General features: G+C 38.3%; 2 protein-coding genes and 1 long non-coding RNA gene across 4 annotated transcripts; all 3 read left to right on the top strand.

Annotated features, from left to right (window-relative positions):
* The first annotated feature begins 11690 nt into the window (after positions 1 to 11690).
* On the top strand, positions 11691 to 16873 carry LOC104116990 (uncharacterized). 2 transcript variants are annotated; one of them, XM_009627961.4, is made up of 14 exons: positions 11691 to 12049; positions 12149 to 12313; positions 12426 to 12501; positions 13178 to 13383; positions 13462 to 13548; positions 13663 to 13755; positions 13857 to 14011; positions 14361 to 14445; positions 14521 to 14607; positions 14687 to 14806; positions 15200 to 15301; positions 15382 to 15552; positions 15661 to 15757; positions 16526 to 16873. In XM_009627961.4, the coding sequence occupies exons 1-12, from the start codon at positions 11951 to 11953 to the stop codon at positions 15547 to 15549; spliced, it is 1443 nt and encodes a 480-aa protein (XP_009626256.1). In that variant the 5' UTR covers positions 11691 to 11950; the 3' UTR covers positions 15550 to 15552; positions 15661 to 15757; positions 16526 to 16873. The 2 variants fall into 2 exon arrangements, with proteins under 2 accessions (XP_009626256.1, XP_009626255.1); XM_009627960.4 differs by having other exon boundaries at positions 11693 to 12313.
* Positions 16874 to 24644: 7771 nt separating this feature from the next.
* Positions 24645 to 28765, top strand: LOC138906667 (uncharacterized). Its single transcript, XR_011414187.1, has 2 exons — positions 24645 to 25905; positions 26455 to 28765. It is a non-coding gene; the product is annotated as an uncharacterized lncRNA (long non-coding RNA).
* Positions 28766 to 29266: 501 nt separating this feature from the next.
* On the top strand, positions 29267 to 31082 carry LOC117281661 (uncharacterized). The gene has a single exon (XM_033661500.2). It carries the CDS (start codon positions 29996 to 29998, stop codon positions 30839 to 30841), a length of 846 nt encoding a protein of 281 aa, XP_033517391.1. The 5' UTR covers positions 29267 to 29995; the 3' UTR covers positions 30842 to 31082.
* The last annotated feature ends 41007 nt before the right edge of the window (positions 31083 to 72089 follow it).

Raw genomic sequence — 72089 nt, forward strand, 5'->3', positions numbered from 1 at the left:
GGCCTGAGGAGTGTGTTCCTGCGGCGTGCGTCCTTACTTATGATTTCAAGGTCGATAAAGGATCATCGGTACCTGGTCGATGTGAACCAGTATTGAGGTATATATATTCGATAACCGAGAAGCACCTCCAACAGCTAAAGAAAGATTGCAATTGGGATAAGAAAGAAATAATGATTCTTTCTTCTGACGAAGATATCACTTCGCACGTGAGAGGGTTTTTGAATGTGTATTCTTATCCTTTCACGTTGGGTCCCCTAGATTCCATTGTCATTGATTTCTGTTGTCAATACCAAATAACCCTAGGCCAGGTCTACCCTTCTTTTTGGCGGATCGTTATCCTGATCCGATATTTCGTAAGCAAAATCGAGGGGATGTCGTTCACCCTCGACCATCTTATCTGATTATACCGTCCTTGACTTTTTTGAGGAGGTTTAATAAAACTCCAGCCTCGAGCTACCAAGGCTCTGTTCTCGAGTATTGACGAGGACAAGGACTGGGGTTGGATGGGCAGGTTCGTTCGAGTAAGGACTTCGGACCTGATTCCGACTGAAAAGATGCCCTTTCCCGAGGAGTGGAATATGAAACGTAAGTGTGATCTTGCTGTTACTTCTACTTTGTTCTTTCATTTATTCTCTCATCGACTCTCATCTTTTTGTAATGTAGCGGTTCCCTGGATGCCCAGAGCAGTTTCCGATCTCAAGAACTGGGTACGAGCCCTTGTTTCGACCTCCACATACGCCGAGCGCTCATGGCGTGATTTGTCAAAGGGTCGGTGGGAGGCCAAAAATCACGGTAAGATCATTTCCCATACTCTTTGATGATCCGAACAAGGTGATTTTCAAAAATATTTTATTAAGGTTTTCTATATGCAAGTTTGGGTAAAGACGCGGTATTGAGGCCCTTGTCCAATGAGGAGGAAATTTCGACCTCTGTCCCAAAGCCGGTAAAGAAAAATAAAAGGAAAAGAGCCTCCGTTCTCGAAAAACCGAAAAAGAAGATGGCTCATAAGCCGAACAAGAATGTCATTCCTTTGACCGTGGAATCTGTTCTGCACTAAGGGATGAAAATGAAGAAGAAGAAGAAGAAGAAGAAGAAGAAAACGATGAGTCCGCGCTGGCGGTCCGAATGAAGAGAACCACTTATGCCTCATCGGCGGCTGGATCAATGATGCTCCATGAGGCTCTGCCTCGAACTGAGGATATACCGGAGAAAGATTCAGGTAGAGTCCCCGAACTATCGGATATCGAAGACGCATCTCATTGGAGTCAACGAGCAGGGGATATGACCGAAGGGGCCCTTGAACCCCTTCGAACCGAGGAGAATGCTCCAAGCGATTCATTTGGGGCAGCAACAATCGAAGATTCTCCTACCTTTCCCGTTGTTTTCGCAGGGGTGATTTGGGAAGCTCAAGATCTGGGAACCCTCGATCTAGACAGGCCTCACGATGAAGAAGACCCCTTTCGTGACCTGTTTACCGGCATTAAGGAAGTTGCCGGTGCTGGTGATGAATCGGATCTTTTTCACGGATTATGGCAGGCTTTGAATCAGGTGAGCTTTTAAAATTATTTTGTCGGTACTATCCTTATGTTCATTTTTCGTTAACTTCGCTTCTTGTTTCTTTGTAGGCAGCAGCAGTTCATCAAAAACAATGTTATTGATCCCAAAATGAGCTGCATCGATACGAGGCCGACCTACAACGGGCTACCGACGAGAGGAACTCTCTTAGACTTTCCTTAGGGGCAGAGAGAAGAGGAAATAAAAGACCTCCGAGCTGAGATGGCCAAGGCTTATCGAGATCAGACCGATTTGTCCGAGCAGGTAATGATGCTTTTGAAAACCTATGGGTTTGATACCAGAACGATAGCTAACATTTCGGTCTCACAGCTGCAGCAAAAAATCGAGATGATCGGGAAGCTTCGTGAGGAGGTCGACGTGATAAGAACGGAGTCTTTGCGGTGGAAATAAGGTATGGACCACTTTGCTGTAGAAAAAGAGACTGCTCGAGCCCAGTTATCATCGTCCGAAACCCAACTTCAGAAAATGAAGGAAAAAGGAATGGTTCAAGCAAGAAGAATTGAGGAGCTTGAAGCTCGGTTGGCCTCTGTACTTTCCAAGGCCAAATCTGATGCCGAAAAGGCAAAGGCCGATGCGGATGCGCTCGTGGCCGTCTATCGGGCCGATGCTGAAGCTGCCCAAGTCCAGGCAAGAGAGGCAGCCGAGTACGCCGATACTCGAGCACATTGGGTCGCCGATCTTGCTAAGTGTCGATCCCGAAGGGACACTCTCGAGGAGATCCATGCTCGTGGTTTCGATCTCGCTGAAGAGATAAAAAGGGCCAAAGAACTCGAAGCCGATGCTGAAGCTCTAGTTTCTGACGGCGATGATGACGGCGATGATGATGATGATGGGAGCAAGAGTGGATCCGAGAATGGGGGGGAGCCTAATAAAGAAGAGACCGCTCCTGACCGGAAAGTTTAGTGTTTACGTTGTAATCACCCATGTAGATAAATTTGTATATAGATATGTCCCTTTTTTTGCCGACTTTCTTCTGTTTTTTTTTTCTTATCTTGTGAGGACTTTATTCACGCCTTATGAATGTTTTCACAATGATTAAAACAACTTAACCAAATTTGGACTTCGTAGCCTCTGTAACCGAGCGAGCGCTTACTCAAACTTGGAGCGATGTAGCCCTTAGGCTTATTAGTTAAGCCAATGATTCGAGCTTGAAGAAATATAGCCCATAGGCGTAATGGTCGAGTGAGTGCTTGCTTGGACTCGAAATAAAAGTAGCCCGTAGGCTTAGTAGTCGAGTGAATGATTCGAACTCGAAGTAATGTAGCTCGTAGGCGTAATGGTCGAGTAAGTGTTTGCTCGAACTCGAAAAAAAATAGCCCGTAGGCTTAGTCGAGTGAATGATTCGAACTCGAAATAATGTAGACCGTAGGCGTAATGATCGAGTAAGTGTTTGCTCGAACTCAAAATAAAAGTAGCCCGTGGGCTTAGTCGAGTGAATGATTCAAACTCGAAATAATGTAGCCTGTAGGCGTAATGGTCGAGTGAGTGTTTGCTCGAACTCGAAATAAAAGTAGCCCGTAGGCTTAGTCGAGTGAATGATTCGAACTCGAATAAATATAGCCCGTAGGCGCAATGGTCGAGTGAGTGTTTGCTCGAACTCGAAATAAAAGTAGCCCATAGGCGTAGTCGAGTGAATGATTCGGACTCGAAGTAATGTAGCCCGTAGGCGTAATGGTCGAGTGAGTGTTTGCTCGAACTCGAAATAAAAGTAGCCCGTAGGCTTAGTCGAGTGAATGATTCGAACTCGAATAAATATAGCCCGTAGGCGCAATGGTCGAGTGAGTGTTTGCTCGAACTCGAAATAAAAGTAGCTCGTAGGCTTAGTCGAGTGAATGATTCGAACTCGAAGTAATGTAGCCCGTAGGCGTAATGGTCGAGTGAGTATTTGATCGAACTTGAAATAAAAGTAGCCCGTAGGCTTAGTCGAGTGAATGATTTGAACTCGAAGTAATGTAGCCCGTAGGCGCAATGGTCGAGTGAATGTTTGCTCGAACTCGAAATAAAAGTAGCCCGTAGGCTTAGTCGAGTGAATGATTCGAACTCGAAGTAATGTAGCCCGTAGGCGCAATGGTCGAGTGAGTGTTTGCTCGAACTCGAAAATAAAAGTAGCCCGTAGGCTTAGTGGTCGAGTTTATCTTAATTCTGATTGCATAATAAATCTCAAAGTAGAGGAATTTTCCTTGGATATAAGATGCCGATAAAGTAGAGAACTTTATTCGCACGTTATTACACGCCTGGGTTCGGGCCAGTCTATATGAGCATGGTTCGCTTCGACCATTTGGCTCTTACAATTTTTCCTATTGGAACCATGTTGTTGCGAAATAACTCTCTTGCGAGGCCTCAGATATTGTTGTAAATGCTGCACGATCAATTGGTTGCCTCATTAAAAACCTTGCCGAAAAACCCATTTGGGATAAAACCGGTCTAAGGGAAAAAGAGTGCAACGCGTGTCTTCAAGTGAGAGATCCATCTTAGCCCCTGTTCGGACTTCTGCAGGGGTCAGTTTTGAAATATAAACGAATATTGAAAGGCCGTACCTTAACAGTAGTACAGTTTTAGATGTGATACATTGCAGCTGCTTGATAGCTGTTTGCCATTTATAACGCTGAGCTTGTACGATCCCTTTCCGATGTTCTCGAGCACCTGATATGGTCCTTCCCAATTCGGTCCTAGTTTTCCTTCATTCGGATTTCGGGTATTGATAGTAATTTTTCTTAACACTAAGTCCCCAGGCTTGAAATGGCGGAGATTGGTTCTTTGATTTTAATATCTTTTGATTCGCTGCTTTTAGGCGGCCAATTGGACGAGAGCAGCTTCTCGTCTTTCGTCCGATAGTTCGAGGCTGGTATTCATAGCCTCGTTATTTGATTCTTCCATCGCGAATCGAAATCTGGTACTAGGTTCACCAACTTCGACTGGTATCAATGCTTCAGACCCATATACTAAGGAGAATGGGGTCGCCCCTGTACTGGATTTTGACGTCGTCCGATATGCCCAAAGGACTTCGGGCAGGATTTCTCTCCATTTTCCTTTAGCGTCGTTCAACCTCTTCTTTAAGTTTTGAATGACAGTTTTGTTCGTTGATTCGGCCTGTCCATTCCCACTGGGGTGGTATGGCGTCGATTGTATCCTTCTTATCTTGTGGTCTTCGAGGAATCTTGTTACTTTGCTGCCAACGAATTATTTTCCATTGTCACACACTATTTCGGCGGGTATCCCGAATCGGCATATGATATGATCCCAAATAAAGTATATAACTTCTTTCTCTCTTATTTTCTCGAACGCCTGCGCTTCAACCCATTTAGAAAAATAATCAGTCATAAATAAAATGAATTTGGCTTTACCTGGGGCCGATGGTAGAGGGCCGACGATATCCATTCCCCACTTCATGAACGGCCATGTGGATAGGACTGAGTGGAGTTGCACTCCGGGTTGGTGGATCATTGGTGCATGCCTTTGACATTTGTCATATTTACGAACAAATTCCTTCGCATCTTTGCCTATATCGATCAAATAATACCCTGCTCTGATTATTTTTCGAACTAATGTATCGGCTCCAGAGTGATTCCCACAAGTACCCTCATGCACTTCCCGTAGGATGTAATCGGTATTTCCCGGACCCAAGCATACTGCCAACGGTCCATCGAATGTTCTTCGGTACAACGTTCCATCCGAAGCCAACGTGAATCAAGCAGCTTTAGTCTGTAGGGTTCTGGAATCTTTAGGGTCCGATGGGAGTTTCCCGCTCTTCAAGTATTTAATATACTTGTTTCTCCAATCCCAGGTTAAGCTTGCAGAATTTATTTTGGTGTGACCTTCTTCGATTACCGATCTCGAAAGTTGAACAACATTCTCCGAGCCCGAGTCATCTACATCGACCGGCGACCCCAAATTCGCAAGCGCATCGGCCTCATTATTCTGTTCCCGTGGTACATGCCGTAAAGTCCATTGTTTGAAATGGTGCAAAGTGACAAGCAGTTTATCTAAATACCTTTGCATTCTACCTTCTCGAACTTCGAAGGTTTTGTTTACTTGACTCACCACCAGCTAGGAGTCGCAATTGGCTTCAATGACTTCTGCTCCCAAGTTTCTAGCTAGCTCGAGACCTGCAATCATGGCTTCATACTCGGCCTCGTTGTTAGTCAACCTGATAGTTTTAATAGATTTCCTAATAGTGTTACCCGTGGGTGGTTTCAAAACTATGCCCAGCCCGAACCCTTTCACGTTCGAAGCCCCGTCCGTAAAAAGGATCCATACCCCCGATGATGTACCTGATTTCAACAGGAGTTCTTCTTCGACTTCGGGTACGAGGGTTGGTGTGAAATCGGCCATAAAGTCTGCTAAAATTTGAGACTTGATGGCCGTACGGGGTTGATATTCAATATCGTACCCACTGAGTTCGACGACCCATTTGGCCAGTCGGCCTGATAACTCTGGTTTGTGCAAAATATTACGAAGCGGGTAAGTGGCTAACACACATATAGGATGACATTGAAAGTACGACCTTAACTTTCTTGAGGCGCTTATTAGTGCAAGTGCCAATTTTTCTAGGAGCGGATATCTAGTTTCCGTTTCTCCTAAGGTTCGACTCGTATAATAAACGGGGAATTGCGTACCTTGCTCTTCTCGAACTAGGACACCGCTTACGGCGACTTCCGATACTACCAAGTACAAACAAAGTTTTTCGTCTGTTTTTGGAATGTGAAGTAGTGGTGGGCTCGATAGATATCGCTTTAGTTCCTTTAATTCATGTTGGCACTCCGGGGTCCAAGAAAAATCGTTCTTCTTTTTGAGTAGAGAGAAATATTTATGACTTCGATCAGATGATCTTGAAATGAACCGGCCTAAGGCTGCAATCCGACCTGTTAGCCTTTGTACGGCCTTCACACTGTCCACAACGATGATGTCTTCGATGGCCTTGATTTTATCGGGGTTAATCTCTATTCCTCGACGTGATACCATGAAGCCGAGGAACTTGCCCAAACCGATCCTGAAAGCACATTTTTCGGGATTGAGCTTCATGTTGTATTTCCTCAAAATTTCGAACGTTCCCTGCAAATGGGTCAAATAGTCCTCTGCGCACAGGGCTTTAACTAGCATGTCATCAATATAAACTTCCATTGATTTTCCTATTTGTTCTTCGAACATTTTCTTTACTAAGCGTTGGTAAGTAGCTCCTGCATTTTTTAGCCCGAAGGGCATCACATTATAACAATACGTTCCATATTTGGTGACAAATGAAGTCTTTTCCTGGTCCTCCGCGTTCATCCGGATTTGATTATACCCGGAATAGGCATCGAGAAAAGTGAGGATCTCGTGGCCAACCGTGGCATCGATCATGCGATCGATGTTGGGCAACGGAAAGGAATCTTTGGGGCATGCTTTGTTCAAATCCTTATAGTCCACACACATTCTAAGTTCGTCCCTTTTTTTAGGCACTACAACTACGTTGGCTAACCATTCAAGATATTTTACTTCCCGAATGGACCCTACTTTGAGAAGCTTGGTTACCTCGTCTTTTATGAATGAGTGCTTTCCCTCGGACTAGGGTCTTCTCTTTTTCTTCACCGGTCTGAACCTGGGGTCCAAGCTTAGCCGATGCATTTTTATGTCCGGCGAGATCCCTGTTATATATAAATGGGACTAGGCAAAACAATCGATGTTATCGATAAAATATTGAACGAGTTTTTTCCTGAGTTCGGGGCTCAACCCCGTTCCCAAGTATACCCTTCGCTTGGGCCAGTGCTCGATTAATATGACTTGCTCTAGCTCCTCGATTGTTGATTTGGTGGTGTCGGAGTCATCGGGAATCATGAAAGATCGAGGAACCCTTTGATCATCATCCTCTTCGATCTTCTGGTTATCTGGATGGGTCGAACCCGATATCTGTGATTGCTATTTGGTGTCCCGTTCTCCTTCTGAGCCCGATCCCTTTATCGGTGAAGGTGAGGATATTGGTTTAGCTTTCTCGATGACGAATATTTCCTTCGCGGCTGGTTGCTCTCCGTACACCATTTTGACACCTCCTGATGTCGGGAATTTGAGGGCCTGGTGTATGGTCGAAGGTATAACTCCCATGTTGTGGATCCATGGCCTTCCGAAAAGGGCGTTGTATCTCATATCACCTTCGATCACGTGAAACTTTATTTCCTGAACGGTTCCGGCCACATTTATTGGTAGGATTATCTCGCCTTTGGTGGTTTCACATGCCATATTGAACCCGTTTAGAACCAGAGTTGCGGGTACGATCCAGTCCTGCAGGCCGAGCTATTCTACGGCCTTCAATCGGATGATGTTGGCCGAGCTACCTGGATCGATTAACACACGCTTAATTTTAATTTTATTCGTGAGTACGGATATTACCAGTGCGTCGTTATGAGGTTGGATGAGGGCCCCTTCTATATCTTCATCATCGAAGGACAATGTCCCCGTGGGTGCGTAATCTTGAGTCCGAGATCGCTTTTCCCTCATAACCGATGTTTTAGTGCGTTTAAGCACCGGTCCCTGAGGGGTATCGATGCCGCCGATGATCATGTAAATGACATGTTGTGGTTCTTCTTGCTCATTTTGCTTGATGGAATCCCTGTTTTTAAGATGGTTCTTCGCCATCTCACTCAGAAATTCCTGAAGGTTCCCTTTGTTAAATAAGCGGGCTATTTCCTCTCTTAGTTGCCTGCAATCTTCCGTTCTGTGGCCATGGGTACCATGATATTCGCACGTTTGGTTGGGATTTCTTTGGGCAGGATCGGTCTGCATGGGTCGAGGCCATTTAGTGTCTTTGATGCGTCCGATAGCCGACACGATAACGGATGTACCAATGCTGAAGTTATATTCTGACAGTCGAGGTGCTTCTATAGGATCGACATATTTATCAAAGTCGTTCTTACTCATAAGTCCCCGAGAATTTTGCCCTCGATCAATCCTTCGATTGTTCCGAACTATATTGCGTGCTGAACCGTTGTTCACCCGATCTGCGACGTATGGTCGATATCGGTCTCTGTTCGACCTTTGTTCTCTGTCGATCTCCTTTTGGCTTTTAGTAACTGTCCTGTTCTGATGAACGGGTCCGTACGGAGCTCCCAACTGATCATCCTCGACCCTAATTTTCGATTGGTATTGGTTGTGTACATCTGCCCAAGTTATCGCTGGATACTCGATCAAATTTTGTTTCAGCCGATGTGATGCTGTCGAACTTAGCTTGTTCAACCTTTGGGTGAAAGCTTGTACGGCCCAATCGTCTGTGACCGGGGGTAATTCCATGCGTTCCATTTGAAATCGGGATACGAATTCCCTCAATATTTCATTCTCCCTTTGCTTTACCTTGAAGAGGTCTGATTTCCTTGTTGCAACCTTTATGGCACCAGCATGTGCCTTTATGAACGTATCTGCTAACATAGCAAAAGAATTGATGGAATTCGGCGGTAAATTGTGGTACCAGATCATCGCTCCCTTCGAGAGGGTCTCCCTGAACTTTTTCAACAACACGGATTCGATCTCATCGTCCTCCAAATCGTTGCCTTTTATGGCACATGTGTAAGAGGTGACATGTGTCATTAGGATCTGTCATACCGTTATATTTGGAAATTTCGGGCATACGGAATTTTTTGGGGATTGACTTCGGCGCCGCACTCGACGGAAAAGGCTTTTGTATGAATTTTTTCGAATCAAGCCCATTTATCACTGGTGGAGCCCCCGGGATTTGATCGACTCTGGCATTGTACGTTTCCACCCTTTTGTCATTGGCTTCGACTCGTTTTGTGAGTTCTTCGAGCAATTTAGTAATTCCGGGAGTAGTCCCCAATTCTTGCTCGTTAGATTGCACTATGGCGGGCTCTGTTCTGGGGGTGACTTCCCGAAGTGGATTGGAATCCGGCCTGCTTTGTGCGCGAGTTTGGCTTTATAACTGAGCTATCGCTACTTGTTGGGCTTGTAGCATCTCGAAGATCATACATAAGCTGGCCCCGATTTCCCCTGCGTTTTGGGTATCCCGGGCGACAGATCGAGTACCGCCCTGAATGTTTCTTTCCGGTTCGGAACGCTGATTCGCCTCCAAAGCTATTTGTGAATTGACATCCAATAGTATTTCGGCCCGAATTTCGGGTACTTCGATTCGAGTCTCGGTGCCATCGTTTATTGGCCTTCCGGCTCCGGGTGCCAAGTTGTTGGTTTCATCTTGAAGGCCGACTTCGTTATCGATCAGTGAAGCCATTTGATTGGTGGTTATTCGTAGCTGATCCGAAATTCTAGATGCTTTCGGAAATAAGCGCAAAGCACAATGGCGTATTTTTTCAGATTTGTATCAAATAACCACTGTTATCCTCGGTCCCACGGTGGGCGCCAAACTGTTTACCTGAAAAATGGATAGAGTTGAATTTATACGTAGTTCCGAGGATATGTGGCGTAACTTAACACAAAATGTAAGGATAAATAGAAATGTAAATATAGATTGCAGAGAATTCGAAGTAGATAAGGTTGTTAGGAACAATGAATCTTAGGATTCAACAAATAGAATCAATCTAAGAAATCTGAAAGAACGATTCTTTACTGTAGAAGAATATAGCGCTTTTATTACAATGTAAGCCTCAGAAATACTGTTTCCCAGAAATGGTAACCAACCCTTTTATAGCGGAGGGATTTGGCTCTAAGCATAATAAAATAAACATTCAGTAGAAGACCCATAATAAGTCAGCTTTTTCACAATTTCTGCCAAGATTCTCTCTAGTGGGATTGCAAAGACTTTTGTCTGTGAGCTCGATCTTGCTTAGAACCCTCAATTTTCGTTTGAGCTTGATTTCAACTCGAGCTCTTAATCTTGGCTCGAGCCCGATCCTGGCTCGAGCCCTCGAATTGATTTGAGGTCAATGTTGGTTGGTCTCTGGATTATCAGCATGATAGATCTACTCTGCATCATGGTTCGATTTCGATTCGAACTTGATAATGATATCGAACTCGATACGGATCGGCCTCCCCGGGTTCGAGGTTAGTTTGTCCCACCTTTGGGATCTTACTTCGATAGATCATCGTTCGAACTCGATCGGACGTGCTAAGGCCGAGATCTATTTCGACCGTATACAATTTTATATTTTATCCGCGTCAATAAATAAGGGTGTTCGTCGGTCGGTATGATATGATATTTAGACATTTCAGTTCAGTATTTTATGTATACGATTTCTTAAAATATTTTACAAAAATCATACCTAATTAAATTCGATATGGTTTGATTTTTCTCCTTTTTCTTTTGGATTATATTATTCAGCTCTGTAACTTCGATTTGCTCGACGAGCTCGAATACTAACTACTAACTAGTGCATAGAGCCATAGACCATAATATTCTTAATTAAGGTACACACAAATAAAAAAGTAAAAATATTATAGCTTTATATATTTGATTATTGATAAATTTTTTGTCTAAACGAGAAAAGTATCAAACTATAGAGAGAGAAAAGTACTTAAGGAATAAATTTGATTATTAAAAATATTTTATTACTTGTTTATAGTTATTGATGAAACAAAAGCTAATCTAATGTAACAATAGAACACAAGTAAGAAAACACCTTGAAATTGTAGAAATATTACTTACATGGAGAGTGCCTCAACATGAATTTCAAAGAAAATGACAATTCAAAGACCAAGAAACTACGCATAGTGATCTCATATATGTGAGAGAATCGAGTCATGCAAATTAGTCTAAAAGCTCAAACACAAGGCCAAGAGCAACAAATGCCTTGCTCAAACTATACATTCTCTTGAGCATTTTCTCAAGCACACACACACATTGATCTCATTTATGGTCTCGCTTAATATTTTTTACATGTGCAATAGAAAGTATATATGATATACCATAAATAAAATACATTGTATAATTTAGTATATATTTCGGTATTGATCAATATTAATATTCTTTTAAATATTGAATAACACACCTAATACCGAAATTTTTAAAAACTTAAATTAAATATCATATCAAATACTAAAATATCGAATATCAAATACAATTTTTTTAATTTCAGTATGGTAATCCAACATTTACCAAATTATATACCGTCCTAGCAGTAAAAATGAATAAAATGGGTTGAAAAGGATTTTAAAAAGAATCCGAACCCAGTAAGTGGCAAATAGAATTATCCACGATTCCCTCCAATAGAATATGTAGTTAGTTCCTCAGCAAAATCCTCAATCCATCCGCCAGAAAAAAATATCTGCAACTCTACATAATAGAGGCTGAGAACCTTGACAGTGATAGCTCTCATCTTCACCATTCCACAAAATACCTAATAAACCCTAAAAAAATTCTTCATACTGTCAATTCAATCATCCCAATTTCAAATTTTCCTTTCCTCTAACCTTAATTCACAGTTTTTTTTTCTTTCTACAGATGGACTTGGCTTATTCACCAATGGCCAAATGCATTTCGACGCCATTTCAATCTTTCACTCATCGACCACTCGCACTTTTTTCTAGGGTTTCCATTTCGGTACGCATTAAGCCCAAATTTGCAAATAATACTCATAATCGTTGGTTGAACATGTGTTCAGCTTCTAGCTCAGATACACATACACTTGTTGCTGGGCAGAAATCTGTTGAAGTTGAAAGTAACAAAGAGGATGAATACGGGGACTTAAAATCATGGATGCACGAAAATGGGCTACCTCCTTGCAAAGTGGTTATTAAGGAAAGGCCTTCCCATAATGCTAAACATCGGCCCATTCACTATGTTGCTGCCAGTGAGGATCTTCAGGTCCATTTCGTATCCGGTTCATGGTTTTTCTTTGTTCCTTTTTCGTTTTCTTTGAGGTCAACTTGTGTTTATTTATTTATGATAAGGCGAGGTCAACTTGTGCTTATTGTAGGCTGGTGATATTGCTTTTTCTGTTCCGGATTCGTTGGTGGTAACGCTTGAGAGAGTTTTGGGAAATGAGAGCATTGGTAATGTGCTACACTGGTTTTGCAAGTACAGTTTCCATTTGTTAGCTACAGAGGAGTCAAACAGATTCTTTTGATGCGATTTTCTCAAGCATACTTTTAACTGCTAATACCCATAACTTAGCTTATAAATATGTAAATTCTCGACAACAACTAGATGTCAGTCCCAAACAAGTTTGGGTTGAATCCTCACTGACCACATTACTCCATTTAAACTCCTCTTATGCCAATATTATGCAAGTACAAATAGAAAATATTAAATGTTCTGTATATTTATAAATATGTAATGACTATTTAAGAAGCAAAATCATGGAATCAATGTCTAAATCGGCATACAAGTTAGTTGCACTGACCCTTGTACTCCTCAACATCATTCTTCTTGGGACGGAGTTAGTAAGTAAAAACTGTGTGGATTACTGACTCCCTTAAGTTAGAAAAAGAATTTGCTGTCATCCCCTCCCACCCTGTGTCCAATCCCGACATTCAGTTTACTTTTCTAAAGTCAGGGAAGTAGATTTTGTGTTGATTCAAGTGAGTCTAGTTTTAATAGCTTTATGCAACTGATGGTTGGTCAAGAATGCTTCGTTGGAATTAATGGGTGTTGTAATCTTTAGTAAGATATATAATTTGTCTTTGTTCTTGAAAAATAGAAAGTTGATGAGAAAAGTTTGTTTTACAGCTGAACTCTTGACAACAAACAAATTGTCTGAACTAGCCTGCCTAGCGCTTTATCTAATGTATGAGAAGAAACAAGGAAAGAAGTCGTTCTGGTACCCTTATATAAAAGAACTCGATCGCCAGCGGGCAAGGGGCCAGCTAGCTGTGGAATCACCTCTTCTATGGTCAGACGCTGAACTAGATTACCTGACAGGGAGTCCTACTAAGGTATTTGAAGTTTCCATCTGCTGACAGATATCAGAAGTTTAATTTTCATCGTTAAACAAGATTTTGGTGAAAATTTAGGCTGAAGTTTTGGAGAGGGCTGAAGGGATCAAGAGAGAGTACAATGAGCTTGATACAGTCTGGTTCATGGCTGGATCTCTGTTTCAGGTTTTCTAATTTCTTTCTAGTCTGATATTTTATCTTTTGTGCACCGTTGCACTCATCTTAGCAATTAGCCAGTTGCTTGATTGATTCTGATGTTAAACATTCTCTCTTGTGCAGCAATACCCGTATGATATACCCACTGAAGCATTTCCTTTTGAGATCTTCAAGCAAGCTTTTGTTGCAGTGCAATCTTGTGTTGTGCATTTGCAGGTTCATCACACACTGATAATGGCATTTTATTAAGTTTATATTTCTTATAGCTCTTTTGTATAAGAATGATTAAGACTAATTGAAGTTTTTACTGAAACCAGAAAGTTAGTCTTGCCCGGAGGTTTGCACTAGTCCCATTGGGACCACCATTATTATCCTATTGTAGCAACTGCAGAGCAATGTTAGCAGCAGTTGATGGTGCAGTGCAACTGGTCGTTGACCGCTCTTATAGGGCAGGAGATCCAATTGTTGTGTGGTATGGAATCTACCTTCTACCTTTTTTGTTAGTTTTCAAGTTTTTCTTTCAACTCAGAACACGGTAATTACGACAAGGTTGTGTTTCAAAGCTAGGATTGCACTCCAATTGGGTGGAAATACAAAGAACTAGTAATGGTCTATACTCTCTTTTTATATTGGAAATTTCACCTCTATTGGAGACTTTGAACTAGTTAAAATGGATAATAGATTTCTTTGTATTTATTTATTTTTTATAAGGGAAACTTTGGATGGATAGATGGACTTTGCTTTAGACATAACCAGATTTATTGTCCTGTACTGTTGTTTGGCAAGAGATCTCTTAGCAATATGTTACTGCATTTTTGTAGGTGTGGACCACAACCTAATTCAAAATTACTCATTAACTATGGTTTTGTTGATGAAGAAAATTCTTACGACCGCCTTATGGTGGAGGTAATATTTAAACCAATCTTCACACAATTGCATTAGTTCTTCAGTTTGAAATAATGTGCCTTTTGCACAATTCAGGCTGCATTAAATACAGAGGATCCTCAATATCAGGACAAGCGTCTAGCTGCTCAAAGGAATGGTAAACTATCAGTGCAAGCTTTCCAGGTAGAATTCTTTAGTTTTGAGGAATTTGGTTAGTGATTTGTTTTTGAGTTGAAGACGTTTTAATATGCCCTTGCGACAGGTGTGTGTGGGAAAAGAAAGAGAGGCTGTGTTGGAGATGCTTCCTTATTTGAGATTGGGATATGTTTCAGATCCTTCGGAAATGCAGACTGTCTTATCATCTCAAGGCCCTATTTGTCCGGTAAAAACTTCTGGCCGATCTTACTTATGCATGAAAGGGAAATTTTACATGGACAAAAGAAAGGGAGAGATTCTTGTAGACCTTAGCTTCTTCTCTTGTTGGAATCAAATAGGCACCTATGTCTTAATAATGATGTGTGATATGTTTAGCAGTAATCCATGCAATAGAAATTCAATTTTATGCATTTTTTACTCTCCAGTTTTACCAAAACATGTTTCATGGTGTCTAGCACGTATTGCGGAAATCCTATTCTCGGTAAAACAAGAATTAAAGGAGAAGGGAAAAGATTCATGGCTTCCCAACTAATCACTTAAACCACAATTTAAATTGGTTGATATCCAGTTACATAATAACAAAAGGTGAAAATCTTATTTCACCTTTTGATCAATACAGGTGAGTCCTTGTATGGAAAAAGCAGTTCTGGGCCAGCTAAGTGATTATTTCGAGGCAAGGCTGGCTAGTTATCCAACCACTCTAAGTGAAGATGAGGCTTTGGTAAAGTCCTGAAGCTTTTAGAGGTTGAATATTGATCTAAGGTCATCACAATGAGTCTAATATTGGTTTACTTCTCATAGTTGGCTGATGCTGATCTGGATCCAAAAAAGCGAGTTGCTACACAGCTTGTCAGGTTGGAAAAGAAAATTCTAAATGCATGCCTGGAAACTACAGTGAACTTCATTAATCAATTACCTGATCTCTCCGTATCTCCATGTCCGGCTCCTTTTGCTCCAACATTGAAATGATAGGTCAATCGCTCTACTATCCTTCCCCCCCCCCCCCCCTCTTTTTTTTTTCCTTCCCCTAGACCATTTCTTCTTCAATTTTTTTTTCCTGAAAAGGACGCTCAATTGCAGAGATTTTGGATGAAATCTTCATTTAAAAGCTGTGGATAGATTGAGCATCTTTCTCAAGTGTATTGATACTGGGCCAACCAGACTGCTCATCGATGAGGTCAGTGAAGTTGATATTTCAACTCTATCTAGAATGTCTAGAATGAGTGTTGGTGTAACCTTTAATAGAAACATGAACCGCTGTCAGTGTACACTGATGATTTTGCTTCAAATCTTAATGAAGTATTCTTATCGTATCTTGTGATAAAACACTGAGAGCTGAGAGGGATAAAATGATGAAGTTGTTATGTAATTTGGTCTTATCTATTTATTAGAAGCTATATTAAAGATATGGACGAGGGAGGATGGTTGATTGCAAGAATAAGTAATTTTATACTCCAGAACAAGAAGAAATGAACTAGAAATATGAATAGCTTTCTGTGTACACTGATGATTTTTGCTTCAAATCTAAATGAAGTATTATTATCATATCTTGTGATAAAACACTGAGAAATGAGAGGGATAAAATGATGATAGTTGTTACATAATTTGGTCTTATCTGTTTATTAGAAACTATATTAAAGATATGGACGAGGGAGGATGGTTGATTGCAGAACAAGTAATGTTAGACTCCAGAACAAGAAGAATTGGACTATGGATATCATATCATGAAAGTAGTGTTAGCTTAACTTGAATCAAGTGTGACTTTTGACGTCTGTGAGAGATAATAAGCAATCAAAATTAGTTTTGTATTGCCGTAATCAGTTGTCATGGTACCGGTGTTAGATTTTTCCAAGTTGAATTTCTGCAATATACTATCATTTGTTTTTTAAGCAAGTGCTGAAATTATTGGCACTATGCTTAATGTGGATTTGCTTGTGCTTTTCAGGTGAACTTAGCGACTGAACCAATGAAGTAGTCCAAAAGTAACATACGTTTGCTCTGTGCAATATGCTGGCAGTTCTACAAAATCCATTAAAGACCAATGTTCTTCGTTGTCATTCTCCTTGAGCCTAACTCTTTTCTTTTTCTCCCTTTTTCACTGTCACATTGAGTTTAATGATGATGCTTTTAGGTGTATAAAGAGAAGGTTCTTGCTCGATGCAGTGCATCATTGTGCTGGCCATCTATGTGATGTTAATCATTCTTTGTAAATATTGATTTTGATGTATCATGTTCAATCTGATTCTCCAGTCAGAGTATATGATGTAATGCATTGTGAAAATGTTTATGTTGATGCTGAATGTTGGACACTACACTAATAAAAAATGACATTACATAAATGAATGGACTCAAAGCTATTATCGTAGTGCATAAAGGGAGTTCAGAAAGCCACAGAAATAGGGTGAGCCCATAGAAAAACAGCTTTTAAGGGATTGTTTGGTAGATTTCCCTCTGATAGCTGCATTATCCAGCAAGGTGAGTACTAGTGTACTTCGGGACCTCAAATTACTCTTAAAGGGGTCGTTTGGTTTAAAATCAGGGTAATTATAACTAGGATGGATAATCCTACCTTCCACTTGGAATAGATAATCTCATGATTTTAATATAAATCTTATGCTGGTTTTAGCTAATATCCACAACTAAACACTGGACAAATTTAATCCAAAATTATATTGCTGGGATAACCCCTAATCCCTGTAACAAAACGCTCCCTTATAGTCTCGTTCTATTCAAGAAAAGAATCCTGGAAGGAGGCTGTTCAGAACACAATAATTACTATAAAGCTGATCCCAAAAAGAACTGCTGATCCAAATCTATGATGATACTCCAAATTGGGTAGAAATATAAAGGACTACTAATGGTCTATAATCTCTACTCTTGGAATTTTCATCTCTATTAGAGACATAGCAACAAGTTTGAATCTTCTATGCTGTTGTTTGTCAACAGATCTTTTAGCAGTAAGCGTTCTTCAATATTAAGTGTTTACCCCAAAAAGTTACAGTTGAATTTGCGAAAGTGGTTTATAGATACGTGGATTAAATTGATATAACTAAGGATACGTGAATTGATTTGTTATAAATAAGTATAAAGTAACAACAATTAGTAATGGAATCAAGTAAATATAAAGCAAGAATATAATAAAGTTAGCCTGGGCCATAAGAACTAGGAGGAATCTCTCTATGGGGATGACTCCGGTTGAATACTCAGCCTTTAAGAACACTTCAAATCCGGAATAAAAGAATATAGAAAACAAAGTAGGCGAAATACATAAAACAGTCTCTTTAAGTCGTTCTCAACGATTAGATAGACATCTCAACTAACCCCTTTACCATTTAGTTACTTCAAGTGGGTATTAAGTGTATCAAGTAGACACCTCACATTGACATGGCAAATTACGTGTATTTTAGTTATATTTGGGTGCGTGAGGCTTTTATCAGACTTTTCTCCTGTTTTCAGAAGAATAAATAATTTTACAACCGCTAATGGAGTTCAAATTGGATACTCCGACGAGTTTGATCGGTTACCCGACCCGCTTATACACCTAATCTTCAACCAAATCTCCGACATCAAAAACCTAATCCAGTGTCGCTCCGTTTCGAAACGGTTCAATTCTTTAGTGCCTCAAGCCGATTCGCTCCTCCCCCGGGCCATCTCCACCACTGACTTCGACGACGACGACTCCTTCTTCATTGCCTTTCTCATATCCATCATCAAGTTCCTTCACCACTTCGTTTCCCCGAGCAAGCCTCTCCTAAATCCGACCCGATATCAGAATTCGCCCGCCTTGGTTTAGTTGAAACTAAGGAAGAAGTCTTTTCTTTCAATGTCTATTTATTGTTAATTACACGTATAATTTTTTTTATTATAAATTATACATGTCATTTTTAATTGATTCATACGACACGTTATTGGCAAGTGTAACTCGCGCATATGGTCTGCTGCACTCGGGTGCTTATTTGATATACTTAGTAGCCACTTAAAGTGTCTAAATGATAAAGGGGTCAGTTGAGGTGTCTGTCTAATCGTTGAGGACAACTTAAAGGGGCCGTTTATGTATTTCGCCAACAAAGTTAAGTATGATAGTTTGCTATATGATATCCTGATGTCCTACAATAGAATGAAAACCTTATAGTAGAGCTATGGGGTGCATGATCCATAAATCATGCTCACTTAATTACCAATATTAATGGTGCAATAAAAGGTACTAAAAAGGTGATAAAGAATATTAACAGATAATATAGCCTAATAAAGGCCAGTAGAATCGTGGGATCTTCTGTAACGTTTCTGTAACGGTCATATCTTGAATTATTTCTTATTAGGCCAAAGGTTTGTATCCGGTATCATCATGGTTGAGTCACCACTGACTGGTCATCCTTGACATGTGTAGCTTCCCAATTCACCCAACTTTTGAGACTGATTTTTATTGTATACATATAGTCCCCCCACTTTTCGGTTACTCACTGTGATGTAACCGGAAGTGGAAGGTTTTATTTTTTCCACCCTCGCCACTGCCTCATTAAAAACCTTACCGAAAAAACCCAATCGAGACAAAAATCAGGCGAAGGAAAAAAGAGTGCAGAGCTTAGGGATTCAGATGACAACTCCGCCACTTATTTTTCTTTCGTCAATGACCGGTTGGTGCTGAAAAAGTACCACCACCATAGAAAGCTTGATCTCAGGTTTTTAGTGTTCCCCCAAAACTTTTAATCTTTGAGTTTTGAGTCTTGAGTTTTTAGTTGTACCCGAAATCTTTCTTTGAATTTTGACTCTTGGGTTTTTAGTTGTACCCAAAAATTTCATAACCTCACAGCTTTAGAGACCGGGAATGTTAATGACCAGAAATTTGGTACTTCTGATTTTGATAAAGTCAGGGAATTTAATGCATCTGGTTAACTTTACAATCGGAAAACAAGGCATCCGAACTTTAGCCATTTGATTGGATGGCTTCATAAAAGATGGCCTTTATGAATGCAATGCTTATGAAGAGGACGTCTCATGTTCATCTGGGCATAATTGTTCGAATTCGTAATCTTTATTTGCTTTTAAGTGTGAGAAAATTTTAGGAATGATTATTTTCATTGAGACATATACGAGAATATTTTAGAAGGTGCAAGTTTTGCTTCATTCTATTCCTTGAACGTACCCAAGTATTTACACTTTGCATATACAACAGTTTACTGGAAATGAACCAAAATACATTGTAAGAGAATTGCGGACGAACAGACATGTATTAGATCTAGCTGGTTCTTGATTCCAATTCCTTCTATTATTTTTTTCGGGGCTGATCTAGCAGTCCCCAGTCCTTTTCTTTATTCCGAAGCTAGTTCAGGCTATCTCCGGTATCCTGTACGAGTATAATAGTTTTAGGCATAGTATTTTTTTGTCACTGTTCCGAAGCCATCTTCAGATGCTTCCGGTACTTATTGTTGCGATTTCTGCTGCTTTGATGCAACAGTCCCTAGAGTTTGTAGACATTATTGTCCTTCATCAAAGTTATTTTCTAGATACTCACTATGGGAACACTCCTGCCTCCTCTCAGTCCGTGATCCTAATGGGTATGGTTCAAATCGGTGTCTGGAATGCCTCCAATCAAAGTTCGGTTGACCTTGATTCCCAGCAGTAGAAACTGTCGATATAATTACCTGCTCATATTCTATGAGAATTTTTGACTCGTACCCGTTGTGAACATCTTTTCACGTTGTTGAGGGGAACTCTAGCAGGTTTTCCTTGAGTTTGTGCGAGGAATCCGAACTTAAAGGAATTAGACCCTTGGTGAAAGCCTCCGCTGCCCATTCATCCGATATTACAGACAACAACATGCGTTCCTTTTGGATCCTTATCACGAACTCCCGCAGCCTAGGCTATTTTGAACATATCCGCTTTCCTTATTAACACTTTTTTGCTCCGGCATGTACCTTGATAAAAGAATCTACAAGTATTTCAAAAGAATCAATTGAGTGTTCAAGTAAAAGTGAGTACCATATTAAAGCCCCTTTTATTAGGGTTTAGCCAATTTATTTTAATAAGACTGATTCAATCTCATGTGGAGCCAAATCGTTTTCTTTTACAGCTCTAGTGTAAGTTGTAATATGTTCATGTGAATCCGATGTTCCACCATATGTTGGAATATACGACATCTTGATTCTCTTTGGGATCAACTTCGGACCGCGCTAAGTTTGAACGACAATTGTATAAGCTTCTTTGAGTCTGGGCCTTTTAAGACCAGAGGTGCCCTCGGGATTTGATCCATCCGAGCGTGAAACTGTTTTGTATTTTAATCCATTCGAACGTTTATTTCTCTCATACACCTCATGAGCTCGGTCTTAAGAGGACCGTCTGCATTATTTTCATTTCCAGATCCACTGCCTGCACCACCTGCTTGGTAGTTATTCGATCTCAACTCTTTCCATGAAGCGACATTATGGGTTCTTGGAGCTATTTGATTTATTAGCATGCCAGGAGAGGCTCGAGATCCGTCATTTGAATTATTTAAAGCCACCGATAACGCTTGTTGGAGCTCAGTCATTATCCAGTCCTGTCTTGAGAGATAATTTGTGATCTCCCTTTGTTGTGCTCTCAAAACTTTTACAGTACTGGCAACGGGTTCGTCATCCAAATCATCAGGGGTAGGACTCCTCGCATGTCGAGTATATTTTTCTACCCGGTTCGTGGTTGACTCATTCTCGTTAATATGGATTTCACTAGTTGAGTCATCCTATTGAGTTCCATCATGAAAATTATCCACATGCTTGTTGTTGTTGTTGTTTGCTCTAACATTGAGCAAGTTGTTGACATCATTATTTACCATAGCTATTTTATGCTTGCAACAGAAAAACTTCAAAGCACATTAGTAAAAGACGAGCAGATCAAATTAACACCACAATTATTTATACTCCACGGCGGGTGCCAAATTATTTACCCCAAAAAGTATAGTTGAATTTGTAAATGTAGTTTATGGACACATTGATCTGATTAATAAGATAACTAAGTGTACATGAATTGATTTGTTAGAGATAAGTATAAAGCAAGAATGTAATAAAGTTAGCCTGGGCCGTAAGAACTCGGAGGAATCTCTCTGTGGGGATGACTCTGGTTGAATACTCGGCCTTTAAGAACACTTCGAATTCGGAACAAAAGAATACAAAGAACAAAGTAAGTATGATGTTTTGCTATATGATTTCCTGATGTTTTATAATAGAATGAAAGCCTCTGTTTACACTAGAGCTATGGGGTGCATGATCTACAAATCATGCCCCCTTAATTATCAATATTAATGCCGCAATAAAAGGTATAAAAGGTGATAAAGAATAATAAAGGGTAACGTTTCTGTAACGGTCATATCTTGAATTGGTTCTTATCCGGTGCCACCATGATTGAGTCACCACTGACTCGCCATCCTTGACACGTGTCACTTCCTAATTCACTCAACTTTTAAGACCGGTTTTTCCCGTATACAAAAAATAGTGATGATTTTCGGAGTGGGACTGAAATGCGTTATAAGATAGAGGGAGAAGTATAAACTTCTTAAGAGGGCAATACGTGGGAATGAAATAGGTCAATTCAGCTAATTTCGATCGTAATGGTTGCACTAATAATTTTTCAGTTGACACACCTTAAAATGTATTCGTTAATACATATAATACAATTGTGTATAAAAGAGAGATCCATAACATTGATAGCGTAAAGTTTGCTGTGATTCTGATATTTGTCATCCCCCTTCTTTGTTTCTGAGCTTCTTCTCATCCCCTTCCTCTTGTTACTTTAATTTCCTGTTTTTCTCAGCTCTGCAATTGTCCAAGTTGATTATCATTTCCAATTGTGTTTCCTGTTTCGTAACTGAATCTCGTATTTTCACTGTTGTGTTGAGTCCATTTCATTTTTCTCTATTTGGAGTTAGAATAAGAGATTAATGTAGCTTTAATTCTTTGTAACGGAATTTTTGAACCGGGGACATTTCTTACAAAATGCAAAATTATCCTGAGGTTTCTAGTAACAAACATATTCTGCTTTAGTTTGGCTGTCTTGACATTTATTTAGCTCTTGCTTTCTTCATATCTCTGGTTGTATGACTTAACTTTCCCAAGCTACAACCTTGTCCCATTATAAAACTTACAATAAATATGTAATCACTAATCATTAAATTTGAATATTGACCTAGGAAGCGTGTTCTTACAAGAATGCTTTTTTTTTTTTGTATTAAAATTTTGATATGTAGTTTTCTGGTTTTCACTCTAAATATATGTGGAAGCTAACTCTTTTGGGCCAAGTGCCAAAGAGTATCCCAAAAGAAACTGCAAATTAAGCAGCAAAGGAATGGAAAAGGAGATTTGAATACCCTTAGGAAAATTCTTAGTTTCGCCACTGATCATGACCTCATAAAGTTTTTACCCCTTAAGTTTTTAAGACCATAAGTTTCAAAAGTCTTTTTTTTCTTTTTCTTAAATTGTGCCGAATCAAACTACATCGTCTAAATTGAAACAGACGGAGTATTTAATTATAGGAAACTCCGTTCACTAATAATGACCAACCGATGCGCTCTCTCTCTCTCTCTCTCTCTCTTTTTTTTTTTTTAAAGCAAATATACTACTAGGTTATTATCCTAGTAGCTATTATATATAATAAATCCCATACCGGGTAAAATTACAGAATGTTTAAGTAACCTACAAACAAACAATGTAGGAGTAGCGTAACGAAAGATGGAAAATACAAGGTTAGTAATTTGCACCATCCAAATGTTGCCTACGACTGTGAACGTACACACCAGTTGCCAACAATTTGTTGTAGCACCTACAAAGCTCTCACCAGGCGCCATTTGTCGCAATCCAAGGATTAGGTATGTTTAAATCCAGTAGTTCTACAGCAAAGTATTTTGGACATTGTGATCTTGAGGCTGAAAATTCCAGCATCATTGTTGATACATTGAACATGTCTTTGGGATGAAAGCATAATAGCGACAGAGCTGCCTGCTTGATACATGAGGACAACATAGTGTCTTCTCATCTCTAAATTGAGTATGCATGCACACTAATATCACTGATAATGAGATGACACTATATTGTCAATACCAAGACCAGATGTGTGCAACAGTTTTTTCTGTATTTCATGTGAGTAGATATCCTCAGTTTGATATACATCATACGCCAAGAGGCTGTTCATCTGTGCAGCCATACATTGTGTAAAATGCAATCACATTTAGTATAAGCCGTATCTATGAGATGGCTGCTTGACTTCATGATTCTGTATGGTGTTAAATCACCCCCAGAATGAGCATGATAACATGCGAATACCACCGATGCTCTCTCTTTCTTTCTGTTTGTTTCGTTTTTTTTTTTGAAAAAAAATAATTACATCAAAGAACGGGGAAAAACGAAAATAAAATGATATATTAATATAGTATGCTACTATTATGCTACTAATAGAGTTTGACCTCTCTATCTTTTAACTGGAAAAAACAGAGAGCTCATCTGTAAGCTAATTCTCAATCCTTTTTATCTCGTTTTTATTTTTCAACATTGGCAAGATATTTTATTCGTTCTCAGAACACATAATTTTTTATTTTAGTTATCTTGTTATTATTTTTTTTCCATAGTTTTTCCATTACAGTATTTCATTTCAACAATGTTGTGGCTATGATTTTATAAGCCAAGGGTTTATGAAAAATAATTTTTTTACCTTAACAAAATAAGGGTGAAATCTGCGTACGTATTAATACTCTGTTCATACCTTACTTGTAACAATATACTAAATATGTTATTGTTATTATTTTTCTCGAGACACATTAAATGGCAGGCAAGATTATCTTACGAAATGGTAAATACTTCCTACGTTTATTTTTACTTGGCCAATATAAATTTTACACTCCTTAAAAAATAATAAATAAAGTATATAATTTACTATAATATCCATATTAATTGATGCATACTTTTAATGAATTTAAAAAAAATAATTAATACTGTTTGCATAACAGAAATTTTTATTTTTATTTTTATTTAATATACTAAAAGTGATAAATAAAAATAAAAATTTATTTTTAAAATAAAGACAAGCAAAAGTTAACATAGGGAGTACACAAAGTGAGTAGGAGTATGTCAAGTTTTGGAATAGCGTGAAAATTTTGGCATTATCTGTTGGGGTATTCCATATATAGGTTGAGTTGTTGGAGTATGGTTGGACCACATCTAATACAACGTGGAAGGAAATGGACTGAGTCGTACATCCTCGAATATAGATTCGAGTAAAGCTTTCTGGAAAGGGAAAAGGAAAACGATTCTTCATATTTCTCTTCCAACTCCCAAGTATATCTCGATTCCACGTTAAAATTTAATTTTGTCCATTAGACCCATTACACGAGGACAAGTGTCTACCGCTTTTTATTTTATTTGGTACTCTCATATAAATAAAAAAGCCTATTAAAAGAAGAAAAACCTTCCTTAGCAGATTTTTATTTTCATTTTCAAAGTTAGAATTAATTCAAACCTTTTAAATAAAGATAAAAAAAATTATATTTATCTCCTACCACAATGTTTAGTGATCACATGTTATATTCATTTTAGGTAGTGCCTAATGATTTTCTTAGATAGTCTCTGTTTCTCTCTCCTTTTCTTTGTTTAAAGTTTGGGAGTCGAATTCTTTTGAATAAAAGGGTCAGTATTACTATTACTAACTTTTCGAAACTAAACTAAATTTGATTAACTGATTTATCTAAAATTTAAAAAATTAAACTACTACAGAATATATATATTTATATCGAAGTTACTAGGGAGCATCTACCAGCTGTGCTAACTTGCTTGCTGCCTGCAGTCTGCAGATTAGAGTGGAGTCCTATGAGTGGACCATTTGGGGTTAGATGTTCAATCAACAATGGATAGAGGGGACACGTGGTGTTACTAGAGAATAAAGGATCCTCCTATATGAATATGATCATCTTCTTTTAAGATATATTATCATATCATTGTTAAATTAGCAGGGGCTAGAAACAGAGACGTCTCAAAACCCAAAACTAGAGAGAACTATATTATGCCACCTTGACTGACTACCAAAGCAATTAAATTACTCCTGCACTCCCTAGAAACAGGTGTTAGTCCTTTTTTGCATTTCTCAAATCGAAAGTCGAAACTCATCAGACGAATTGGAAATGGCCGCTAAGTTTAATTTCCTGCAGACCGATTTTGTCATCCATAATAAAAATCTGAGGCTTTAGGCACACGCATTACACAGTATGAAGAATTGAAGATCGCAGCAGCAGACACAAACTAAAAATTAATTTATGAAAAATGCTTGGGATGATCTGATACATGGCATCGATCATCCAGCCATCAAGCTCAGGTAATTATTCTTCAAACTACGCCATTTCCTATTTTATACTGTAGTATGTACTACTCCTAGTTAATATCAATAGATGCCTCAGTACATTTTTCTTGGGGTAAAAAGCAAGATATTTTTGTAACCCATGATTTAAACTTTATAGGATTAACTTTTAACGCTTTTAATATTGAACCCGTTATATTTTTAAACTTATGGGTTCGCACTGATTATTAATTTGTTGTAATCTTAATAAATTTTTACACATAAATTTATATTGCGAGTCGAAAATTATAATAGGTTTAGATAAACATTGTGCTGCTATACTACATCCGCCCCCGCCTTCACAGGCAGAGCTAGGGAATAATAGTACGTGGTGATCAAGTTAAATCATAAATAGGGACGGATGTAGTATTTGAGTGACGAGTTCAATTGAACTCATAACTTTGGACGTGGAGTACAAAAATAATAAATATGAACTCATAACTTTAAAAATATAACAGACTCAATCTTAAAAATCATAAAATTTGAGCTAATAAAATTTTAATCTTGGTTCCGACTCCGGTCGTAAAGTCCTGCCGACGTACCTCAAGGAGTCAGGGCTTAAGAGGAGAATTGACAGCAGAGAACAGCGCATTCATAAGTAAAGCTGTCCCTCCCATTTCTGCACAATAATTCAAGCTTCAATTTGGAAGAGCGGGAAAGGATATCCCACCACATATTATTGTTAAGCAGGTTAGTACATATGCCCTTATACCTTCACTGACTCACTGTTCTTTCTATTTATTTATATACATAAAAGTACACGTATACGTACTCTCTCAATAAAGTTTTAACTTTTATTAGTGCATTGATACGGTAAGTAATTATTTGCAATATTTAATTACTTAAAAGATATCAGGTGAAACGACCTACTCCAATTATTTTAAAAATAAAATATGTTAGAATTATTTATTATGACAATATATATATATATATATATGAGATTTAAGTTACATATACACTGATATTGTAAAAAATATTATATTATAAATATTACCATGTGATAGCAAGGTTGGTGAAGTATTATATTTATCAAGTCATCAAATAATATTTATATATTATCAAAATATACCATAACCAGCCTGATTATATAAATATTTTTCTTTTCACTTGATCATTAGTCATTACATATAACGTAAACTCATTTTAATTGCACCCACAGGCAGCCTAAGTTTCATTAAATAGCCTTACCTTGTCGAAGTGGAGCATATACAAAACCGAGATTTCTGTTCTCTAAACAATTGTAATGGAGTACGTAATTATCAAAATGTAAAAAAGAGGGGACCTTTACGATAGAAACCTAAGCCGATAAGGTTGCTGATAATTTGTCAAAAAACGTTTGAAAATATTGTCAGATGCTTATCCATTCAGAAACCGCATCTCTTTATTCTTCTCTTCTTACCTGACTCTGTTCAGCTGTTTTCCCAACAGTCATCGTTTCATATTTGTCAACGTCAGGTGAGAGAGAAAAAAAACCTTATAGGAGTATACATTATCAAAGCATTTACTACCTTTGTTCTATTTTATTGATCATATTTCGTTTTTGGTCCGTTCCAAAAATAATGACTCATTTCTTAATTTAGAAATAATTTAGCTTAAACTTATAATTCTACCTTAATGAAAATAATTCAGAAGCTTTTATAACCACACAAATACTGTGAGTCCATTTTTAACTTGTTTAGGACCACAAATTTTAAAAGTTTTCAATTTTTTTTTTTTTTTTTTAAAGAGATAGTACTTAAATGTATGTCTGTGTGAAAGAGGGAGTAGGTGTGGGAAAGCAAAATTATTACTCTTTCTTTCCCATTTTATTTTATGTGCCACGGCTTCTTTTTGAAATCTTCGTGTCTAATAAATATAGTCTCCTATGTGTCGCTATCTATATTTTAATCTCCATATCTAGTAATATATTGCCGCATATGTGGAAATACACTCCTTTAGTTTCCTTTCATTTGGAATTTTTTACATAGCTGATAATCTTTGGTTAATTACTGGAACGACCTATCCTTCTTAAACATTTGCTTATAACCTTTTAAACCATAATGTCATCAGTGACTTAGTCAAATCTTCACTAAAGAGATTCAAAATAAAAAGGAGTAGACACATGAAGAACCAAATGAATTTAACATTTACTATATATACACAAAAAAATTATTTTAACCATATAAATACAGTATAATTGTCCTGTGAAGGGGGATTAGATGAATCTCTCACACCCTTATCTCCGCCCCAGATATACGTTATGATATATATCAAAAGTTAAGATGCAAGTATAATATTATGAAAAATTAAGCAGCTTTAACATCAAAAAAATCCAAGAAATAGCCCTTGCATGTTTAGGAAATGAATTATAATAGAAAATAACAACGAAAAGGAACAATAAAAGCAGCTTTATAGCTTTTAATTAATCATTCTGTAGAGTAGCTTTGAAGATGCTTTGGTTGAATGTTACCCGACTCTTGGGCCTTTCTTTTTCATTTCCACTAAAATCCTTCCAGCTTTGGCCATGATGACTACATAGTTAGGTTTAAAGAAGAATATGTTCATACGATTTTCTTTATTATTGTTTCATGTACTTGTAATCAAGATGCTACTTCTCTAATATACCATCTATTTTGTTCTTTAGCCAAACCCTCATCAGATGAGTTTCATTCGTAAGCAGCCACGCTATATCACCAATAACTGAACAACTTTAAAATATCAAGAAAAATATTACTTAATAGGGAAATGAAATCTTGTTGAAAATCTACATATTTGTGTCTCACTATGTTTTCATCTCTACACAAAAGACAGAAGCACTAGACTCCTACTAAAAGAAAAACAAAGAAACTGGACTCCTACTCCTAACATTTTCTATCTCGAAAGAATCTTATCAAAAACTACTTGATTGTCTAGTAGTGTTTTCATATTGGTGTATCTAAAAAGAAGAGAAGCAGCCAATTATTTGGCTCCTACTGCTAACATTTTGTAATTAGACTACATGGTAGATGTAGTATTTCTAAGTAGCTGATGTAAATTAAAGTCTGTGTATATATGTATACGCACACATTAATACGCCATAGGAGATGAACCTTAGAACAAAATGGGTCAACCCAGGATTCGTGGAGAACCAAGCGTGCTAAGAGAAAGAGCTACTCTTTTTCTCTATTTTATGCGACATTATTTTTTCCTAAAGGCTTATTCACTTGTCGAATTTCCTGCCTTTCACGGTTGAGCGGAGAGTTTAAACTCTTGTCAGTAACATCTCTTTTTCCCTCCCACCCTGATGGCTGATGCAATAAAGAAAAGTAATTTCAGACTTTTTATTACATGATATACTTATTAAGATGAACATCTTTTTTTCTTTTTGGTTGTAATTGTTTTTACCTAAGTTAAATAGTTTTCAATATATATATAACAATATCGATGAATGCGATAGCAGGTGCGATAATTAATTCTGAGATTCTATAGGGTCTCAAATATTTACCTGGGCCCTAGTAATCACCATAACAATCCCCACGCGTCCAAACGCCATAGCCCTTTTAACCACAACAATATTTGAGCAGAACTCTCCTCACCGCATACAAGCGCGTTCTCTTCACTCGGTAAACCAACCATTTTGACAGGCTCCATTGCCATCCAATCACCGAGTCCAAATCTCACTTTCAATAATAGTATTGAAAATAACGACCGAACAAGGAGCGTGACGAGTTGAGAAATAGTAACTATTCGAACAGTAGACACGCGTCCAGTTACTGGAACCTCCCACCAAAAGTATTCGCCACTTTGGTTCTAATGAGGTACAATACGTGTCATTTGTTATGTCTGAGTGCTTTATACGTGTCGAACTCTGATTAGCTCTTATGCGAACACCAATCAGGCACCCAATTTCCCTGGATACGCTGCTTTATCATGGGACCCACCTAATCCCTGTCCACCAATCATAAATCTTCACTATTCTACGTTTGCCCTAGACACGTGGCTTTCCTTCACCCCAATCACTGTGCTGTAACTATGATAATCCGCTGGACCACCGGTCAAATGTTATTTTTTCGGTCTAAAAAAAGCTCGTCCAGAAAGCTCCTCAGCTGTGATGGACGGTGGAAATGGTTGGCCAGCCGCTAGATACGCCGGTGGACCGCAGGATACAATGATAATGAACAATATAATGCTAAGATTCCGACCGATCGCACCTAAACCGGTCGCCGGGGGTTCATCTCCTGGTTCAACACCGGAAGGAAACAAGATAGAACTTGTTACCAAACGAAGAGTCAAAAGAAAGTACGTTAGAGTTAAGAAAAATAGCAAGTGCAAAAGTAACAAAGAAGAAGGAGAAAAGGACGGATCCTTACAGTTTACTGATAGTAAAACTGTTTTAACCCTTCAGTTGATGCCTGAAAGCAGCAGCAGCGTTAAGAACTCTCTAGAAAATATCGGATCTAGACCTTTTTGGATGAATTTTCAGAAATCGGAGAATAACGATGTTTTAGCCGTAGGATCAGTGGATCAGATAGATCGGACGGTGGAGATGCAGAAGAAAAGGGTTATAGAGTCATGGGTGATGGTGGATAAAATGTCAAACACGTTGGTAGATGGAGAAGCGCTAGGGAGTACGGACATGGAGAAGATGCAGAATTTGGAAGCTGACACGTGTCCAGGGCTCATATCAGACGGCTTAGATAGGGTGCGGTGGGTGAATCTGGCGTATAGGAGATTGGTGGATCCTCTAGAAGGTTCTGGAACACCGCCGGAGCTGGTGACGTGGCTGGTTGTGAAGGAGAAAATAAATTTGCCTTCTTTGCCAGCTTTTGCATGCACTGTAAGGATACTGTATATGAAGCACTCACAGACAATGCCGTGTGATGTGTGGAAGATGGATTTTGGAGGATTATTTGCATGGAGATTTGATGCTAAAGCTGCACTTAGTTTGGGTCGTTGAAGAAATTCAATACCCTCTTCAATTCCTGCAGCAATAAGGGATAATCAAAAGCTAGCAGGTAATTATAATATATCTCAGCCAAAATCATGGCACCCTATTAATGCAAAATAATGAAATTGGTGTTTCTTTTGCGCATAAAATCTGGCGCAAAAGGATGCACTTCTTGTTTAAATCTCTACTTATAATTGTAAAAAGATATTGTTGAGAACGTTAATTGTGAAATTGACTGGCTTTCTGTTAATTTCAACTCTTGATAATTAATTTTATGTGTTTCTTAAACTTATTAGTTCAAAGTGAAGTCATGTAGATAACAGGTGAATCAACTCGAGTTTCAAAGATGGAAGATGTCCACGATACAACTATGATTATCTATATAGTTGAGTATACTTTTATGTTAAAGGTGAGTTTCTTGTTCAAGAAAAATGAATGTTATTTTGATGAAAACTCAGAAAGAATATTTGAGAAAATTATGGTTGAGAACATCTTCAACTACTTAAAACTAACTAGTTCAATTCTTATGATATGGAGGAAGTTGATTTTGTAACAACTAATAACACTAGAAAAACTAAAGTTGTCTAACTTTTTCCCGTAAAGAGTGATCAACATCATGACATTTTCTATCGTTTCTGGAGAGTTGATCAAAATTCATTCTTACAAATCATCTTTCAGAACTTACTGGGAAATGAGGAAGTAGCACATAGATGATTTTTGCTCTTAGTTAAACTATCTGCTGAAGAACATTTGTTTGTTTGCAAAGAGTTGGCTAAATGAAAATCATCTTTAATAAGCTAAGTGTATATGTTTGTTTCTCCCATGTCAACATCCCTCAATACATGAAGACTGCGACAAATACTAAAGTAAAAGTGAACTCTTCATCTAATCCGGAACAATTGATATCATTGGACAGGTTTAGATAATTAGGACCCAAATAATGGAAATCATTACAGGATGAGGCTGCTACTAAATGAATTACTTTGCTAACTTCTTATTCTCTTCAATGTTTATCGTTTGGGAAAGATCATATTTTAGTGAATTTAATTTGTATACGCTGATGATGTAAAAAGTTTATATTATCAATGTTTTTAACTTGTATAACATATTATTTATCTTATTGTCTAGTTTATCAAATTAGGCTTATTATACACGAAAGTGTTTTAGGTTATTTTAATATGATGTTATTTTTTATTGTCAAATGCACGTATATAAGTTATAAACTCACAGAGAATGAAACGTTAAGCCTACTTCTTCCTTTTATTTCATTGGCACACTTGGTACCTAACTAAGTAGAGTAGGTAAAGTTTGTGAAGATTACACTATTATCCTGACAACTATGTTTTGTTATAGTACTAGCTAGCATTGATGGTAACGTTAAAGCTTTCTGATTTTGATGCTGGTTCTTTATACTTTTAATTAAACTACTCCTATTAGATTTGTTAGTGATAATGTATTATCAGAGGCGGATCTAGGATTTAAATTTTATGGGTTCAGTTTTTAAAGTTTTTAGTATTAAACCCATTATATTTGTAAAGTTATGAGTTCATATCTACTATTTTTGCAAGTTTAATAAATTTTTACATATAAATTTTTATTCTGTGTCAAAAGTTATGGGTTATAATACGCTAGGTCCGCCACTATATATGATATAAGTATAATGAATCATTACACCATCCCATGAACGTTGTGGGATGTATGGTTAGAATTTCTTTCTCGTTAACTAAGTAAATGTTTCGTATTCGTCTACCTATGAGGATGATGAACTTCTTGACAGGGACCACTTTACGCTTAACCGAAATGGATTCAGATTAGTCGGATCAATAAGTTTCTAATACCGGATATATGGTTAATAATTCACATCACATAACATGCACAAAGAACAGCTCATACTCTGATGCAAATATTTGTTGCCAGGGTTAGGTTACTCGGAGAATCTCTTGTACAGCAGAAATCAATAGGTCCATGTCGTTGAGAAATTAAGTACTTGTGCTTTTCGCCGAAGTTCTATTGGTTCTCTTTTCTTAAAAACCAACCCGGTTTCAGAAATGTGTCTAGGCTTTATATCAAACTGCGGCCTTCTGAATTACTATTATCTTAACCATAGTGTATCTTCTTTTACTTTGCGTTGTCGTGGAACTAGACGTTAGAAGGCTACAGTAATATAGTGTGGTTGTCGGTAACACTTTACTAAGTAAATGTATGTTCATGTGCATTGACTCTGTCTTCAAAGGAACAGTACTACAAAGAAAATATTGGACGAATATGTTGTAATTAGGAATAAAAAAAACTAGAAATTAAATTTTTTACAATAAAAACGTATGCTTTAGTTAGGCATGCAAGAGTTAGCAAACATTTGATTTTTTTAGTTATCACTTTGTTGCCTTTAACAACAGTGTGTAATATTGTCTCTTTCGACAGCAAAGCAGATAAATAACAGCATATATATAAGCTTATTTCTGAGTATTTCCTCTTTTTTTTTTCCTTTTCTCTTTTAAGTTTGTGGATAAGATAGTAAAGGAATATATAACAGTATAAGTTGCAGTCAACTGGAGTTCCAGCTGAGATTAGAGGGTATCGGGTGAGGCCGCAGGAACAACCACCTGTCCCTTATACTTTGCAACTATTCTACTTTTAGGGATTTAACTCCCCTTCATTTTCCAAGTTCTTACTTGGATGGATGACATATATCTTATCTTCATATCAATGGTCCAGATTTAATTACCTAAACATGTACTTAACCATGGTTAGGATAATAATATTCATTATTGTTTTCGGAAATTTTGATATTCTTTCCAATTTCATTCTTTTTCTTCCTGTTTAAATAGAACAACACTTACAAGAGAAATACAACCCATGAATAATACATAAAAGTATGCTAAAATATAAAAAAATACTGAATTCAGCCAAATTGATGTATGTGTAAATCTATTTTATATATTACATTTAAAAATACCAGAGTATTGTAAGTTTTGACTTTGGGTCTAATTAAAAGTAGCATCCAAACCTACACTATTACTATTGAAATTAACCTAGCGTTTGGATATAGATTTAATTTAAACTTTAAAAAAATGTGCTTTTGAAGATGATGAGATGAAAATAAAGTTGAAATTGTGTTTGGTCATTCATTAAATTTTTTTGAAATTTGTGGGTAAAAAACTTCAAAAACTATTTTAGAGCTGTTTTTGGGATTTGAAGATTTTGTTTTCAAAATCAGTCAAAAAATGATTAAAATCTATAAACAAATAGATATTTGAAAACAACGTTTGAAAAAGGCTCCCAAATTTTATGGCCAAACGAGGGCTAAATTGTCTGTAACTATTTTTAGCAGCAAGCCACTAAGGCATGTTTTCTCGTATTTGTTTTCCTCTTCTTCTTTTATATATTTGTAATAATTGAGTCAATCTAGTTTTTTCCAAGATTTTGGTGATGTTACATGTTATATTTTGAGACTTTGTCTGTCTTAACGACACATTTTCAGTTAGAAACTTAGTAATCCTTCTAAGATAATAAACAAATTATTTTTGGTAAAGAGTGTGTTGGGAATACGCAACCTGAATTATTGCAATCTTTGCACTGTGAATCAAAATTTTACTTGAGCATTGCATGTATAGAAATTCTTGTAGTAAAAGTTGTACTCATCAAATATATAGTGCACTTAATATATACTCCATTTGTTATTTTGAACTCTATTTATTTTACGTAAAGTGAGACGTCCTAATAACATTGCGACTCTTATCTGATGCTTACAAAAATAAAGTACCAAAAATTTACCGAATTGTGTTGATACCAAAGAGAAACCAAAATAATTGAGCTGATCTTGAAAAATCTAATTTTAATTATACATAATAGAGTAACAAAAAAGATGGTATTGTATAATTCTTAAAATAATAGGTCAAATCGAACTATTGACACCCCTACTTTTAATTTTGTTGTGTTTTCTAGTGATGGTGGATATGGCTTATGTTGGATTTTTTCTAAAGGGTGCGAATGAGAAATGAAAGAGGCACCTCTTGAACTGTATATCACCCTTTCATTGTCTATATATTTAGAGGCTCGGTCTCATTTTTCATGTATGAAAAATATGAAAACTTTTCCTCTCTTTTCTACATTGTTGCATTATTTTTTTTAAATAAACATAAGTGTCAAGTGTGATTTGCTCTGTTTGTCGAGTTCGCTGAAGTTCGGTAATTTCGATTGTGAGTATTATATAATAGTTTATTTCATTCAAAACTATGGGCAACAATGAGGGGATTAAATTCCTTAAGGATATTTAAGCAACTTGTGGGCTTGGAATTATTTTTTGTTTTGTTTATTGAACTAATATTTTTTTGATTTTCTACAAACAATCTTAAGAAATTTAATATGGCCATTTGTCTGCCATATATGGAGAGAAAATTGGAGTATTGTCTTCGCGGTTACTTGTTGTATTTTCATGCAAGTTGTCGCCATACTAATTGTGGCCACATGATCATGTAGTGGCATGAAAACAAATTTTCTAACAGAAGTGCTTGATATCTCGCACAAATTGTTGTGAAAAGAAAAAGTCGATTGTCATATATATGAAGAACTTTAAGTTTGTGGGATTCTGGCTCACGTAGCATTAACAAGTATACCAACTACTACGATTGAAGTCCTCGGGTATTCAACAGAGTGTGAGAGGTTTTACTTCATGAATTAATTGATGAAGTTGATTGAGTTTACTCAACAGTCAGTAAAAGAATGGCGAGAACCGTTTGTTGCTGGTGAGTTCTATCGTTGTATTGGCTGTTATTGTAATATTTTGAAAAGTTTGATATAGAAGGCCATGAGTAACTAGTACTTTTGTATTCGTGAATGCATAAAATAAGCGAGCGTGTTTGTGGTGGAGAAATTAGGCTGGTGTAATCAGAAATTTACTTATTCAATCCCTTATTTTCTCCATTTGAATCTACCCTTTTAATGGCAAAGTCTGAAGACTAAAACCAAACAATATTATGATGAATAACGGGATTGGCATTCATTATTCTCTTTGGAGAAGGCATTTGTGTTACAAGTCTTTTTCTTTTCTATCTTTTGATCCATCAACAGCAAGGCACCATTTTAATTAATGACTTTCCAGCAAACTGCCATTGCAATACTTCAACCTGTGAGGCGAAGGTAGATAACAATCGGAATTTAATTTTGATTGACGGCACCAAACAAATATTGTTCGGCGTTGGAACATATTACTTCACTGCTACTATTAATTATAGCAAATGATGTTGATGTGGAAAGTCACAACGTCGCATTAATTTTATGCCTCCAACAAATTACGTTTGATGGCACTGGTTTAATCACCAACAGATTGTGTCATTTGAGAAAGGGGTCACAGTTGCGTTTGCTTTTATCATTTGGATATTAAAATCTTAGTGATTTTCTACTTCAATTAATTACTCGATTTGAAGATTAAAAATTTCGCCAATTATTAATTCTGGTTGTATCATGATATAAACAACAGTTCCTCTTGTTGGCTCCACAAAGCAATTGGGGTGGTGAATATGAATCTCATTTTGAAGAAATATGTTTGGAATATGACATTATTCATCAAATAAATGCCCCTTACTTGATACAATCCAGTGAAATAGCGGAAGACAGAATAGAGCGTTAAAGAAAATGATGAATGCCTTGTCGAAAGTTTTGATTTACCTCAAAACTTATGGGGACAATTTATTCTATACGAAGAATGAAAATAAAGAAAGCCAACTTGAAATATTATAAAGTATAGGGGTATTTGGAAAAAATGTAAGTTCCTAAACCCAAGAGGATAAAGTTAGGATCAAAAACCATTGCTTGTATTTTCATAAGATATGCAACTAATAGTAAAGTATATCGATGTCTGGTTCACAAATTAGAAAATATCAACATTCATATTTATGCGGTGAAGAATCAGATAATGCTAAATACCTTAAAACATATATCCATATAAAAAGGAATGTGAGTCGTCTAGTGAAAAATCTAAGCGACCTCAGAAAGAAATAAAAGTAAGTACACCTACTAAGGAGAATCCAGGACGTAGTAAACGTCAAAGGATAACTACTTTCTTGGATCAGATTTTCTGAATTTTTTTTTGGAAAATAAGCCTAAAATTTTTAAGGAAGTTATGTCTTCCTTAAAAGGACAATTTCGAAAAGAGATAATTAATGGTGAGATAAAATCCTTATTACATAACCGTACTTGGGAGTTAGTTAATCTTCCTCCAAGGAACAAACATTTGGGTTCCAAATGGATTTTCAAATGAAAGATGACGACATTATTGATAGGTATAGGGCAATATTTTTTTCATGACCCAATTCCCACCTTGACCATGATGACACTCAAGACTACTGCTAGGCAAGACGAAGGTAAAACCATCAAGTCAAAAAACCATTCATAACACTTTTAAAAATCAAGAATTTCAATAATAAATCAGAGTTAAGTTTAGAACCCATGGTTAAATACCTTATCTTTGCTAAGTTACGAAATATGAACAAAACATAAAGAAAAATGATATAGATATTAGGTACAACCATGAACATTTACTAAAAGTCCCCAAAACCCAGTGTCACAAGTGAATGAGTATCTAATGAAATATACAAAATGACTACACTACTGTCTGAAATAAAAATAGACAGAATAAAATAAATATAGGGAGAAGGGGACGCTAGGTGCTGCGGATCGAAGCATGGGGAGCAACTTATCACTAAATCTCTGACTGAAGCAACTACGCGCTTGGGTGACCACCCAATGTACTTATCTCAGTACCTGCATAATCAGTGCAAAAGTATAGTATGAGTATGTAAATAAATGCGTACCTAGTAAGTATCTAGTCTAACCTCGAAGAAGTAGTCTCGAGAGGTCGACTTCGATATTTATTTGTGGTCCAATAACAATATACATAAAAGTAGACATATATGAAATACAATAAGTAAGAACAAATAGGTGATTATAAATAATATGATTCTCAACATAAAAATAATTATGAAATCATTAAATACCATATGCTTCCTCGAATTAAACAAAGATAACCAATATCAGATACAATGTTAAATCAAATCAGAAAAAGCTCACGTGTACTCTGACTCCCTATCGAATACTAGAGCTGTTCAAAATCGAATTGTAACCATTAATTGAAACAAAAAAATAATTTATTGGCTTATTGGTATTGGGTTATCGGGGTAAAGGTTGGTGAATGGATTGAGATTTTATAATTAACGGCTTAACGATTTGGGGACGAATTACTCAATTTCCTTATCGGATAAACCGTTAACCCGTTAAATAATTTTATATTTATACTTTTACCCCTACGTATATAAAGTAATTTTTGAAACTCTAAGGTACTCTTGGGATCCTCAAGATACTCTTTCTTGAATTCCCAACTATTGTTTTCCCTTCTTTTTTTTTTTTACAGTCAAAACATGTTATGATTATAGTATATTGAAAAGCATGTACTCAAAATGATGTATGTTAAGAAGTTATGTGCATCTCTTCTTTCTTCTTCTGTTGTTGGTATACATATTCCTTGATTGTACGGTTATCCTGAAGAGTAAGGGATAAAAGGCACTTCCTTTTAGTGCTTTTTAATATAGCAGTAGTAATTAAATTTGACAACTTACAGAAAAATATTCTTAGCTATGTTCAAACAATTTATATTTGATTTAGCCGATAATCACCCGATAATCGTTAATCCAATACCAATCCGCATATTGTCTTATTGGATGGCTGGCGGATTACTACACTTTATAATCCGATAATTGATAAGCTAAACCGTTAAGCGTAATAATCATCCCAATTCGCCTGATAAGCACCCCTATCGAATATTACGCGTGAATTGTGCCAAGGTCGTACGACCTGATCCACAAGAATACTGTTGCATAACACCGCAGAGGTTGTACGACCCGATCCATAGATAAATCTCATAATACTACCCAGGTCGTGCGACTCGATTCAAAATAATATTTTATAGCACTTCTGAGGCGTACGACCTGATCCCATAGGAATAGAGAAACTTTCATTGGGCCACTGATAAGTGAAAATTTTGACTACTTATTAGCGCCTTTTAGCTTTTGTTTTAGTCTAAAAGTATTGAATTGTGTTCCCAAAACTAATAAAATTGTGCAAAATTATAGGAATGCTGGAAGTTGGGCTCCCGAGATGAAATCCGACTAAAAAGGAGCATTCTAAGCACAAGGCATTAAAGGAAACAGAAGCACTCAATGTGCGGTCTGTAGAAGGAATTTTGCGGCCGCTGAAGAAATTACGGACCGCAGAATTCCATCTGTGGCCGCAAACAAAGAAGAAAAAATTAGCAGACAATTATGCAAATTACAAACCGCATATGAATTGTGCAGCCGCAAAAGCTGGGCTAAGGGTCAAGATTAGAGAATATGCAAAAAGACCAAGTCCATAGCCTCAGTGAATTGCGAACCACAGAAGATTTGTGCGGCGGCAATCATAATATTGTGGACCGCAGAAGAGTGCCTTGCGGCCGCAGTTCTTAATCTGCGGACCGTAGAAAAGTTACCTTGTGGCCGCAGTTCAAAAATGTGCGGCCGCAGAACTCCAGCTCCTGCCAGATGAAGAAATCTGCAGACTGCACATGGAATTGTGCAGCCGCAAAATCTCCCGAGGGGTATTTTTGTCTAAGATTTTTAGCCTTGTATAAATAGACAAGTTTCACAAAATTAGGTCAAGTTGGAACCTCTGAAATTACTGTGGCCATTTTTCTTTGCCATTTTAGGAAGTTTTACTTTGTTTTGGTGTATTTACAATAGATTTAATCATTTTAAGATTTCATTATGAGTTTAATAAGTCTTTCTTCTCTATTTTCTTCAAACCCAATTATGAGTAGCTAGATTTCTACTAGGGTTGTGACCCAACCTGTCACGCCCCAAACCTGAAGGGGCGTGGCCGGCACCCGGTACCATACTTGGCCCGAGCGTACCACTCTGTAAATGTGAACTCTAGAGGAATAACCCTCAACCTAGGCCGATGAGGCCATATTCTGAATCATCTGGAAATATCGTTTGTCTCATCTAAGGAGTAAACATACCCAAAAACTCATATAGTGTTATACAAACTATACAGGACTTGTCTACAAGCCTCTAGAGATAGTTGAACTATATCAAGGTCGGGACAGGGCCTCGACCTACCCATCAAACCTGTATATATATAAAACGGACTCCAAGGTCTAGACCTGGTAACTCCGGGGAAGTGGAGCTTACCAACCAAGCTGATATTTGGCTCTGTCTACTGGGAAGGTCTATCCAGCTGTCTATCAGGACCTGCAGGCTTGAAATGCAGCGTCCCCAGCAAATGGACGTCAGTACAAATAATGTACTGAGTATGTAAGGCAACACAATAACTGAAAGCTGAAACTGAATTGATGATATAATAACGGAATGTAACTGGGAGTCAAAAATAATCTGAAGATATGCTTACCTGCTGATACTCACTCAACTTTCTCCATATAGTATGTAAAATAGTTGTCCGGCCCTATAAGGCTCGGTATGTGTAACTGCCCTGCCGTAGTAGGCTCGCTCATAGGCGCTCGGCCATACTAGGCTCTGTATCTCGGCCATTCTGGGCTCGCTCATAGGCGCTCGGCCACAGTAGGCTCGGTATATAACTTACCATCTGATCAGAGGTTGCCCAATAGGGGCCTGCCCACCGATTATAGCTCGATGGTGGTAAAAATTACTGTAACACTGTATATATATATACTCTCTGCTCTCTTAGCTGAAATAAGACAATATTAAACTGAATATGAAGTCCCGATAAGGGAGAATACTGTAACTTCTGAGACTAGGATAATATGAATAAATTCAGGAATACGGACTTCTCTTTATGCCTCGTTATCAAACTCATATAGTTACGAGATCATGCCAAAATGAAGAAAGGTTTAGCCTTAACATACCTTATCACAATCTTTCCAATAACCAACTTGAACTCTCCTCTTCTCACCTTAATCTACAACAACGATAATAATACTATCATTAAGTTACGAAAGGTACAACTAACGCACAACGAACGACAAGCTTATTTTGTATTAAAACGGACAGCATCCCCTCTATAATCCTTACTTCCTCCAAATTCAAGATAACACCACAACACCAAAAACAACAATAACAACATATATACATTAGTTTCCAACCTTATGCACACCACACAATACTACAAAACAGCCCAACACACCCCAATCTCTTCATACACAAAACGACCACCGTAGTAGTGTCAACAACCCGAAATTGTTACGATGAACAACCAGCCCAACATCCTGCATTTATGTGGTGTTTCTCCACACCCTTCCTCCTCCAAAACTCCACAAAACAGTAGTAAAACACACTGCCCAGCAACACCACAAAATAGTCCATAAAACAGTCCACAAAATAGTCTGCTATAAGTGAATAACTCAAACTCACGGCTTCCGATCACCGTCCCGTGAGTTCTTACAAATATAGAACGACTTACTATGCATATACAGCAGAAAAAATGGATGAAAGAGAGCAGCAAACTTACCTTATTTGTTGGATAACTCAGCTCCTATCTTGGTTCTTCAAACTCTAGGCTTTACCTCCAATTAGAACTTGAAAGGGAGAGAAAATCAATTGGGGTTTGGGGAAAATTTTTGGGAGGACTTTTGCAGAGATTAAGTCTGGTTATTTTTCTCTATTATCAACCTAATATATGAAGGGGATAAGACTTTAAAAAGTCCTCTTTGAATGACCCGAACTGGCCCATTTTTGGACGACCCGAAGAGGCCCATTTTTGGATTTTCGTTTAAGCAAGTAGGTGACAGTCTGCGTAGTCTCGGAAAACCTCTCATATCTCTCTACTCTGACGTCGTATTGACAAACAGTTTAATGCGTTGGAAAATAGACTCATAGATCTTTAATTTGATGGGTGGAACACCCCATAAATCTACGTATATTGGGAGAAAATGCCAGTTACATTGGACCCAAAGTTTTAGTAAAACGTATGAACGTAACTTGTGATGACTTTCATCGACTTTTGTTCCACCACTCGCTTGAATTCAAAATATAACACACGGCTATCATACGAATAAAATAACTCATAACATAACCTCCTTATCATGTTAAACACCCTGGTCTCACTCCAAAAGTACATGCTATAACATTCCCCATTTTGTCGATTTTCGACGAAACATTATGTTTTTCAATTCCTTTAGCTTTTGAATCTTCCAACCATCTTTGTACTTTTTGTTCATGATCTTCAATATTTGTAACCTCCGAGGTAATATGATTAACTTACTTTGTAAACTTTTCAAATATGATTTCATTTCTGAGCTTACATCAATTGACTTACGACGTACTCGTACGTACAAAAACATGGGTTGTAACATCATTTCCCCCTTTGGAACATTCGTCCTCGAATGTTGACTGGTGCACATATCAGTATCATAACCTATATCTCTCATAAATAATTTATTGCTGGCCTTTCCATCTAGGCAACTGTTCTATGAATACATTCATAGGCCCGGACATTCCTCCCTTTAGGCCTTTTTCTGACACCACGACTTATGGTCTGAATCCTTCCAACCTTGTAATTATTGTGACCTTCTATCATGCATCTTGTACGAATTTTTCCTTGTATATGTGCCTATGTGACTCTTTTGTTCCTTTTCCTCTAGCTTTTAGCCAATCTCTAGGCCTCACTTTGGGAACATATATAGAACTATGACAAGTTGTTCCTCCCGGTGTATATAGGTGTAGTAAAGTTCTTTGCTCGGTAATTTGTCAAACTTACGACTGTTGCGATATCTTGTTTCGTAGCCTTGTAAATATATCCTATTGGCTTTACTACATCTAGGTAGGTTATACTACACTATCACACTTAAGTTTATTATTGTCGAGGTTTGCTACCCAACTCCATGTTATCTCTCGCTTCTTATCCTATATGTATAAATCTAAGTCCTTTAGTTCTTCCTCATTACTGTTCATCTTTAAAATGAAGGCCTGATATCATCTCATACTTTGGAACTTTTATCTTCCTATTGTTGATTCACCTTAATGTTGATCTATAATCTACCACTGATAAATTAAAACCTCTTATGTAATACATTGTCCTTAGGGATCATGTCTCATCAGGGAACATCTGAAGTTATTTGCTCGATCCACCTAGGGGCGATACTATACTTCAATAACCGTATTTCATCGCATCCCAACGTGATTCATCTTATGAGGGGTATTCTAATCTCATGTGATTCATGAAATCCCTTCTTTTTGAATCATTAACCAATCAATGGCCTTAACGTCATCCTCTTATCTATCACAATTACACCCTTATTCTACTAACAAGGCAACATTTCATCTCTTCAAATTGCTCATAGTCTTAGACTCCTCTGAGTTCATTCAGGCTATACTGAGTTTTCTTTTTTTTATAACTTACGGAAACCATCAGCTCTCTTATTTTGATGGGCTTAATTTTGAGGCCTTACATATTCTCGTCACCTTCTCAATAATATTGTTGCTCTACCATACTTTAGCTTGCGACCTACACATATCTATTTATAGTACTCATAACCTTCCTTTAACTTTCTAGCACCATACATTTCCTTATGTTATTCAGGAACTTCAAGCGGGACATCAAATTGCCTCTAACTCTTCTTTACTCTCTTAACTAGACCTCTCGGTACTTGGAAACTATAGGCTAGAAGATATGTCCCTGACAACACCACTATCATTTGTGGGTACTAAATCATGGTGCTTCTAGCCCGCTATCTGATGTATGGACTTTTCACAACCTTCTACATTTAAGCATTTCGTACCTTCTTAACCTTTACCTTACTTAGCTTTTAATCTCGCATTGTATCTTTTTTCTCTTTCATAACCTCCCTTCCACATAGGTAGAATTCACTTCCACCTCTTGAAGCTCTACTATAAACTTGCACCTCTAGTGCGTACACAATCCGGTGGGAGCTTCATACTTACTCCTTATGAGACTAGCACCTTTTTTTTCTAGCTTTATTGTAGAGCCGTTATAGAATATGGCTGTTGTACTATCTTTCTTGTACCTCTAATGTTAAGAGTGATTTTGCAATGTTCAGACTCCTAATTCAGTTAGCTGATGTAACTCGTTAGTTTCTTCTTCTCTCCCAGCCTTTAAGTAGGCTTATGCTATCTTCCGATCTGCTGCTCAGGGTATTATTACTTTCTCCTTTGGTGTACGCCATGGAACATCCATAATATAATCTTCTAACAATTCAAGCCTTTGTCTGTGAGGTGGACTCAATTCTTTTTGTTTTAACTTTACATCGGCGTCTCCTATAGCTGTAAGAATGTCAACATATATGTTGCATGGATAATACTCTGAAATGTTAAGTGCGGTCATAACATAACTAACTCTGGGTCATTGATTTAATAATTCCTTTCGTGCCTTCTCAGTTTTCTTTAAAAGTGCGCAATTACTTCTCTTGGTCGTTCTGCCACTTATTGCATGAATACTTGGCTTATCCTAGTGCCAACACCTATTGGAATTTTGTGCAACTCATATGATCTCAAATATTTCTTTTGATTTTTACTTCCCGTTCATTAGTCACGATAGGTGCCACTTTCTTATGGAGTGTATACAATATTGTAGTGAGACTGTTATAACAAGATCATTTCTTCTTTAGGTCACTATGCTTATGTTGAAGCCTTCTTCCTTATTTCCTCAGCTAGTCTTTCGTTGTAGCACTTAGGGAAGACCCTCTGACTCTTGTAGAGCTGGGAGCTTTTTACATCGTATACCCGACGAAAGATTTGATGTACTGACTCGCCAATAATTATCCTTAGTTACTTATCTCTGCGCCCTTATGCTCGTAGGGTTACTTCTGCACTCGAATTTTTATTATCTCCTCAGTGGCACTCTCTCTTTTATTTCCATAACACTTATATGGTACCTTTTACTGCCCAACTCCTATCAGAATATTCCTCAAGGATTACGATGTCGTATCTACGAGACCGAATTTCCTATGCTGGGTTTCACTTCATTTATCTTTCATGATCTACTGATTTATCTGAGACATCTTGTCTAGCCATGACTAGGCTCTTCCTGCATTCCTGAATGAACTACTAACTACTTGTCAGTCCATGCTCATATGTACATTCTGGGTAACCTCTCTTGGATTATGTCTTCTGTCTTAACTTAACTTTTGCATTGTCTCCTAATGTATCAAGTGTTCATTTGCACTTATTTATCAATAACATCTGGTGTGAGAACCCTTGCTGCCTCTCCCCGACGTCGTGCTTGCATAATGTTCTGGACTCGAATCATGTCTGTAGGATCTGAATAAATGCAATATCATTCCGTTTACCATTTACTGCATTCTTCCTTTACTATTCCATAGTTACCTGAACCACTTAACTCTGACTTAATACCATATTATACCATCTTTTCCCCTTTAGGGGAGTATTAACATGTAATGCTATAAAGACTTACTTATAAATATTTTACTTCTTCATCTTCGACGTCTTTTCACGTCTTTATTGACTCTTACTTGCCTTGCAGTAACCCTTATGTATCAAGGATAATTGAATATCTTACACACGACGGTATCAGATACCTAGTGTAACTGGAACACTTAGTCCCTTAAGATTAACTTTGCTCAAAGTTCTTGCTTTAGGGAAGCGTCTTCTTGAGTGACCTTTGAAGGTTATTCTTCTGTTGTCAATTGTATTATTGCTAGAATGCGATATTTGAAATTCTCTTGATGTCAACTATCATTACCTCATTTGATCCCTAATTGATGTTCAATTTATCTTGTTCACTAGCCCATGCTAATTTCTATTACTCTGGGGGTCTAAATTGTTTTGTCTTTGTAATCACATTGGACGCACCAACTCATTTCTCAAAATGAGAATATGACTTTTGGCCTATACTCTTTTATTGTCTCAAGACCTGTCACCTCTTGTTTTTTTTCATTTTTTTTTCACTTGACTATAGACTCTGTCATCATATCATATTTTGATTTACCGTTATCACCTATTTATCACATCTTACTCATAATACTTCATTTCTCTCTTCGTATTCTCCTGCTAATACTTCTGTTTATCGCATTATTCTGAAAACTTCAACAAAACATTGTTTCACTTTTAGCTCCCCTAGCTCAATCCACCATTTCGGGTTACTCTAACCCAAGCTGGATCTTGATATCCCATCCTTCTCTTAAACTATATATGTTAGCTCCCATAGGGCATAACTGAGATGGGTGTGGCCAATTGTACATACCTCTATTTCTGTTGAAGGTAACTTAGAATCCATTTATTTGTCTGCCTAACGTGGAAATTCGGACAGTCTTCATTAACTAGGTACCTCGTACCCTTCTTCACCTTGCTTCTGTTACATGTTGAAACTTATACTTTTACCTTATGATACTCCCATGGCCTGCTATTCACGGGGTATGTTAGATATTCCCGTCTTAGGGTAAATGGGAAATTCGCATATATGGTAAGCACAATCTAATAGGGTCTCAAACAAGGCCACGTAGTCAAGAATTCTCTCTCTACTAATGCTTTTACCTACTGTTTTATTATACCTTTAGCTAGCTATAATTTTTCTAATTGAAAGCATCGCTATATCATTGGCAAACATAAGCTTTGACTCGAACTCTTATGACTCAGCTCTATAGCACGATTTGGATTTGAATGAAGGGTAACAAACTGCTAAATGCCTTGTAGCCTCCTGCTTATAAGTGTGGTGCACAACACACCCATAAACAAGACTCTACTAGACACGGCTTGTAGACTCCCTAGGATAGAACTGCTCTGATACCAAGTTTGTCATGCCCTAAACCTGAAGGGGCGTGGCTGGCACCCGGTACCATACTCGGCCCGAGCGTACCACTCTGTAAATATGAACTCTAGAGGAATAACCCTCAACCTAGGCCGATGAATCCATATTCTGAATCATCTGGAAATATCGTTTGTCTCATCTAAGGGGTAAACATACCCAAAAACTCATATAGTGTTATACAAACTATATAGGACTTGTCTACAAGCCTCTAGAGATAGTTTAACTGTATCATGGTCGGGACAGGGCCTCAACCTACCCATCAAACCTGTATATATATAAAACGGACTCCAAGGTCTAGACCTGGTAACTCCGGGGAAGTGGAGCTTACCAACCAAGCTGATATTTGGCTATGTCTACTGGGAAGGTCTATCCAGCTGTCTATCAGGACCTGCAGGCATGAAATGCAGCATCCCCAGCAAAGGGACGTCAGTACAAATAATGTACTGAGTATGTAAGGCAACAAAATAACTGAAAGCTAAAACTGAATTGATGATATAATAACGAAATGTAACTGGGAGTCAAAAATAATCTGAAGATATGCTTACCTGCTGATACTGACTCAACTCTCTCCATATAGTATGTAAAATAGTTGTCCGGCCCTATAAGGCTCGGTATGTGTAACTGCCCTGCCGTAGTAGGCTCGCTCATAGGCGCTCGGCCATACTAGGCTCTGTATCTCGGCCATTCTGGGCTCGCTCATAGGCGCTCGGCCATAGTAGGCTCGGTATATAACTTACCATCTGATCAGAGGTTGCCCAATAGGGGCCTGCCCACCGATTATAGCTCGATGGTGGTAAAAATTACTGTAACACTGTATATATATATACACTCTCTGCTCTCTTAGCTGAAATAAGACAATATTAAACTGAATATGAAGTCCCGATAAGGGAGAATACTGTAACTTCTGAGACTAGGATAATGTGAATAAATTCAGGAATACGGACTTCTCTTTATGCCTCGTTATCAAACTCATATAGTTACGAGATCATGCCAAAATGAAGAAAGGTTTAGCCTTAACATACCTTATCACAATCTTTCCAATAACCAACTTGAACTCTCCTCTTCTCACCTTAATCTACAACAATGATAATAATACTATCATTAAGTTACGAAAGGTACAACTAACGCAAAACGAACGACAAGCTTATTTTGTATTAAAACGGACAGCATCTCCTCTATAATCCTTACTTCCTCCAAATTCAAGATAATACCACAACACCAAAAACAACAATAACAACATATATATATCAGTTTCCAACCTTATGCACACCACACAATACTACAAAACAGCCCAACACACCCCAATCTCTTCATACACAAAACGACCACCGTAGTAGTGTCAACAACCCGAAATTGTTACGATGAACAACCGGCCCAACATCCTGCATTTATGTGGTGTTTCTCCACACCCTTCCTCCTCCAAAACTCCACAAAATAGTAGTAAAATACGCTGCCCAGCAGCACCACAAAACAGTCCATAAAACAGTCCACAAAACAGTCTGCTACAAGTGAATAACTCAAACTCACGGCTTCCGATCACCGTCCCGTGAGTTCTTACAAATATAGAACGACTTACTATGCATATACAGCAGAAAAAATGGATGAAAGAGAGCAGTAAACTTACCTTATTTGTTGGATAACTCAGCTCCTATCTTGGTTCTTCAAACTCTAGGCTTTACCTCCAATTAGAACTTGAAAGGGAGAGAAAATCAATTGGGGTTTGGGGAAAATTTTTGGGAGGACTTTTGCAGAGATTAAGTCCGGTTATTTTTCTCTATTATCAACCTAATATATGAAGGGGATAAGACTTTAAAAAGTCCTCTTTGAATGACCCGAACTGGCCCATTTTTGGACGACCCGAAGAGGCCCATTTTTGGATTTTCGTTTAAGCAAGTAGGTGACAGTCTGCGCAGTCTTGGAAAAACTCTCATATCTCTCTATTCTGATGTCGTATTGACAAACGGTTTAATACATTGGAAAATAGACTCATAGATATTTAATTTGATGGGTGGAACACCCCATAAATCTATGTATATTGGGAGAAAATGCCAGTTACATTAGACCTAAAGGTTTAGTAAAACGTATGAACGTAACTTGTGATGACTTTCATCGACTTTTGTTCCACCACTCGCTTGACTTCAAAATATAACACACGGCTATCATACGAATAAAATAACTTATAACATAACCTCCTTATCATGTTAAACACCCTGGTCTCACTCCAAAAGTACATGCTATAACATTCCCCATTTTGTCGATTTTCGACGAAACATTATGTTTTTCAATTCCTTTAGCTTTTGAATCTTCCAACCATCTTTGTACTTTTTGTTCATGATCTTCAATATTTGTAACCTCCGAGGTAATATGATTAACTTACTTTGTAAACTTTTCAAATATGATTTCATCTCTGAGCTTACATCAATTGACTTACGACGTACTCGTACGTACGAAAACATGGGTTGTAACACAACCCTAGTGTGTAAACCTTATGGGTATTTAATTTAGTGCTTATTTATAATTGAGTGTTTATTATTTAGCTTAGTTCACGCTTCAAATGTGGAATTAATGGTTGCAAATATTAGTTCATGCCTATTTGACTTAGTCTCTACTTGAGAAAGAGAGACTTAGTCTAGGATAACTTAGATAACAAGGAATTGGGTCAATTGAGAGATTGATTAACCCAATTAAAGGGTTCAACCTAGAGATAGTAATAACCCGACTTGAGCTCTTATCAACTGTTTTAAGTCATAGCCATTTGGTCTTGAGAAAACTAAATTGGGCAAAACCACTCTCTGACCGAGAAGTATTGAGTGGGTAATTCAGAGTTGATAGCTATAATACACCCCAATCAACAAAACAAGCATTAAAGTCGTTATCCCATTAGGCAAACACCTAGGTAATAGTCATAGCCCTGGGCTTTTTATCCATTTGGAAAAACCTTAAAAATAATTTTCTCTAGTCTTCTTCCTTTATTTTGTAATCAATAGAGTAAAATTAGAAATAGAAAACAAATCTTATTGTGGAAGTGCAATCTAGATAATCCAATCCCTCACATTGAAATATATACTCCTAACTCCTATCTTAACTCTCTGTGAATTTGACCCCGACTCTTAGTTGGGTTTCTATTATTGCAAGTGACCGTTACATACCTCTTTTGAGGTGTGCTTTGGTCGTGATTAATTTTTGGCGCCGTTGTAGGGGAACTAAAAACGGTGTTAGCTATATATTTGGATGTGTTTTTGGAGTATCTTCTTTTTCTTCCGTGTTACTAATTTGTTTAAGAAATCGTAGGTACAACCATGGCAAACAATGAGCTCGGAAATATTGCTTTGGGGGATGTGGACATCGAGGATGTCCAAGTGGATGAGGTTCCTCTTGAACCTCAAGCCAATAGAAGAGGCCGAGTGCCTCATGAGAATGTGCCCGTTCCACCCCCACCTCCACCACGAGCGGCTCCACACCGGGTGTTATCCAATGAAGGATATGCAAGTGCAATAGTCCCTCCCCGTATTAGGGCGGGCAACTTTCAAATCACCAATGTGATGCTCACTTTGCTAGAGCAACAAGGTTTCTTCACTAGTGCTCCAAGTCAAAATACATACAAACATTTGAAGGGGTTTATGGACACTTGTTGGGGGAGCAAACAAACAAATATTTCAGAGGATGCATTGAGGCTAAGGCTTTTTCCCTTCTCTCTACGGGGGAAAGCTTTAGATTGGTTGGGACGTTTGCCGAACCATTCCACTCACACTTAGGATGAGTTGGTGAAAATGTTTATTTCTAAGTTCTTCTCTCCAGGGCACACGGCTACACTTCGGGATGAGATTTTGGCATTCAAACAAGAGCCAAATAAACCACTACACGAGATATGGGAACGCTATAGAACAATGGTTAACGAATGTCCCAACAACGATATGACGGAGAACATGATTCAACAAACTTTCTATCGTGGGATCAACACAACCAACCAATGTGTAGTGAATCAACTTGCCGGTGGGAACTTCATGACTACGCCTTATGCAGAGGCGTGTGAGATTTTGGATGAAATGGCAGAAACATCATCGGCGTGGCAATCCTGGGCTAATGTTCCACAGGGTGATCCCAACGTGATCCACCTTCACAAAGAGTTGCATGACCATGGGCAAGCCATTTCCAAATTGACTACCACCATGAATCAATTAGCAAATGGTCAACTTCAACAAGTGCAAAATCCTAAGCAAGTCAATGTCATGGAGGGAGTGAACATGATGGTGAACAAAAGAAGGACCAAGGGTCCTCAAGTGCAACATCGAGTGGAGAATTATGTGCAAGAGGATAGTGGGTTTGATCTAGAAGATTCTTACAATGAAAAAGAAGAGGAGGTGCAATATGTGAACAACTTTCAAGGGCAACAAAACAATTTCCAAGGCCCAAACCAACAACAATGGCGACCTCAAAACAATCAAGGCAATTGGAATTCGAACAACTAAGGAAATTTGAGTGGCGGAAACAATCAAGGAAATTGGCATAACAACAATAATCAAGGAAATTGGAGTGGTAATAATCAAGGAAATTAAGGGGGTAACAATCAAGGTGGATGGAACCAAAATCAAGGCCATCGGGGGTCGGGTTTTCAAAGGCCCCCGATGTATCAACAACCAAATAACCGCCTCCTTATCCTTCCCATGGTCCTAGTTCTTCAACCAATGAGATGGGGCGTATTGAGAACATGCTCAAGCAAATGATGGAAAAGAATGTTGATTCGGACGCCCAACTTGCCTCACACAACACATCGATCCGCAACTTAGAAGTTCAAATGGGGAAAAATCGCAGGCTCTAAATTCTCATCCTAAGGGGGCACTACCAAGTGACACGGTGGTAAACCTAAAGGGTGGAAACAACACGAACATGCCATGGCCGTTACTACAAGAAGTGTAAGAGGTGGGAATGCATCAACCTCAAGTCAAAAGCAACTTGTGGATGATGAGCAAGTGGTACAAGAAGAAGAGGTCCCGAACAATGTAGTGCAATCAAATGATGAAGTTTGGATTGATATTGATGATAATGTGGAAGAGACTCAAGAGGAGGTGAACCCGTCTAGAGATCACATTATTGACTTACCGGAACCGGTAGTGCAAAAGGCTAAGACACCATTGCCTAAGCCTCCACCTCCATACCCTCAAAGGCTTGCTAAACAAAATGGCGAGAATCAATTCAAAAAGTTTATTCAAATGATGAAGAGTCTCTCAATCAATGTGCCATTAGTTGAAGCTTTGGAATAAATTCCCGGTTATGCGAAGTTTATGAAGAATCTCGTGACGAAGAAGCGGTCAATGAATTTTGAATCTATCAAAGTCACTCATCAAGTGAGTGTAATTATGCATTCAATGGCTCATAAGTTGGCAGATCCGGGTGCTTTCACGATTCCTTGTACAATTGGAAGTGTCGAGTTTGCTAAAGCTCTTTGTGATCTTAGAGCAAGTATCAATTTGATGCCCTATTCGATTTTCAAGACCTTGGGAATTGGGAAACCAAGACCCACCTCTATGATATTGCAAATGGCCGATCAGACCATGAAAATACCTTTAGTAGTGATTGAAGATGTCTTGGTTCGTGTTGATAAATTCATTCTTCCGGCGGATTTTGTCATTCTAGATTGTTAAGTTGATTGTGAGGTGCTGATTATTCTTGGAAGACCTTTCCTTGCTACATAGAAAGCTATTTGTGATGTTGAAGCCGAAAAACTCACTTTTCGGGTGGGTGATGAAAAAGTGGTATTCCATGTGTGCAAGTCCATGCGAAAACCAAATAGCAACGAAGTGTGTTCTTTTGTGGACTTGGTGACCGATATTATTATTGATGATACAAGTGCCACGATCAATATTGGTGATATGTTGGAGGCCGTCTTGCTCAACTTTGATGATAAAGAGATGGATGGATTCATGGAATATGTGAACTCTTTGCAAGGAATGGGATCGTACAATTATGCACCCCGGAAACTATGTTTAAATCTTGAAAATAGGACAACTCCTCCTACAAAGCCTTCCATTGAAGAGCCTCCTACTTTGGAGTTGAAACCATTTCCTCCACATCTTCGGTATGAATTTATTGGCCCTTGTTCTACTTTACCAGTTATTCTTTCCTCTTGTTTGACTAACGTGCAGGTAGATTCTACATTGGCGGTGCTACAAAAGAGGAAGAAGGCTATTGGGTGGACATTGACGGATATTTGGGGGATAAGTCCCGCATTTTGTATGCATAAGATCAACTTGGAAAAAGGCGCCAAACCATCTATTGGACATCAAAGAAGACTCAATGAGGCTGTGCAAGAAGTTGTCAAAAAGGAGATTATCAAGTGGTTGGATACCGGGGTTATCTACCCCATTTCTGATAGTTCGTGAACTTCTCCGGTTCAATGTGTCCCAAAGAAGGGGGCATGACGGTGGCCACCAATGACAAGAATGAGTTGATTCCTACAAGAATGGTGACCGGTTGGAGAGTGTGTATGGACTATCGCAAGCTCAACAAAGTCACAAGGAAGGATCATTTTCCACTTCCTTTCCTAGACCAAATGCTTGATAGGTTGACCGACTGTGCTTTTTATTGCTTTCTTGATGGGTATTCGGGCTACAACCAAATCCTTATTGCTCCGAAGGATCAAGAGAAAATAACATTTACATGTCCTTATGGTACTTTCGCCTTCACGCGGATGCCATTTGGTTTGTGTAATGCACCGACAACTTTTCAAATGTGTATGATGGCTATCTTTACGGACATGGTGGAGGACTATCTTGAAGTTTTCATGGATGACTTCTCGGTGGTTGGGGATTCTTTTGATGATTGTCTTGAAAATTTAGATAAAGTATTGGCAAGATGTGAAGAAACAAATTTGGTTCTTAATTGGGAGAAGTGTCATTTCATGGTCGAGGAAGGCATTGTCCTTGGCCACAAAATCTCAAAGAATGGAATTGAATTTGACAAGTCAAAGATTGAGGTGATATCTAAACTTTCACCTCCAACTTCGGTGAAAGGTGTGTGGAGTTTCTTGGGCCACGCGGGGTTTTATCTGCGCTTTATCAAAGATTTATATAAGGTGGTGAACCCGTTGTGCAAGCTTCTTGAGAAAGATGCTAAGTTTAACTTCAATGATTATTGCATGAGAGCCTTTGACTTGTTAAAGTTCAAGTTGACAATCACTCCCATCATCACCGCTCCAAATTGGGGTGTCCCTTTTGAACTTATGTGTGATGCAAGTGATGTAGCGGTTGGGCTGTCTTGGGGCAACACATCAACAATATTTTTCATCCGGTCTACTATGCTAATAAGACCATAAATGATACCCAAGTCAACTATACCGTTACGGAGAAAGAGCTCCTTGCCATTGTGTTTGCAATTGAGAAGTTCCGTCCGTACTTGATGCCTGCCAAGATTATTGTCTACACGGATCATGCGGCACTTCATTATCTAATGCGCAAGAAATATTCCAAAGTTTAATTTATAAGATGGGTACTTTTGTTGCAAGAGTTTAATATTGACATCCAAGATAGAAAAGGGAGTGAAAATCAAGTGGCGGACCACTTGTCTCATTGGTAGATCTAGCAAATTTCCTTGTGTGTGATATCATCCTGGATGATTTCTCTTCAAACCAAAGGAAGAAGCTCAAACGGGATTGTCAAGATTATTATTGGGATGAACCATACCTTTTCTGGATTTGTACGGATGGGGTGATTAGAAGATGTGTACCGGAAGAAGAGCAATGTGAAATTCTTGGGGCTTGTCATTCTTCGCCATATGGTGGTCACCATGGTGGAGCAAGAATGGGCCAAAGTGCTAAGTTTTGGTTTCTATTGGCCCACTCTTTACAAAGATGCAAGTGATTTAGTGAAAAGATGTGATGAATGTCAAAGGGCCGGTGGAATCTCAAAGAAAAATGAAATGCCCCTCACCATCATTTTGGAGATTGATATTTTCGATGTGTAGGGTATTGACTTCATGGGTCCTTTGTGAGTTCTTGTGGAAACACCTACATCTTGGTCGCGATTGATTATGTGTCTAAATGGGTTGAGGTCATTGCTCTACCCAACAATGAGGCGAGAAGTGTGGTGGCGTTCTTGAAAAAGAATATTTTCACAAGGTTGGTACTCCGCGGGCTATTATAAGCGATGGGGGGTCGTATTTTTGCAATAAGGCTTTTGACACTTTACTTAGAAAGTATGGTGTTACTTATAAAGTCACGAGTCCTTATCATCCACAAGCTAGCGGTCAAGTGGAAGTCTCCAACCAGGAGATAAAAAATATTTTGTCCAAAATAGTGAATGCTAACCGGACGGATTGGTCCAAGAAGCTTGATGATGCATTATGGGCTTATCGGACGGCTTACAAAACACCTATCGGAATGCCGCCATACCGGTTGGTGTTCGGCAAAGCTTGTCATCTTCCGGTGGAACTAGAGCACAAGGCCATGTGCGCTTTAAAGAAGTTGAATCTTGATTGGGATGTAGCCGCTAACTTGAGGGTTGCACATTTGAATGAATTAGATGAGTTCCGATACCATGCTTATACAAGTTCGTCCTTGTACAAGGAAAAGATGAAATCTTCATGACAAATATATTTGGAACAAAAAGTTCAAGGTGGGCGATCTTGTATTGTTGTTTAACTCAAGGTTGAGAATATTTCCTGGGAAGTTAATGTCTAAATGGAGTGGTCCTTTTGAAATTGTGGGTGTGACGTAGTTTGGTGTATTGGACTTGAAGAACAAAAACAATGAGATATTCCGAGTCAATGGTCACCGAGTGAAGCACTATTTGGAAAAAATTGGAGATAGCCACATCGTGGCGGTCATTCATTTCAACTGATGGTATTTTACGTCGTGCCGCGACATTAAATCAGGCACTTCTTGGGAGGCAACCCATGATTCTTTTTCTTTTCTTTTCTTCTTTTGTAGTTAGGTATTATTTTTGTACTACCTTGATTTGAAGTGTGCTACAGGGATCAGTGTGCCTTACATGAATGGTGGACTATAAATCTAGCTAAGTATTGCAAGATTTGCGGACCGCAGTTGAATGGTGCGGACCGCATATTTACAGTTGTTGCAGCAAAAGTGCTCTGCGGCCGCACAATTAACTTGCGGACCGCACAAGTGGAAGGTGGAATATACCAACTCTCTGAAGTTGGTCTGTCAGAAAAAGGGTCAATCTACGGCCGCACCAGGAAATATGCGGCTGCAACAAGGAATCTGCGACCGCAAACAACATTCTGCGGACCGCAGATGGAGACCACAATTGAAGCCTCAGGTAACAGAGTGCGGACCGCACATGAAATTGTGCGTCCACACTCGCCCCTATTTCCCTTAAGAACATCAAGAGTATAAATAGAGGGCTAGGGCTAGTGTTACTCCTTTCCCTCTCTGAGCAAAATCACAGTAATCTTTTGAAAGTTTCTTGCTGAGTCTACCTGTGCATTCACACAACATCTTTGATCAATCACTCATCACACTCATTCATTTGGTATGCTTCACAATCTTGTTAATCTTTTTCTTTTAATTTGTAGGTTTTTAGTCAATTTTAGGCCATTTGTTAATAGAATTGAATTGTACATACTTGTGGGGGTAAATCTGTAGTGGATTAACTAGTACATGTTCTAGGGGGACTGGGTAAATGTATTCTCATGCTTTTATGATGTTACCATGTCAAAATTTGCACAAAAATTGCAAACCCTAGATTGAAATAACTGAATGTTCGTATATTTTGAATTCTACGGCCGCACTTGAAATTGTGCGATCCGCAGAAGTTGACTATAGGTCAGTTTAGTTAAGAATGAGTTTGCGGCCTCAAAAAACATTGTGCGGACCGCAGAATTTCCATTTCAGGGACGAGTCGTCCACATCTCATCGCACTTCCGAGGGCTCGAAAAGTGCTAGTCAGGCTTCTGAGCCATCTACTACACTTGTCCCTGAGGCACCAAAATACATCAGTTCAGGACATCCCTGATGATGGCAGAGGGGGAGATGCTACAGTTGCCGGCCTTGAAAGGACGAAGAAGAAAGAGGTTTAGTAGGACCGGTTTGTCAGCTTGGCCGCCTTCACCAGCTTACGTCAATGGTGGCCAGTGATGTCGCTTACTCTTGAGCCGCAGTTTCAGTTGAAGGATATAGAGAAATATAACCCGGCAGTGCTGAGACAGTTCAGGGAACGCAAGGGGTATATGTGGTTCACCCAGAGTGTGGTGGATGCCAAAGAATATCTTGTCCAGGAATTCTATGCCAATATGGCGCATATCAAGAAGGGGACAAAGGTAACAAAAGTGCGTAACCTTAAAGTGAGATTTGATCAAAATACTCTCAACAAGTACTTGGGTTTCGAAGATGTCGAGCCGACGAAATACTTAGAGAAGTATGCAATGGGAGATGCATCTTGGCCTTGGTTAGCAGAGATTCTAACAGCTCCTAGACTACCACCACCATGGATCACAGCAGGGGTTCCTATTCACAGGAGCACTATGAGCTTTGAGGCAAAGGGGTGACAAACCTTTGTCTGCAGTAGACTGGACCCGGGCCAGAATGAGACCTATCTTCCGATTTTTTGGGCAGTTCTGGTTGCTTCTATCATGGCTGGGTACCCTATCAATGTGGGTATCGTGATGTCGGCCAACATCTCAGTAATTGCTTGGAAAGATGACTCGTCCTACCTGTATCACAACACTATTACAAAGTATCTCACGGATGCGAGGGTAGAGCCGAGGGATTATGATACAAAGGTGTGGCTGAAGAAGCCTTTCTCATGGTACTCTAAGAGAAAAGGTCAGCCGTCTACCACCACAAGCCAGTCTGATGAGCCAGCAGCGGTAGTTGCAGAGGTAGTTGATGTTCCATCCACTTTGGCCGAGCCTTCCTCTAGTGTCGCAGCTATGCCTCCACCATCATCTTCAGTTCCTGTCACGGGTTCCACCTCAGCTTTGAAGCCTGTGCGCATGCCTACTATCCCACTTTCTGCGTTGCGAGTCTCCCAGACATTGGCGAGCTTCAACAACTGGATGCAGACAACCACTGTAAAGCTGTCTGACTTATCTAGTATTGTTGCACCTTAGATTCCCCCGTCAGTTGAAGAGACATTGAAGAAGCTCTTGGAGAACCAGAACACCATCATTGCTACCTTGGTACAACATGGGTCAGTGATCGAAGAGCTGGAAAAAGAAGTAAAGAAGATGAGAAAGTCCCAAGCCTCCAAGAAGTTAGTGGACAAGTTCCAGAGACATGTTACAAAGCTTGCTGCAGCAGGAGATATCCCTTTCGACATGTTGATTAACCCACACACTTCAGGCCCAGATCCTGCAGCACCATTAGCACCGGTGGCACCAGCTGGCCAGTCTGAGGAGCCAAACTCTGTAGCCGACACTGCCGAGGCAGTGCGTCAGATGTTCACCAACCCAGTCACTCCAGAGTAAAGGATGATGAGATCCAGTTGGATGAGACTGAGGGTGGTGACATTGCTTTGGACACAGAGATGTCCAAGGAGCCATAGAGAGTTTTTTTTTTACTCTTTCCCCTCTTTTACTCTTATTTTGTTAAGCATTGGGGACAATTCTTATCTTTATTCAGGGGGTGGAGTTTATTTGATCTTACTTGGTACATTCTAAGACAATTGGCCTGTAATAAGTTGATATTATTTTCTTTCTCTTTCTTATTATGTATATATTCTCTCTTTTTCTCTCATTATGTATATTCAGTAGTTCTTGCTTATTAGCTTCTTTATTTTTCTTCCTTTATGAGTTCTTAGTTTGAATTAGCAGTTTCTTTGTTTGTTTTAGTAGCTTTTTTTGTTTTAGTAGATAATAAGCCTTTGGTTTTCTTAATACCACGGTTCTTTTCAAAGGTAGTTGTTGTGTGAACCGGGTGACTCGTCCTAACGATAGATGGCGTGATAACCTTCTTAAGGGAATGAGTCTGTTTTTGGTGTTTAGGTAATAATAGTAGTAGTAATGAATAAAAAGACCTAATTGAGTAATGCTCGAAGAGTCAAACGTGCTTCAATTGGTACCAACACACATAACTACGTGTTTATGGTTAAAAATAAGGTTTGAAAGAAATAGCTCTAGTTAGTGACTTTGTGACTCTTGAGTTGACTTTGGCAACCATCGAGTGGTTTAATTGAACCATAGTGATTTTTAAACTTGAATGTGGTCGTTGCGGGGCCATGACTCTGTCCTCGTTAATAATCCGATTGCGTGAGAGGTGAGATGCGTTGTTACTAGTCCACGTACCCGTGCGAAAGGTCTAGTACTTGCCCCGAATATGTTTCAAGGCAAAATCCTAAGTTTTGCTTGGCTTGAGAAGTGATTGTAGGCTTTCCTTGGCCCGTTTAAGTTTTCTATTGCCTACCAATGTTGTGATCCCTAGTCAACCTCGTCGTGCCTCGAGCCTTTTTCATTTGACAACCATGTTACAAGCCTTTACCCGTTTGATCGTGACCCTCTCTTGGCACCTGGGCTTTCCTTAACACTCTTGTAAAATAATTGGCTAAAAACGTAAGTTTGGGGGAGAGACGAGGAGGTTGAAAAAGGTATCAAGGTACAAAAAGAGAAAATAAATGATGAGAAAAAAAGGTAAGAAAAGAAAATAGCAAAAAAGAAAAATACAAAATAGTGAATAAGTGGAAGAGTTGAAGAGATTTAAAGAGAGATAATGATCCCAAACATGAAGAAATCAAAGAGGGAGAAAATGAATGCAATGATCAAGAAAGAGTGATGTTAAATCTCTCTAGTTCCCCAAGGAAAGAATGTGCCTCAAAGAATTGGCAAAGTGTGAGCCGAGAAATTAAAAATGGAGTGCTTAAGGAAGGTGAAACCACCCACCCATATTATATCCAACCCCAATCCGAAAGCCTTCATTACATCCCGAAAAAAGCCCTATTTGATTTCAAGCCGAGTGAGATTACATTAGTGGTGATCTATATGAGGCGCAAACCTATTGTACTTGAAGCCGTACTTAGCGATATTCTCTTGAGAGAGATGAGTGAACCTTTCATAAATCTTTGGATTGAGTGCTAAAATTCTTGAGTGAGCCAGGCAACCGGAAAGTAGAAGAGGATGAGTTTGAAGTCCATCATGACCTACATGATAGAGCAAGAGTCCTTGATGAGTAAAGTCAACTTTTGATGCTTAAATGTCACTTTAGAACTATATGTGCATAAATGATAAACTTGTCGCCTTGTTGATAATACATAGGTAGTGTGGGTAATTGTTGGTCCCAACTGATGTGTGGATGGCTCACCTTCGACTCACTGAAACGACCCTTAACTTTTGGAGGTGCGAACTAATTTATTTGCTTGAGGACAAGCAAAGACTTAAGTTTGGGGGAGTTGATAAGTGGGGATTTTGAATACTTATTAGCACCTTTTAGCTTTTGTTTTAGGCTAAAAGCATTGAATTGTGTTCCCGAAACTAATGAAATTGTGCAAAATTGCAGGAATGCTGGAAGTTGGGCTCCCGAGATGAAATCCGACTAAACAAGGAGCAGTCTAAGAACAAGGCAATAAAGGGCACAGAAGCACACAATATGCGGTTCGCATAAGGAATTCTGCGGCCACATAAGAAATTGCGGACTGCAAAATTCCATCTACTGCCACAAACAAAGAAGGAAAAATTACCAGACAATTATGCAAATTACGGACCGCAAATGAATTGTGCGGCCGTAAAAGCTGGGCTAAGGGTCAAGATTTGAGAGTATGCAAAAAGACCAAATCTAGAGCCTCAGTGAATTGCGGACCACACAAGATTTGTACGGCCGCAGAAGATTGCCTTGCGGCAGCAATCATAATATTGCGGACCGCAGAAGAGTGCCTCTGCGAACCGCAGAAAAGTTGCCTTCCGGCCACAGTTCAGAAATAGGCGGCCGCAGAACTCCAGCTCCTGCCAGATGAAGAAATCTGCGGACTGCACATGAAATTGTGCGGCCGCAGAACCTCCCGAGGGGTATTTTTATTCGAGATTTTCAGCCTTGTATAAATAGACGAGTTTCACAAAATTAGGTCAAGTTGGAACCTTTGAAATTACTATAGCCGTTTTTCTTTGCCATTTTAGGGAGTTTTACTTTGTTTTAGTGTATTTACAATAGATTTAATCATTTTAAGCTTTCATTGTGAGTTTAATTAGTCTTTCTTCTCTATTCTTTTCAAACCCAATTATGAGTAGCTAGATTTTTACTAGGGTTGTGACCCAACCCTAGTGTGTTAACCTTATGGGTATCTAATTTAGTCCTTATTTATGATTGTGTGTTTATTATTTAGCTTAGTTCATGCTTCAAATGTGGAATTAATGGTTGCAAATATTAGTTCATGCCTATTTGACTTAGTCTCTACTTGAGAAAGAGAGACTTAGTCTAGGATAACTTAGATAACAAGGAATTGGGTCAATTGAGAGATTGATTGACCCAATTAAAAGGTTCAACCTAGAGATAGTAATAACCCGACTTGATCTCTTATCAACTATTTTAAATTATACCCATTTGGTCTTGAAAAAGCTAAACTGGGCAAAACTATTCTCTGACCGAGAGGTATTGAGTGGGTAATTCAGAGTTGATAGCTATAGTACACCCCAATCAACAAAATAAGCATTAGAATCTTTATCCCATTAGGCAAACACCTAGGTAATAGTCATAGCCCTAGGCTTTTTATCCATTTGAAAAAACCTTAAAAACAATTTTCTCCAGTCTTCTTCCTTTATTTTGCAATCAATAGAGTAAAATTAGAAATAGAAAACAAATCTTATTGTGAAAGTGCAATCTAGATAATCCAATCCCTCACATTGAAATATATACTCCTAACTCCTATCTTAGCTCTCTGTGGATTCGATCCCGACTATTAGTTGAGTTTCTATTATTGCAAGCGATCGTTTCATACCTCTTTTAAGGTGTGCTTTGGACGTGATCAGCCACTAGCCCCACTCGCGAAGGTACGTGCAAGTCAAGAAGTTCTGAAACTACCATATCACATAAATACACACGAAGATGTGAATGTAAAAGAAAATATAACTATTACCGACAATCAAATATGCCGCCAAAACTCAAAGTAAAGAGGGCAGGTCAAATACGTAAATTCTAGTCTCAAGTTTAGTTATGAATTCAAGTAACCAAACATGCAAGATTAATTCAAGTATTATAGTTAATGCATGATGTAGGTCTAAGTCTACTGGGACATAAACAAGAATCGATATTACGCGTGAACGCTTGTCACCTCATGCGCAGAGAGCACCCATAACACGTAGCATATAACAAATAGAATACCTATGGGGACAATTCCCTCTTACAAGATTTTGCAAGAGACTTACCTTGCTTCCAATTCCTCTACTTGGCTCCCACACCTCACTAACACCTCAAATCAACGTCGAGCAACTCGAAACTAGCAAAAAAACATGCAAACCAATCAATATATGCTCAAGAACTAATAATTCAACTATTAGAGTCAATTCTCAACCTCACACGGGAAGTCAACAAAAGTCAACCCTGGGCTCACACGTTCGGATTCCGAAAATTTTTTAAGATAAAAATTATCCATGGCTTCAAGAACTCAAATATATCATTTATATCCAATTCGATAACTAATTTCGCGGCCAAATCTCATTCTTACTAATTCTAGGTTTTCTAACCAAAACCCCCAAAGTTCTACTAATTGCTATGTTAAAATCCTCACATAATATATGTATTTAACTCATAATAGGTAAAAATCACTTACCTAGTGATGCTTGATGAGAATGGTGACGAGCGCAAAACACAACACAAAGTTATTGCTCGCTAGCCAAAGATAGTATAGTAAAATATCGTCTCCACAGGGATTAGATTTAAACAATGCTCTAGTAATTTCTGGTTTACTTGCTATTCAGGATGATCAAAACTTGATTTGGAATGATTATGAACTACGATTAACTACTAAAGTAAAGTAATTGACAATTGACTGCAAAGAACTAGAGATTAGCATAATTGATTTCTTATCAATATGAGAAATAAGGGTCATGACATGATAAGTACAAGATTGTTATCCTGGAATTGACACTGTTAAATTTCACTCTTAATATTCTATTGATTCTCTCGAATTCAACAATTTATTATCATATTATTCTTATTCAGGTTCCTTTCTCGATTAAACCTAAATTGTTCAAATAAGCTAATATGAAGTGTGGTAAAACTTGCAAGAATCTATTGGTAAGAATGGTCTAAGAGAAACTTCTCTCGAATATTTATCAATCTTAATTCAAAAGGTAGATCGCAAAGCTCTTTCGATTACTTTAAAGAAGTACCACAATGAATTAAGGCATGCATTGCAATAATATTCAGTATTACGCTCCTCTTCCGAATAAACACAATAATGAATATAATCACAACTAGAGTTAAAGCTCTTCCAATAATTTCAAGCAATCAAACAATAATCACATCCATAGATAATAATCAAGTCACAAAATTATGTCAAACCCTAATAGAAACTACTCCATAATCATGGAGAAAATCATCACAAAAATTAAAGAGTAAGAAAATATCAATCTAACGTTACAATCCAAACTCCCGTATTGAATAGATGGAAAGATGATGAAATCTTGTGTCTTGTAGCCTCCAATGCTCTCCAAAATCTTCCAAGGTGAAAAGTCCCTAAAAAATATCTTTTTGGTGTATTTATAGTATGTAGGAGCGGGCCCAGACGAAACTACCCTTTCCAAGCCGAAACAGAAAAATACTCTGAGAAATTTGTACAGGCGCGCCGCGCCCAGCGCTGTGCCATGCAGTGTACTAGTGGGAAAGTTCAAAGAGCGAGTTTCTGACAGACATCGGGATTTTACATTGTAGTGTCATCCCGCACGGTGCGGCAGTGTATTTTTTACAGAGTATTTCGTTTTGTTCATGTTTTGATATTCAGACTTGGGTCTCGACCCCGAACGCGATACCGGTTTAAATTTTTGGACTTTTACTTAGACTTCAAAGTTTCAAATTGTTCGATTTAGCTCCAGATTATCCTCTTAACACGGAATCAGTACCTGCAAGGCATAAACACGTAATAAGTGAAATTCACTATCATTTAAGCTCAAACACAAGTAAAATAAAGTAATTAGAGTGCAAACTATGACTAAAATATGGGTTTCTAGCATACCATCAACACCCCACACTTAAACTATTGCTTGTCCTCGAGCAATCAAGCTACACTTCACATAGAGACGATATTTTTATCAGACAACTTCCCTAACACATTATGCCAAGAAGATTTAAAGCAGACAAAGCACCCTATTATAACATGCTAGCCTTAAGACTCGACTCACACGCGCCACGTATTTCAAAAATCTACTCACTTACTCTAACACAAAGGCGAAAGACATTACCTTTCCTTCGCAAATCATGTGCCCTCACACCAAATATAGCAAGTAGTTCCACACACAATAAAATTCAAGAATAGGAACTCAAGATAGAAAGAATTCACTCACTTTCAGAATTAAAATTCATGTGCCACAGAAGATGCACTATATGCTTGCCCGTAGTGTAATATTCTACTAATTGAGCGCATTCAGTCAAAGATCAAGTATGACTTTATTTTGGTTGCAATGTAGGCTGCGGGACGGGTAGGATAAATTTAGATATAGTGACTACACCTCCCTAATCACTTTAATACATATACATTAACAACTTAAACCCCACACTTATGTTGAACCAAACCCCAACCTTCACACATAATAGCATCAAGCTCCCAATATCTTTAAGCACAAACAAGATGAGAACTACCACTAGCAAGAAATCAATTTTTTTCTTTTCTAATACATACACAACTCTTTTTTTTTTCTAAGTTCTTATTCTTTTTCAAGCAAACTAACTTCTTTCTTCTTTCAATTACCTGCAAATGGCTCTCACAAATTCTCAAACAATGCACCTTTCTCTATTTTTCTCAGTTCCACTCAAAACCCAATTGTACCTCCACTCAACTTTTAACAAGCTCATAATAAGTGCTCAAGAGAGGTAAAAGGTTCAAACAGATAGTCAATTCAAATAAATGGGTCAAACTTGTAGTGTGGTTGCCAAAGAAATAGGATTACAGGATCAACGGGGCTAACTAAGATACATCACAATTATATGGGTAAAAACATATATCTAGATCAACAAAGAAATGCCTATATCACTTCCTAGACTGAACAAGACTTCTATTTCGCTTTGCAAACATACAGGGTAAGTTCTAGACATCAACTGACATGCATAGAATATCAGCAAATACCTCACACACGCACATTGGCACATAACTCACTCAGGATCGGATCTATCCTCACTCTCTAGTCAAAGCAGTTAAGCTAGAATAAAAATCAAACAATTTAAGGCACTTATACATGAGTCAAGAAATGAGCCTAAGCGTCACAACTAAGGCACTCACTACTCTCAAGGCACAACAAGGTCAAGGAAAATCATCTCCATTTTATACCATAGCATAAGACTTCAAATTTTCTAACAAAAGAAAAACTAACTACACCTGGTTCAAGCAAAACCTTGAAAAAGAACCACAACACAAAGAAAAACCAAGGGAGAATTGTTACACCACTTAAGAAAGTAAATTTTTTTGCTTCGACTTTGATCCTTCAAGAAGACAGTCAAGGAAATCCATCGTCGGGAAAAGTCAATTTTTTTTTCAAAGAAAACAAACACACATATACATATTTACATCCCCCACCCCACACTTTAAATTGTGGCATATCCCCATGACACACAAATAAAAAGCAAGAGGTAAAGGAACTCCCCTGAATCATCTAGTCTGGGTCTGAATCGATGTCGGGATCCACGTTGCACGCCTGACCCAGTGCACACTTCCATGCTGAAAATGTTTTCTCTGCCTTCTTTGGGTACACCCCAGACTTATCGTGCTTACTCTCTCCAGCTCCTTCTTTTAGGGACCCCATTGCTCCTTCCATCTTTAAGACCACCCTTTAATCCCCTACTCTGAGCATGAGTTGCCTTTCCTCAATGTCCAGAATTGCTCTTCCAGTAGCCAAGAAGGGTCTCCCTAGAATCAGAGGGATATCCCTATTCTCTTTCATATCCACCACGATGAAGTCCACAGGGAACACAAATTTATCCACCCGAACTAGCATATCTTTCACTATTCCTTCATGTATAATTGTGGTCTGATCTGCCAGCTATAAAGACACATGTATCGATCTGATTTCTCCAATCTCTCCCTCCAATTTCTTGAAAAATAGACAAAGGCATAAGATTAATAGAAGCACCCAAATCACACAAAGAGTTTTCAAACTTAGTACTTCCTCAAGAGCAAGGTATAGTAAAACTCCCTGGATCTGCACATTTCTGAGGGAGCTTATTTTGCAAAATGACACTATAATGCTCTGTGAGCTTGACAACCGATGTCTCATCCACTTTTCGCTTATTGGACAATATCTCCTTCAGTAATTTAGCATAAGCTGACATATGAGATAGCACCTCTGTGAATGGTAGATTAACATGCACTTGCTTGAGCACATCTAGGAAGTGCCCAAATTATTTTTCTAGCTTCTCTTTTCTCTGCTTCTGAGGGAAAGGTAAAGCAAGCATATATTTACTCTCTTCATTCTCCTTATTTATTGCATTCCCATCTTTCTTCTTCTTCTTCTCAGCTCTAGTCTTCCCCTTCTTCTTCAGACCATCATCTACCATCACTTCACCTTCTTGGGTGTTGCTATTTTTCTGCTCCTCCCTACTCTCTACCTGTATTTCAATCAACTCATCCTTTTGTTTTGCCATGGGGTCCTTCAATACGTGCCTACTCCTCAAAGACACCGCATTTATTGTCTCTTTTGGATTTTTTTCAGTATCAAAGGGGAGAGTTCCTGGAACCCTCTCAAACAACAGATTAGCAAGTTGCCTCACATGTCTTTTCAAGTTTCGAATGGCTGTGCCATGTTCTCGGATAGCTGTGCCATGTGTTTTAAGCCTCTCATCTATTTTAATAATAAAGTCCTTCATCAGATCTTCCATGCTAGACTGATTAGACTATGGAGGCTGATATTGCTACCTCTACTGATTTTGAAAACCTGGAGCTCCATGTCCCAGGGGCCTGAAGTTATTCTATTACCATGCATTCACACTGCCACCTGGTGAACTCCAAGAAAAATCTGGGTGCCTCTGCCCCATAAAGTTAAATTTATTGCCACTTTGGTAGTTGCCCATGTCAAAGCTCCGCACAGCATTTACCACTTCATCTGTAGTGGAGGCCTGACACTCAGGCGTTGGGTGATCCATTCCATAAAAATCACAAACCGAGGATGACTGGCTCTGGACCTTGGCTAAGGTTAACTTTCTTATCTCTCTGGCCATGGTGTCTAGCTGGGCTTGCACTGACATGTTAGAATCCACTTGATGTACCCCAGCCTTTTTCCTTCTCTCGTTATCATCTACAGGCCATTGATTTGTATCATAAGATAATTCATTTAGAATTGCAACAATCTCCTTAGGAGTTTTCTTCATAAGAGAACCTCCAACTGCGTTGTTTAGTGTCCTCTTGCCAGAGGGTGTCAGCCCATCCCAGAAATCTTGAAGTTGCATCCACAAGTCTACTCCATAATGCTGACATCTTCTCACAATATCCTTAAATCTTTCCCATGCTTCAAACACCATTTCTGTATCTTTTTTCTCGAAGTTGTAGATCTCTCTTCGAATTTTCCTTGTTTTTGCAGCTGAAAAATATTTTTCAAGGAACTTCTTTGTCATGTCTTCCCAAGTTTGAACTGACCCAGTCAGCAAACTCTGCAACCAGTGCCTAGCATCTTCCCTCAGCTGACCCAATAGATAGCATATTTCGATACCCCGTTGTGCTGGAAGGTATTCGTAATCTCATCAAAATCCATCAAATGAGTATTTGGATCTTCATTTGGATTTGCCTCGGAGGACACAATTATTCTGAATGGTCTGTAGTAGCCCTTGCTTTATCTCAAAATTATTGGTTGAGATAGGAGGAGGTCGCACACTAGATACTCCTTGGTTATAGACTGGCCTCGCATAGTCTCCAGTGATCGTCCAGGACTTGGCATATTATTTTCAAATTCGTCTTCAACCATAGGTCAATTCAAGTTGAATCTTCATCCTCCATTCCCGTCAACTGTTTCATCAGCTCTGAGAGCTGCTTTAGCAGCTGCCCGTGCAGTTGCTTCCTGTTGGGCTGCTTCCCATGCAACCAAATAAACTACCTTATCGCCGTTTCTAGCCATGGTCTCCTGGGTTGAAGATTGCCCCAAGAATTTTCCGGTGAGTTCTTTCTCTTTCCTCAATTATCGTAGATGCTTTCCCACCTCTGGATTATATAGGATCACTTCTTTTGAAGAAGATCGAGTCATACACCAAAGAACTTAATGTGTTGCCTACATACGGAAGAGAAAAATCGTGAAGAATAAAATAAAATTGGTTCTTGAATTAGCATCAAAAACTATTTTGGACACTATTGATTGCTAATACCTGGCAACAGTGTCAAAATTTGATGAGCGCAAAACACAACACAAAGTTAATACTCGCTAGCCAAAGATAGTATAGTAAAATATCGTCTCCACAAGGATTAAATTAAAACAATGCTTCTAGTAATTTCTGGTTTACTTGCTATTCAGAATTATCAAAACTTGATTTGGAATGATTACGAACTACGATTAACTACTAAAGTAAAGCAATTGACAATAGATTGCAATAAACTAGAGATTAGCATAATTGGTTTCTTATCAATGTGAGAAATAAGGGTTATGACATGATAAGTGCAAGATTGTTATCCTGGAATTGACACTGTTAAATTTTACTCATTTACTATTGATTCTCTTGGATTCAACAGTTTATTATCCTATTATTCTGATTTAGGTTCCTCTCTCGATTAAATCTAAAATGTTCAAATAAGCTAATACGAAATGCGGTGAAACTTGCAAGAATCTATTGGTAAGAATGGTCTAAGAGAAACTTCTCTCGAATATATCTTAATTCAAAAGATAGATCACAAATATCATTCGATTACTTTAAACAAGTACCATATTGAATTAAGGCATGCGTTGCAATAATATTCAATATTACGCTCCTCTTCCGATTAAACACAATAATGAATATAATCACAACTAGAGTTAAAGCTCTTCCAACCATTTCAAGCAATCAAACAATAGTCAAATCCATAGATAACAATCAAGTCAAAAATTATGTCAAACCCTAAAAGAAACTACTCCATAATCATGGAGGAAGTCATCACATATAGAATTAAATAGTAAGAAAACATCAATCTAACGTTACAATCGAAACTCTGTATTGAATTGATGGAAAGATGATGAAATCTTGTGTCTTGTAGCCTTCAATGCTCTCCAAAATCTTCCAAGGTGAAAAGTCCATTAAAACGTCTTTTTGGTATATTTATACTATGTAGGAGCGGGCCCGGACGAAACTTCCCTTTCCAAGCCAAAACAGGAAAATACTCTGAGAAATTTGTACAGGCGCGCCGCGCCCAGCGTTGTGCCATGCGATGTGCTAGTGGGAAAGTTCAGAGAGCGAGTTTCTGACATGCAGCAGGAGTTTACACTGTCGTGCTGCCCCACATGGTGAGGCAGTGTATTTTTTACAGAGTATTTCATTTTCTTCATGTTTTGATATGCAGACTTAGCTCTCGAACCCCGAACGCGATCTCGGTTTAAATTTTTGGACTTTTACTCTGACTTCCAAGCTCCAAATTGTTTGATTTTGCTCCAGATTATTCTTTTAACTCGGAATCACTTCCTGCAAGGCATAAACACGTAATAAGTGCAATCCACTATGATTTAAGCTCAAACACAAGTAAAATACAGTAATTAGAGTACAAACTATGTCTAAAATATGGGTTTCTAGCCTACCATCAAATGGCCCTTCAAAAAGCTCCCAAATCACCCAAGCCAATAGAAAATTGGGTGAAATGAGTCTAAGTCCCGTATTAAAACTTATAATTTGCCTAGGTGTCCTTCATTTCGATCGCGGAAGGACCCTCACGATCGCAAAGGCCAATACTGCCCTGCCCAAGTTCCCTTCTTCGCGTTTGTGATCTCCCACTCGTGTTCGCGCAGAACTCCCTCCGCCAACCTTTTGCATTCATAGACTCACAACCACGTTCTTCAAGGCCAAAGCCTGGCTCCTATTCCTTCCTCTTCCTTCTTCGCATTCGCGTAGGCTCCTCCGCGTTTACGAAGAAGAGTCAGGTCCTCCATCGCGTTCGAAGGGCCCTCTTCGCATTCATGAAAAGCAACCAGTTCCCTCTCCAAATTCCTTCTATGCGATCGCGGGACCTCTTTCACCATCCCGAAGCACACCAGCACCAGCAAAAATCTGCCAATTTTAACATTGCTCCGGGTGGTCTGAAACTCACCCGAGTTGACCAGATCACCGTTCAATTATACCAACAAGTCCATAAACATAATCTAGACCTATTCGAGGCCTCGGAACACATAACATAATATTGCAACCAAGAATCGCACCCAAACCAAACTTCTCAACTTCTAAACTTCAAACTTCTTTTCAATTAGCTCCAAACGCAACGAATCATACTTAGACAATTAGGAATAATGCTAAATTTTACACACAAGTCCAATATGAGAAAATGAACCTACTCCTAGGCTTGGAATGCCCAACGGGATTCGATATCACCAAAGTCCACTTCAAGTCTTACTTAGAAAACTCTAAAACTTTCGAAATGCAAACTTCTAATAATAAGCTCTGAAACACTCTCGGTCCACCCGAAACTCGATCCAAATATACGTCTAAGTCCAAAATCACCATACAAACTTATTGGAACCTTCAAATCTCGATTCTGAGGTCATTTACTCAAAGTGTTGACTTAAATTAAACTTTGCCACCTTAGGCCACTATTATGGAACTAAGTGTTCTGAATTCAACCCGAACCCTTTCTAAATCAAACCAACCGCCCTCGCAAGTCATAAAATAGGAAAATCACACACAAAAACATTTAAATGTGGAAATGTAATTCTAGAAAGCAAAGCCATCGATCGGATCGTTACATCAAGCTCCATGCCTACCTTCGCATGTGTGACTCTTCCCATTACAAGTGAGACTTCGTACCTGTGCACCTTCCATCTGCAAGTACGATGCACCAGATATCAGAAAGAATTATAGAAACACCAACATGATCTAAAATAGTCAATAACTACCCCGAAACTCACCTGAACCCCCTGGGTTTCCTAGAGAAATCTCACATCTATAAAACACGGGAGAGGTGCTGGGTATATAAGTAAACAAGCCTTAGACCCTAGTGACGCATTTTAAAATTGTGCGGGCCTAGGCCCAAACCGGATAATATTACTAGTGGGTTGGGTTGGTACATATGGTATCAGATTCACTTCACATGCAACCTTGAACGATGGTGGGGCAAACTTTAGTGAGGACGCTAAGACCCTAAGGGGGTGTATATAAGTAAGTAAACAAACCTTAGAGTCAAGTGACGTGTTTTAAAGTTGCGCGGGCCTAGGCCCAAAGCAGATAACATCACTAGTGGGTTGGGTTGTTACAAATTTATTGTCAAAGGATAAAGGCAACAAGAAGGCCTTGACTATTTTAATACATACTCGTTAGTTATGAGAATTACAGTAGATGGTCTTGAAATCTATCAAATGGATGTGAAGACAGCCTGCTTATATTGAGATTTGGAGAAAGAAATTTACATGGAATAACCTGAAGGGTTTGTGGAAAAAGAAGGTGTGCAGTCGTGTTAAGTCTCTTTATGGACTAAAACAAGCAACCAAACAATGGCATGTGAAATTTAATCACATAATATTGCCAAATAGTTTTAAAATCAAGTCATTATTTGTGGATGATATGTTGAAAATGAATACTATTAGAAAAGGCACATGAAATATTTGAAATATGGCAGCCTTAGCTTATGTATGAAAAAAGCCAACATTAGACGCAATGTCTATATTATCTAGAAGGACTAGATGATATCATTTTTTTACCCCACGAATTCATTACTTGTTCATTTTTAGTGATGATTAGTGATGAAACTAATTCGAAACTTATTTACGTGCCTTTCTAAAAAGGTGGTGTTCTTTCTTGAACGTTTATTATATTTAGTTATTTTATGAAAGGGTGTCATTTAGAAGATTATGACTTTACATGAAAAGATACATCTGTACGTTTTAGTATAGACATGGTCGTTCATGAACGGATGTATTATTACGTTGGTCTATAATATGGTGAACCAATCGATGAAAATGATAAAAATCCATAGCAAGTTGAATTTGCTTAATGAATGAAGGTGCTATAATTTGCATATCATATAGACTTGTATTCTATCATGAAATAAGAATAAATAGAAAATAAATGCTAGAAAAGGCGGAATAGTTGCGAAATATGCTAGATATTAAAAAGTTGTGGATACAACTGGTGGCAACTATTTTAGTTATTGTTGTAATATAATATTATTGTACTAAGTATAGCCAATAATCTGATATGCAATAAAAGGTTGAGACGTACGACATAAAAAAGTTT

Source organism: Nicotiana tomentosiformis, chromosome 2 (genome assembly GCF_000390325.3).
Source record: "Nicotiana tomentosiformis chromosome 2, ASM39032v3, whole genome shotgun sequence".
Taxonomy (NCBI): Eukaryota; Viridiplantae; Streptophyta; class Magnoliopsida; order Solanales; family Solanaceae; genus Nicotiana; species Nicotiana tomentosiformis.

Coding starts and splice junctions, on each gene's coding strand:
- LOC104116990 (XM_009627960.4), top strand. CDS start 11,951: ATGGACTTGGCTTATTCACCAATGGCCAAATGCATTTCGACGCCATTT. Junction 12,314..12,425: donor CTGCCAGTGAGGATCTTCAG/GTCCATTTCGTA, acceptor TGCTTATTGTAG/GCTGGTGATATTGCTTTTTC. Junction 13,756..13,856: donor CTTGTGTTGTGCATTTGCAG/GTTCATCACACA, acceptor TACTGAAACCAG/AAAGTTAGTCTTGCCCGGAG.
- LOC117281661 (XM_033661500.2), top strand. CDS start 29,996: ATGGACGGTGGAAATGGTTGGCCAGCCGCTAGATACGCCGGTGGACCG.